Genomic DNA, 72,089 nt, shown 5'->3' with positions numbered 1-72,089 from the left:
TTGAAATTTATTCAACCCTAACATGACCCAAACTCAAATTACTCGCCACATATTAGTTCTAAATCTGACTAGATAATACAGCTTATACCAAGATTTATAACCTACTCAAATTCAATTGGACTTGGCTTAAATCAAAGCCGCCCTACATACACCAAAAGGTTAGATGACTTAACATGACACAAATTGAACTTTACCTAACCAAATTCCAAGTCCAACCTAAAGGCTAGATGTACACGACTTGATCTGAGACCTAATATGTCCTGAACCAAACCCAACCCAAATACATGCCCAAGGACTTGGGCACTGCTGGGATTTTCACTTCAAAATTACTCATGATAAACTATCATTATTATCATGTATTAGTGACTTACCGCCCAACTCAGACAAATCAATAAACTTTTCAAACATGTTGTCGATGTCAACTAGACGATATGAGAAATTATATATTAAGTTGTAATCAAATAAATAAATAGAAAAACAATTGATTCTTGACTTTGTTGCATTGCAAGCAACATAATAAAATTAAGAGATAAAACCATATCCATGTGATTGTTTATTTAGCAATTAAGTTTTTGCATGTGAGTTGGTCATCAATTGTTTCCTTTGATCTCTTTCCCTCATTTAGCGTTTTGGAAATATTTTCTTAATTAAAATAAATTGAATGATTAGATTTAAAAAGAATTTTAATATAGGGTGATGAATATATTATTATATAATAGTCACGGGAAATCTTATCCCCCAATGATTAAATAAAAATAAGAGAGGAGTAGTTGCACCAATGCCTTGTACTAATCAATTACTGGCATTAGCAAGTTATGTTCACCATTTAAGAGTGGAACTAGTTGCACCTGTTAAGTTGTTTTTTATTTTATTTTTATTTTTATTTTTTTTGTTTTTTTGGTGCACAAGTTGTTTATTACATGAAAAGCATATATGAAGTATATGGACAAATTGACTGTCAAAGGAATATGGACATATTCAACATGATGTACATTATAATATCAAAAGAATGTGAGGTTCGAATTGAAAAGGCTTACAATTTAAAATGAAAGAACGTAGAATTGTGACGACATTATAACAAATGAACATCCATTGAGGACAAAGATAAACAAATAAAAAAAAGTTAATCCAAGTGAGGGAAGCAAATTAAAATATAACATTAATTACAAATGCTATACATATCTCTTAAGTCTACATATAAAGAGCTAAAATTGAAAAAATAAATGAAAATATAACATTAATTACACTGATTTACGCATAATTTTGTCATATATTTCTACATTAATACCAAATTAGGAAAGATATTAAATGCTTATTTTTAACCCTAAAGGCTACATATAGCATTACCTACTTAAATAATATAGTATTGCTAATATTTCTTTTAAAAAAAAAATGTATTGCAATCAATTGAAATCAGATGAATAAGTCATAAAGTCAATGTTGCAATTAATTTGAAATGTCGATTCTATTGTAAGTGTTATGAAGATTTCTCATGGTAATCTCCTATTCTCCATTATAAACAAACCATATATATTTAACTTGTTTTGAATATTCAAAAGATAAATGGTAAGTACATGATTGAATATGTGATTTGATGATGCCATGATAATAAGATCCTTGAATTTATTAGAGTTGATGAGATTAAATATATTATCAAAGTTGTTGAACAAAGGTGAACAAACACAAATGATGAGTTGTTAGAGTTTATCTCGGAAATAAATTAAGTCATCATTTGATTAATTTAATCTATATAAGGAAAGATTATAACAAAGCCAACATCATTTGATAGGACATTTTATTTACATCATTATAGGCTTAATAGCTGCATTCAGGTTAATACAATAATAATAAGAAGTTATCATCTTTATGTAATTAGATCAGATCATACACTTACAACAATCAGTCTGTTAGCATGAAATTCCTGGAAAAACAATCAAATCGTAAGCCAAAATAAATAATCTTCTTTAGAAATGCACCAATCCACAGTATGAAATGGTCACAGATCACTCTTAGCCGAACTAACTCTCCTGTTTCGGTAGACTTGAAGGAGTTGATCACAGATTTGTCGCGATGTTGGTCTTTCAGCAGGGTAAGTCTTGGTGCACATGAGTGCAATTTCAAGAACCTGGAACGCTGCACATTCTTCATTAGGAGGGAGAGGCATCAGATTGGGGTCGATAAGCTTCTCTCGTTCTAATCCTTCCATTTCGATACGTGTCTCTACCCATCTCACCATGTCTATATCTGTACCAAAACTTCCATCTGTTGGCATTTTTCCACTTACAAGTTCCATTAGTACAATTCCCATGCTGTAAACATCACTCTTTTCTGTTGCCTTCAATGAGTATGCATATTCTGGCAAATTTAAGACAACAAATTTAAAAGCCAAATTTTGTGTTAGATATTGATCTAAGATATCTTTGTATAATGTTTGCTGACACATAATGATACAAAGTCAACTATGGTTTATAAATATGATACAGCAAATAAAAGGTTATAATAAAGATTAACAGATTTTGAAGTATAAGTAACAATACAACTATGAAGCAGATTAATTAATGAGAAATTGGTTTTTGAATTTACCTGGGGCAATGTATCCATAAGATCCAGCAAACCAAATACTGGATTCTGTTTCATTGATTGATTCATAATTGCAATGGATCTGCTTTGCTAGTCCGAAATCTCCCAAATGAGCCTCCATGTTAGAATCCAGCAGCACATTACTTGTTTTAATGTCTCTATGAATGATCTTTGGCACACAATCATGGTGCAAGTACTCCACCCCTTGAGCTAACCCCACAGCTATTCTTAATCTTGTTTCCCAATCGACTCCTTTCGTTCCAGCCTTCTTGTTGATACTTTCTTGTCCATGGAACCAGTCCCAGACACTTCCGTTCTCCATATAATCGTATATCAGCAGATTCGAGGCTGCTCCTTTGTTGGTGCAGTACCCAATCAGCTTCACCAGATGCCTGTGCCTTATTCTCCCAAGAGTTTTTATCTCTCTGGCAAAGCTCTTGTCCAACATTAGATCATCTTTTCGGGCTATTTTCTTCACTGCTACTGTCTCTCCAAATGCTAAGTCGGCCTTGTAGATTGTACCAGAACCACCCGAACCAATTATAAAAGCATCACTCAGATTCTTTGTTGCTTCCATAATGTCATCCCATCTGTACTCTGAATGCCTCCTGGGGGATTTTGAATTGAGTAAGCGCCGATCTGTATTGGAAGAACTGCTGTATGAACTGCTGCCTGCATCTTTGGATCTCTTGATCATATGTCTTCGCCGTCTGATGCAGATGGTCACTCCAAGTATTAAGACAATCGCAGCAACAACAGTCAGAAATAAAGAGAGTATCAATGCTAAGGTTGCATGCTTACGGCTGCCTTGATTGGCTACACTGCAGAGTTGAAGAGGCTTCCCACAGAGGAGCTTATTCCCCACGAAAACATCAGCTGGCCAACGCGAGAACTGCTTATCAAGTTTCCCTCCAAGGTGGTTGTATGAGAGGTTAAGCATGCTCAAGCTGCTCATTCCACCAATCTGAGGGGGGGCCTCACCAGTGAACTGATTGTGAGATAAGCTGAGAGCTTCGAGCTTATTAAGCGATCCAATTTGTGGTGGAATTTGTCCAGTGAGATTGTTGAAACTAAGGTCCAGCATGACTTGCAGATTCTGAAGCTGAGAAATCTCAACTGGAATCTCACCATTAAGATGGTTATTTGATAGTTGAAGCTCATAGAGTTTGCTAAGTTGGCCTATCGAGGGTGGGATCGAGCCAGAAAGTTGGTTTTTACTGACCCTAAGGACATTGAGAGAAGCAAGATTGCCAATTTCTGATGGTAGGGTACCATTCAGCTGATTGTCCTCCAGAGAAAGGACAAGGAGTTTAGAACAGTTAAATAGCTGAGGTGGTAAAGGACCAAAGAAAGAATTTGAGGACAGTTTAATTTCGCCGAGCTGTGGCAAATTCCCAAACCATGTTGGGATTCTGCCAGTAAGATGGTTTCCATTTAGGTCAATATGAGAGAGTTTCTTGCAGAAGGAAAGCTCAAAAGGTACGAAACCAGAAACCGAATTTCCTGAAAGGTCTAACAAGGATAATTCGTGTATGAGTCCGAATGTTCGAGGAATTTCCCCGGTAAAATGGTTGCTTCCTAGCCTTAGCCTTTCAAGCGAAGGCGAATTCCCCAGTTGGGGTGGAATGACATGATCAAATTCATTGTTAGTCACATCAAAAGAAAGTAACGAAGTTGAACTACACAAAGGAGCAATGCTACCATTCAGTTTGTTATTTGAAAGATTCACCCTTGTCAGATTAGACAGGCTTTTCAATTCATCAGGGAAATTACCTCCAAGGCTATTGTTGTACAGCATAAACTGCTGCAGAGACTCCAAATTCCCCAATGTTGCCGGAATTCCACCAGAAAGGCGGTTATCGGCTAAGTCAAAGATCAACAGCTGCTGACAGTTTCCCAATGTAGCAGGAATATCACCCACCAGATCATTCTGTCTAAGATGCAGAAAGTTCAGCTCTTTTAGCAGCCCCATGCTTGCAGGTATTCTCCCAGTAAACTGATTCCCATAGAAATCAATCATCTGTAAACTTGAGCAGTTGCCTATTTCTGAAGGAATTTCCCCAGAAAACTGATTGCTGTAGATGAATAACTCCTGCAGACTACCCAACATACCAATCTCTTTAGGCAAATTTCCCCCAAACTTGTTCTGATACAGTGCCAAAGTCTGCAAACTGCTGAGATTCCCAACAGCAGGAGATATTGAACCACTCAGACTGTTGTTATACAGGTACAAGTCAGTCAGCCCTACAAGTCCATACAACTCGACCGGAATCGATCCGTTGAGCGTATTGTTGGACAAATCAAGCGTTTGTAATGACTGACATTGTCCAATTTCTGGAGGGATTTCGCCGGATAGTTGAGAACTTGACAAAGATAACCCCTGAAGACTAGTTGTATTGGCACAAATACCAGATGGTATAGTACCAGAAAGACTATTGCCTGACAAAATCAAGTTTTCTAACTTGCTCATTTGCCCTAACTCTTCAGGAATTCCACCAGTTAGCCTATTCATTGAAACATCAAGATTGTAAAGCTTACCCAATTTTGCTAATGACTTTGGTGTGGGACCCACAAGCTGATTACCCATCAAATTAAGGTACTCAAGGTTACCCATTTCATCAAATTGATCAGGAATCTCCCCAGACAAGCTGTTATTAGCAAGATTAAGCGTCTCGAGTTTTCGAAGATGAAACATATGTTGTGGGATAGTGTCATTCAACATGTTTCCTGCAACAGCAAGAACAAGAAGATTTGTGCAGTTTCCAAGCTCAGCTGGTATAGGACCAACCAAGTAATTATCTTGCAAAACCAAGCTTTGAACGCTGGTTAACTTTCCTAATTGGGAAGGTATTGAACCAGAAAGACTACAAGAAGCTAAACCCAACATGACCAAGTTAGAAAGTTCACCAAATGATGAAGGTATTGAACCAGTAAGATCATTGTCACCAATTCTCATGACACGAAGATTCCTGAGTGAACTCAGTTGAGTAGGAATGGACCCACTTAGTTGGTTTGAGTGAAGAAGTAAAGATTCTAAGAAAGAAAGGTTTGAAAGAGTAGTTGGAATGGACCCACTGAGTTGGTTTATAGAAAGATCAAGGTGGATTAGGTGTTTTAAACCACTGATTGAAGGTGAGATTGACCCACTGAGTGATGCATTCGACACATTTAGACTCACTATAACTCGGGCTGAGTTACATGTGATTCCTTCCCATTTACAGAAATTTGGGTTGGTTTTAGACCAGCTTTTCAAAACCCCATTTGGGTCTTCTGTAAATGAGTTCTTCACTTCTAAGAGAGTTTCCAAAGTTGAGTTTTTTGAACATGTAATACACCCAAAATAGAAAGTTGCCAAAAACAGAGTAATATAACACAATGAAAACCTCAAAGATGCCATTTTTGATCAATTAGACAGCTACCCAGATCATTAAATTTGAATTTTATGAGGAATTTATGAAAATTGAAGTAAATTTTGCATTTTGTGGTGTAATTTCTTTACCCAAACTAGGAAGTTACTCAGAAGAAAAAAAAAACAGAGTATAAGTACTCAAAGATGCAATCTTTAATCACTTAGAGAAATACCCAGATGCTAAATTTTGCAGACAATGAAAAAAGAAGCAAATTTGAAGTGAAACTTCAGCTTTTTTGGGTGTAATTTATGAAGTGAAAAATAGAGGGGGTTTTTATGATCAATGTCTGTTCGAAAAATAAATGTGGAAAAATGGACAGATGAAAGTGAAAGTATTATGGGTATTCTGAAAATTGCATGCAAATCATAAATGAGCGCCGAACTACTGTTCCATTGAGAGGAGGAGAGAGAAAATGAAAGGAAATGAGTCAAAGTGTTATGGGAAAAGATTTAAGTTTGAAGGTTGTCGTAAATGGCATTTAAAAAAGGAGTTGACTTTTTCAATCTTCTGATAAATTTAGAAAGACAACAACTACTAAATTACTACTGACTATTGCAAATTTGTATTCAAACCCAGATAAAGAAAAGACACCTAATAAAGCAGGCAACTATGGCATCTGCAAGCAACAACTGCACCAGAAAAAAAAAATGCAAACAACTCCATTCATTTACAAGAGAAAATTCAAAGCTTTGACTTGATTATTTTGTCATATTGTTAATTAACATTATCCATATACTTCCTCTGTCTCTAATTTTTGCAGATGGTGATTGTTTCACACCAAAAAAAACAAAAATAAGATAAAATAAAATAAAAAGAAAGAGAGGCATGAATCAATAACTTAATACTAAAAGTGAATCTGATATGACTTGTCATATTTTGATTAAAAAAAATTCGCTACTTTTACTTTTTTTTTTTTAATTACAAATTTCATGAATATTAATGTATATATCCTATAATATTTAACTTTTAATTTGACAACTATATACGAAATATATTCTATATGCATTTAATGAAAATATTTTAACAAGTATTTTTCTATAATAAACAAACATATATTACGTATAAGGTAATATATTACAATAATGTACTACTCCGGTATACCAGGATTGACATTTTAGCTTTTATTATGTATTTGTTAATTTATTTAAAATAATAACACAACAATTCAATAACTATAAATATAAAATAAAAATAAAAAAACCATGATTATTAATTGTCACAAAAATAAGTCAATTAAATTAGTATAAAACATTTTGCCGGTCAAATTAAGTATGCTATAAAACATTGTGCCGGTTAAAACATGCCAACAAAATAGGAACTTATGGGGGATATAATTACATTGCATGGGTTATAATTAACCTAAAAACTCATTCTTATATAAAACCCTTTAATCATTAAATTTGCATTTTTTTTAAAGAAAAAAATGCTTAATGATCAATAACTTTTGATACCGATATAATATAAAGTTCAAGTTAATTTTTTCTGAAAAGAAATTCAAGTATTTGTTTCAATTAAAAATATTGATTTTTTAAGAAATTATTGTTAAATTGACATTGTAATTTATAATTAGGTTAAGTAAAAATCATGAAATAAATAATAAAAACTAGATTTAACAAGATTAACAATAAAACACTATCAATTAGATAAATCAATAATCAAAATATTAATAACATCAATCAAGATTCATTATATAAATATGGATTCCCAAACCCTAGAAATTAAACTACTCAAACATGAAATAAATAATAAAAACTAGATTTAAGGAATAAAACATAATTAAAATCAAGAACTAGAAATAAAATACCTCAATGAATTGAAATAATAAACCCAAGAATCATCCATGGAAGAATCCATAGAGATGTCATGAGAAACTAGCGTTCAAGAGAAAACCAACAAATGTAAAATAATAAAAGGTAAAAAACGGCATGAGGGAAAAATAATATCCCTTAAGTATTTATATTATCCTAAACCTAAATAAAATAGAAAAATAAAAATAATAAAAGGAGTTTAATGATTAGTCGAATTTAAGAGTCATAGTTGATGTAGGATTTCTCATAGTTTGTGCGCACGCCCCACCCATCGGGCGATGGGTGGTCGATGGTCAGACGAGCATTACCAGGAGTTCGACCAGCGGGCGCTGGTTTTCCATCGCCCCAACCAGCAGCTCACGCTCGAGCGTACAACACGTCCATCACCCGATGGCTGGGCAATGGGTTGGCAGCTTCGCAGGGTCAACTTTGGAGAGCCATATCTCAAAATCTACAAACTGTATAGGGACAAGTAACCTATCAATAGAAATCTCTTCAAGTCTAGTTTCCAACGCAATTTGAATCGCTTCGACCCGATTAGTAGAACTCAAGTTATGATTAAAAGAGTGACCAAAGGTCTGTTTTGACACTTCGGCATCATCGTTTAACTTCGTTAAACTCAAATTCAATCCCGAGAAGTGCATAACCATCCATGTGGATGCTATTCATTCCTCATGTACACACTAATCAAAATCGATGTCTATGAGCATGGGATCTTCGATTAATAAACTCAATTTATCGGCTTCCATCCAAATATCATCTGAATAAACTCCAAACACTTTGAAGCGCCAAATGATTATGAAATCACCTGAAACATTAAGAAAAACACAAACGGAGCGTAATAGAGTACAAAACAAATAACTTATGCATTTGCGACCTAAAAAACGACAAAAAGACCTAAAAAGCAACTATAAACTTAGCATAAACTTGCCAATAAACTCTATATAAATATGATTCATCACCAGCCCCCTATCCCGTATCACCTCCACCACCAACCACCTTTAAAAAAAAAAAAAAAAAAAAAAAAACCATTTTACTCACTACGACCCCCACCAAAACCCCTACCCAAACCAAATCCGCCTGAAACAAACCAATAGAACCACACATCACCATGAAATTTTTTATAAAAATAAAAAAAAATAAAAAAACCCTCAAAAAACAAAATAAAAGAAAGGAAAAAGGGAACATACCTTGAATTCCACCAAAACCCCGAAATTGGCTTGAAATTTGGGTTTTAAGGGTCAAATTCGACCATGAAAACTCTATCTGTAGTTTTCATGGTCGAATTTGACATAAAAACCTATAGTTTGTTTTTAAAATTAAATACCTAAAATTCCATGGTCGAATTCACAAATAATACTAAATTTCGTGAGATAGAACAAAGAGAAAGAGATAGAAGAGGGGAGAATGGAAGAGGGCGTGAGAAAGAAGACACGAGAAAGAGAAGAGGAGCAGTGGTCGGCGTTTGTGGTGGTTAGAAAGAGAAGAGAGAAAGAGATTGAAGAAGAAGAGGAGAGAGAAGGAGAACGAGAGATATGGAAGAGGAGAGAGAGCACCGAGAGAAGAGAGAGAGAACGGGAAAATGAGGGAGAGGAGAGAAATCAATCAATCAATAACTTAATACTAAAAGCGAAAGCAGTGATGACACATGTCATCCATTGGTTGAAACTTTTCCCTCCACTATATCTTTCCTTTTTTTTTTTTTTTTTTGGCTATCCTTCATGAAAAGTATTTATAGTGTATAATATCCACTTTCCACTTTGGCGTTTATATTTTTTCCATACACTCAAACGAAATATTTTTACAAGTATATATTTTACATTAAGTAATTTTGTTATAAAAATGATCGTAAGTAGTAATAAGGATACAATAATTCTTTTTTTTAATATATAATTGTTAAATTAATGTTGTACTTCACTATATAATTAGTAAAATCCGTACATTGCACAGGACTTTAACTAATAGTTCATAAGGGGGAGAAGGGGCTAAGGGGCGGCTAGCTGGTACTGTATTAGTATTCTTAGGGTTTTTTTTTCAAGAATAGGGAGCAGTTTAATGTTCAAACCACTTCCAATTACAATATTTGGAAGCGGTTCACTCATAACCGCTCCCCATTTGTATGTTTCACTTTTTTCTTTGGGTGGGTTTTTGTGGGTTTTTGGAAGCGGAATTCAATAACTGCTGCTCATTTGGGGATGCCCAATTGCTTTTTTCTACTAGTGACTTTTACTTATTTACCCTCACATTTTGAACATAATTAAAACCATATACCCTTTGTTACCATACCCCTTTTTCTCTCACCTCAATCATTCAACCCCCTTAATTCTTCATACTTCACCAGACCACCTATATCCTCCCTCCTCCCTCCAAGTTATCCATGGCAGCCACCCATCTCCACCACCCCAACAATATTTTTGAAACACCACCGCAAACACATAAATCATCACTCTTATCTACCTCTTCACCGTCGATGGTCTCCAAACTCCTCCCCTCACACCCTCTCTCGTCACTAATGAGTGGCATTTATGCCACTATTTAGCCCTTTTTATTAATGATTTTCCCCCATTTGTCACTTGTTTGCGCCTTCTCTAGCCGTTTTTACCCTTGTTTTGGTTATTTTTGTTCTTTCTCGTGATTTTCCTCTTCATTTATCTTTTCTTCTGTTTTATATCTTTTTTGTTGATTTTGAAGGTTTGTGGCACTCTTGGATGGAGTTAAAGGAGCAAATTCGGCTAAGGAAGAGGAGGAGATGCTCAAGAGAGGGAGTCGCGGGCGCGGGTGCTCAGGCCGCGGGCACGGACTGACTGATTTAGAGTTCAAACTTTGAAAATTTAGAAGGTTGGTCGTGCCCTTGGAGAGGGCTCTCTCCAGTTTAACGCGGGCACGACACTTCAGGCCGCGGGCGCGGCATCTCGAGGACCTGTTTTCCCCTGCTCCTCAGCCGCGGCCTCTGCCCAGTTGAGAGAGGCCTCTCCACTAACCACCGCGAGCGCGGCATGCTAGGCCGCGGGCACGGCTTCTTGGGTTTTGCAGTTCCGTACCCAGCTTGGAGAAGGCGCGGCCTTGCTCGAGAGGGCTCTCCTTAGTTCGTTATTTCCGGAATTTTGTTGCACTATAAATAGACTTTTTCTTGAATTTTATTACTATGATTTTTTTCCAATGATAATTAGAACTTTGTAGTGAGAGAAACTCTAGTATTTTAGAGAGAGAAATTTGCTTAGTCTTCAAGTTTTCATTATTGTAATCAAGATTTCTTCACGTTTTCTTCAGTTTAATGCAAGTATTTCATGTTTTCTTCATCAATCAAGCTTCATAGTAGTAATCTCTTTACTCTCTCCCTTTTGTTTGGTTCAATTACTTTTGATAGTGTTGATTTCCATCTATTTCCTTGATTTTATTTGATTGATTGCTTTACCTTTTGAATTTGAATCATGTTTAGCTTAGTTAAGATTGAATCCGTGCTTAGTGTAGTTGAGATGGCTATTTTCTCTTCTCTAGCTTAGTTTTCTAGCTAGGGAAGGGGATGAAGATCATGATTGATTGGGAATTTGGGATTATATTGATGATTGATTGGATTTAGCCTTGAGTTGATGATTTTGTGCTTAAATTGCTTGGAGTTATCGATGTGCACCTTTAATTCCAATATTTGAGTTCTAAATTAGATGCATGGGAATGATCTAGTATAGTTTGTATTTGTATTCCTTGATTTTCATCAATTTCATCAATTTGCTTAAGTAATGGCATGGGAATGAATTATTTGAGTAGAATTTGTATTCCTTGGCATGAATCCATGTTGATTATCATTGTTGTCTTATAGGATTGGACCCCCCTTTCCGTCCCTAGTGTTTTGATCATATTTCTCTCAAATCTAGTTTTCCATCCTTATTTTAATGTTTCCAGTTTGAACTTTATTGATTTTCTTGCTTTAATCTTTCTAGTAGTTACTTTGATCATAGAAATTCACAAAAACAATCAAAATACCCCTTGTACTTGCAATAGATTCTTAATTCCACTTTGATTGTGCAATGCCCCGTTTCCTTGTGGTTCGACCTAGTTTGACACTATCTAGTGTGAACTTGATAGAGTTAGGTTAGGAATATAAATTTTTGATTTGATTTAAGATAGTAGACACGACATATTATCCAGCGATCAAATTATTGGCGTCGTTGCCGGGGAAACGGTTAGTTTTGCACTTTTATTGTGATATTTTTGGATTTGTTGCTTTTGCTTTTGTTCATTTACTCTCTTGCTAGTCATTGCTAATTGTTTTCTTAGCTTTGGTGGATGCTAAGGAGGTCTCAAGGACCACCCACACATTACATTGACCACGAGATTGACCATACTTTGAGACAAGTCCATAGGCTTTATCAAGAAGAGGCGCGAGGTCTTGGTGTTATTGTTAAGAGTGGGAGTGATTCTTGGTCTTCAAGTTCTCAAAGTGAGGCAATGGCAGCACAAGAAGATCATGTTTTGTTTTGTGAGTTTGGAAATCTGGAGGATTATGAGCTCACGGGAGGGATTTTACTACCCGTCAGGGAAACCGATTTACCATTCATCCCTAATATACAAGGATGGTATAAGCGGAATAATTTTTAGATTCTTCAAGTGAAGATCCTATTGAGCACCTTGATAGATTCCTTGATCTTTGTGCTATGATTCAAACTAATCCAGTTTCTCAAGAGTACATTCGAATTCACTTATTTCGACAATCTCTTTCGGGTAGAGCAAAGAAGTGGCTCAAGCAAGTCAAGTCAAATTCTCTCACAACATGGAGAGATATAATCAACTTATTAAAAGATTATTAGAGCACTCAACATTAGTCAACTTATTAAAAGATTATTAGAGCACACTCACATATATTCTAGTATAAAGATAATTCTACAGGAAATATTAGTTAACATTAGACAATCCAATAAACTTGCATCTAAATACAAGACTTCAAAATATTTATGTACTCCGGACCAACGGTACTCACAGATTAACAAGTAAACATAAACGAGTAAAACCTTGAATTTTAAATTAAAAAAATTATCTCCCCGGCAACGGCGCCAAAATTTGATACGAGTCGTTTACCACACCAAATTAATTAATTAAATACCTAACTTAGACCTTCAAAAATATTACGGAAATTCTACATGGTGGCCTAATGGTGTTTTGAGTTTTCTACGTGGAAGACGAAGTTTTTTTTAGCTATCTTTAGTGGCACCAAGGTTTGGAAAAATTGACCATAGTGACCTTTTTTATGTTTATGGCTAACCTTTTTAGTTAAAATGGTTAACCTTTGATTTTTTTTATTAAAAAATTATATAAATTATATTTTAAAATAATAAAATGAAAAAAAAAACAAAAAAATTCCCAGCCACCTATCCCCACCATCAAACCCTAACCCCACCCCTAGCTTCGCCAGAAACCGACCAACCACCCCTCTTACCCATCGAAACCGAACGGCTGGATCTATACACCACCTTTAACCCATCCTAGACCTCCAAAACCACCAACCCAGCCAACCTTGACCCCAAAAACCACCCAAAGTCACCGCGCGCGCTCATCGGACTTGTTGGTGGTTTTGGGATCAGGGTGGCTGGGTAGGCGGTTACGGGGGTCGGGGCTAGGTTATTTGACCTTTTAAAAGGCCGGCCGGCGAGTTTTGGTGGTCAAGGGGTGCGGCCGGCCAGTTTTCATTGAATTTAGGGTTTCGTGGTGGGGGTGGCGGTGGTTTCGTTGGACTTCGTAGTTGTTTTGGGGATTGGGGTGACGGTTTTAGGGGTCGGGGCTAGGTCAGGTAGGGTTGTGGAAGGCCGGCCGGCCAGTTTTGGTGGTTTCGGTGGTCGAGGCTTGGGCTAGAAGGTGGTTTCGGTGGTTGGGGGTGGCCAAATTCCGGCCAGGTTAGGGTTTGCGGGGTGGCTAGGAATTATTGGGAATTTTTTTTTTTGTTTTTTTTTAAAAATTTTTATTATTTTAAAATATAATTTAAATAATTTTTTAATAAAAAAAATCAAAGGTTAACCATTTTAACTAAAAACGTTAGCCATAAACCTAAAAAAGGGCACTATGGTCAATTTTTCTAAACCATGGTGCTACTAAATAGAGTTGAAAAAAACTTCGTCTTCCACGTAGAAAACTCAAAACCATGAGGCCACCATGTAGAATTTCCCAAAATATTAACAACTAGTAAAAAGGGTAACTAAGGGTCGATCCCACGAGGAGATTAATTAACTCTATAAACTCCAAGTCAACTCGGAAAGTAAACTATATACACATAAAGAATACTATTTACACTATATACATGAGAATGGGGGGTTTAACTTGAATGAGCAACTAAACTAAACGAGAATAATAATCTACTAATCACAAGTGATGACACACTTAACCAATTCCATTCAGAACTTTACTCAGACCAAACTATAGATAATAATAATTAACCGACTTTGCAAAATTACTCAATTTAACGAATGGACTAACTGTAGAGACTTTAGTAACAAAGACTCCCTATCTCCCTTACTTCAAAATCAATTTTGAACTAAGCCGAAATTGACTCTAAACCGATCTATAACACAAATATATCGCAACTTGCATGAGTTAGATACGGACGCATTAACAACTAGGAGACCTAATTAGTCCTAATTAAACTAATCACATAAATGTTTAGATTAATTAGATTGAAATTTCCCTCTAATTTAAACCAAACCATAATCGCAGACTTGATAAAAATTAGATACTACTTTACTATACGATTTAAATTAAGCAAAACCATATAGATAGCAATAATTCAAAAACTAATAACATGAAAGATAACAATCAATGTCAAATTGAAAATTTGATAATAATAATAAAAAAAAAATTAAAAAAAAAACCAAGCGAATTACAAATACCCATTAAATTGAAAAAATAATACTATCAAGATTCAATTATAATATCAATAATCCAATAAAAGTATTTCAACAAATTGGCAAAGAACTTCAAATAGATAAGTAATATGGACCAATTAAGTTAAGAAGACTTATGAAGTATACTCCCAAGAACACCCGAATAAACCCGGCTTCAACCCCACAATTCACCTTCGTTCTTGTTCTACCTTGGTGAGACTAAGCTGCCCTCCAATGGATATCTTCTCTTCACCAATTGCCCAATTATGGACTCACTCGAGCTATTTTCCTCTTTGTATAAGTTTTGGCTAAGTTGTGTGTTTTGAGAAGAAATTGAGGATTTTTATACACCAAAAACGACCTAAATTTTCTGGTTTTGAGAAGATAAAATTGTAGAATAAGATAGAGATTTATCTTCTCTATCTCTTGCCTTGAATTTCAGATGAATTTGATGGAAGATGAATCTGACCACTTTTGTTCTTCTTAGAGTTCCTTATTCACGCCTAAATGCCTAACTTTCTTATCTTCTTTTCTTTCTTTTTTTATCACTTAATTTCCTTTCATCTTTCTTTATTTTTGATGATAGCACGTGAGTCTTTGAGTAGCAAAACAAGTGGGCCTCCTTTTGGTTATTGATAAATCCCATTCATTTTCCTCTTATTTTCCTACCAAAAAAAAAAAAAAAAAAAAAAACACAACATGATATTAAGTATCAATTATTATAAAAATAGCTATAAAAAAATACTAACATAAACTAAGAACCAAAATTATTAAAGTGAATAATTTCATAAAAAAAACTAATAAAAAGCGGTTGTAGGACTAATATTAGGGACTAAAAGTATGGTATATTATGCACTTATCATGACACATCTAAATTAAAACTTTTATAAATAAAAAGTGATAAAAGGAAAAAGCTAATGAACGCCCCATGGGCGTTGGATAAGGTAACTAAAAATAGAAATAGAGGAAGCCCTCATTTATCTCACAGATAAACAAAATTTGTTTATCGAGTGGCATGTTCGTAGATAAAAGAACATCCACATGTGAAAGCTTAATAAAAAATATTATCCTGCAAAAAGTAGAAGAATCTGTCAAATTCTCTCTGTTACTTCACCTTTCTAACGCCGTCTGTGTACTTTTAACCATGGTTAGCAACCTGTCTCCATGGTTAATATATTTTTGTAAAATTATTTTACTTCATTCTTCTTCATTATAACATATCCATTATGGCACCCCCACGAACCCTCACTAAGGACCATGCCAGAAGATGTTCAAGCTGCATTGCAAAGTTGGAAAAGCTATGAGCAACTTATGTAGGAACTCATGGAAAAATCTTGGTAAACATCAACATCAGTTAAAGAGCAGTGGGAAATCGCCTTTAGCTTTTTTAATTCAATCGAGTAGTATATCGCCCAGAAATCACCTTCTTTAATTCAATCGAGTGGGAAATCGCCTTCTTCAATTCAGCCTTCAATCGAGTGGGAAATCGTCTTCTTCAAACAATTCGGAAATCGTGTTCTTAAATTTACCATGCAATAAGTTCGGCCCAACATCAAAATCGAAATTTACATTACGTTAATTTGTTCGCCGATATCTGAACAAATACAAAGATTGGTTGCAGGTGGACTACATCAGTTCGCCATTTGCGGTATTCTGGATGATTTCGCCAGTCCCCCAAAAAGGAAAAAAATATAAGGTTTGTCCTTTAACAGATTGCTTGGTAGAGATGGGTTGGGTTGGTAGAGATGTAGGGTTTTAGGTACTATATTGCGGAATTTCACGAATCATATTCGTTCGCACCTAAATAGGATCTACAAGCATAACACATAAAGAACACATAATTGTACCTTTGAAGCGTGATTCCACGAATGATCGAGCAAGAACAATAAGGAGAACAAGAACCCTAAACGTGATTCCTCTACTTGGTCCACGGGCAAGTATTAAACCTCCACTAATGCTAGTTAGTTGTGATTGAACCCTTTAATCAACCTTCTACGGAGAGGAGAGGAGACAAGCGAGCCACGAACCACCACCACCACCGTGCATCCGCCTTGCGCCAGTGTATGGTGTCCATACCATACGGACAGAGAGGGAGGAGGAGAGAGGCGTGTGAGAGAGAAGGGGGAAGGAGTTTAGTTGCTTGCTTCACAATCTACTGCTTAGGTTAATTGTGACATTTTATCATAACCTAGGCAAGACCTCTATTTATATATCTCATATATAATTAGAGTCCATGTGAAGCCCAAAGTCATAACCTAATCCATACTACTCTAGCCTTACTACTTATGTGGCTTATCATAACCTCATGAGGCCCATTAATGGGTTTCATACTTTGTTCAATCCATAACCCTTGTGTGTAACCTTATAGGATCCATTTTATTGGGCTTTGGACTATTTGACTAGCCCAAATATCATTTAGCATATCTAGCAACAGACAATGACAACCCAAAAGAATGAACTAATTATCTCCATAATAATGATCCTTAATATATCTAGTAATTGTACTTAACGAAGACATAAATCCTTCAATCTCCCACTTGTCTTAGACAAGTGTGCAATATTCAAATTCCTTAAGTCAATGTGTATCGATTTGATAATATGATTGCATGTCATGTTATGATCATATTAATCTACAAATCTTTTCTTGAAAACTGAGTTAGAATTACAAAACAAATGATTACTATGTAATCCATTTGAGCACGGCCATGCATTTTCTGAATTCTCCCTCTTCAAGGGGCCATGACACATTCCTAATTAAATAGGTAGACTCAATCCAATCTTGGGGCAACCAAAGCTCCCACTCAACTTTTGAAGTAACCAGGAAACACCTTTTATAGTCCCCTTTTACGGAATGACTTTTGGGTGTACCATAGTTAAATCAAACATTGAATGAAATCAATGTTACACTCATGTCAAAAGAATCCACTAATATATATAAAAGTTCTATACTTGAACTTAGGTCAATAGTTCGATCATTCATCATTCATGCATATCCATGTGATTGATCGAGCATCTCTATGCCCCTATAGCCCATGAAACTGCGCTATCCAATCAATCTTACATGCTAGTCCATTTATTGAATTCATTTATGTCCAATTTAATGATTTCGAACTAGGAACTCAAATAATTTATGAATTCAGTTCACCTGTGGGGTTTCATTCACCAAATCACGTATTTGATGATCCCATCAATTCATAATTATTTTGGACATTTTATTTAATACTAAACCATGATTAAATAAGATTGAAACTTTGTTTCAATTTATAAACATAGGGAAACATGACTGATGATTTTGCAATTGCGACTCCCTAGCACACAATCAAAACCATCAACCATCATGTTATTTCAAATGAGCCTTTTGTGACTTTAAGCTATTGAAATAGTTCAGTTAGTATAATTCATGAGACATTCTCATAAACATGAATTTCACAATTTCTAAATTTTATAATAATTTTTTTCCATACACTAAGAATCTTTCTTCATCATTCCGCAAGGAATTTAGGAATTTCTAAATTATATCCAATGTTACATTGGATTTCGATTGAAATCTATCACCACATGTTCTTAAAACATGTGAATCAAATAAACGAGTATACTCCATGACATGCATGATGCATCCTTTGCAAAATGCACAAGGAGCATCACTCAAACCCTTAACTTCATCAATCTTCCTCAAAGCATTGAATCTTGCCAAGCAATGTGCCATGTTATATGGGATTGGAACTCCTTTCAATATAATGTTTAACCTCATAAGAATCTTATCTATATAAGTTTCTTAACTAATCTCAAACATCCTTCGAGACCTATATCTATAGATCTTGATTCCCAAATGTACTCATCTTCCTCTTCAAGGTTTTTCATACAAAATACATTAACCATCCATTGACCCCTCAAGCATGGAACAATCGCTCTTTATACTAGACCAAGAAGACTGTATGGCTCCCACTAAACATCTTGTATACACAAGATCTTTTCTTCATTTTATGAGAATAATACATTAAACAATTTGATTAACTCACAAAAATTAAGAACATTAACTCCATGATGCTAACTTCAATCCATTAAAGGATCTTTTATGCATCCCTAGGATTATTGGATTTTCAAAATCACTTTGATTGTATCATATACAAATCTTCTTTCATGAACAATTTCAAGAAAGCGTTTTGAAATCCATCTACCAAATCTCATAAGGTAGAAATCACTAAAATATCTTTAATAGTTCTTGGCAACATGATTAATGTAAAGGTTTTATCACAGTCATAGTCATACTATGAATTAGTTAAATCCTTTAATAACTAGTCTTTGCTTAATTAGAAAACACTTTTCTTCTTTGTCCATTTTTCTTACAATGGGTCTTACCCAATTTGGCAAATTAATCAAGTGTCATACACTTGCTTACAGACTTAGAATCTATTTCAGATTTCCATGGTTTTTAAACCACTTGAAGTTATAACTTGTCAAATCATCTTTATTACTTGCATAATCATTATGTTCCAAAATAAATATTTTAAAACTCTCATTCAATATGAAATCATATTTTTTTGGCTAAGTTTTAAATATGCTAGTCATCATTGTGGGTCTTTATGCAACAATTGAAACTTATACAACAACTTTGTTTAATTTTCAATAAGAAACGACAATAGAGGGTATGCACTTGGAATGTGCTACCTTCGACACATGGTTATTATTCTCATTACACTTAATGAGACCACGCGTTGTCATTTATAACATGAGGTAAATCATGCTCATATTGTTACTTTTATTCGAGTACTTCTCGAATTTCTTAAAGATTCTCGAACTAACTTTTCTTGAACTCTTTCAAGGCTCTTGAACTCTTTCGAGATTCATATACTCCCACTTTCCTTCTTGAAGAGGCACATTAGCATGGGGTGAACCAATCATGGTTTGAACCATGTTTGTTTGTTGCTTATCTCGAAACTCTTTCAAGATTTACACTACTCCCACTTGACCTTTTGGAAATGACATCTTTTCTAGAAGGGCATCTACTTGAGCAACAAACATTTTGTGCTAAGTACGGCTTGTGTAGTAGTACCCCGTGCTCTGTATAGGAATCAAACGTGTATTAACCGTTTTAATACAACTTTTATTCCTTGCTTTGTAGAAAGACTTTATAAGAACTTTTCTTATCCATATCACATATGAAGCCTTTGCTACATTTTGATTTGACGTATGTAGTTTTGTTTAGTATTGTAGCTCATCTTAAAAGTATATCCCTTGAATAATGGTTGGAAGATAGGGTATTTTCATCCATTATCAAAATATGTCTCATATAGATTAATAGCTCCTTTCATAGACACTTCACAAGGTTTTCTTTTGGAGTTTGTAAAACGATCTCACAACTCTTGGATATTTATCAAGGTCTTGGCTTAAATTCTCATTATTACGAACATATCGCAATACTTTGAATATCTTGCCAAGTAAATGTCTTGACTTAAACTTTCACCATTACAATCATATTGTAGTGTAATTGTTATCTTGTCAAGTTGATTCTGAACTTTATACTGGACTTTTGAACTTTTCAAAATTCTCACACTTATGCTTCAATTAAGCACAAGTGATCTTATCACAAATGAAGTTTCATTATCTGTCTCTAGCCTTTGAACTTTAATTGATATGTATTAGACCTCGAGTTCATGTTATCATTTCTCTAAATGATATCTTGTCAGTTTCAAATTAGAATGATATTTACATATATCAATAGATTCACAATCTGATGATATTGAAAGTCCATCCCTTTGGATCTTCCGTATGCAATGTTCATTTTATTTGAACCATTTGACATTTTAGAGACAATTTATATATATAGAAATATTTTATCTATATATGCCATATAGAACTTTAAACCTATTTAGCTATTCAAAACACACTTTGATACAAATAAGCATAGAATAACATTTACTCCATGTTTTGAATCTTCAATGCTTAGTCATTACTAACATTGATTGGTGTTTTGATAATGACAAGAGTAAATAACATTTATTTAATTCTAGCCAATAACTAGGTAAGGTGAAATGTAAGTTCTACTTGTAAAGTTGCAACTTTTGCTTCTAAACTTGTAGATTCTACTTGTGAAGTAGCAACATTTGCTTCTAAACTTTTAGATTTATTTCTCCCTTAGGCATACTTGTTCCTTTAGTTTAACCACATTCTCAATGAGAGAACTAAACATGACATCATATGTCCAAGAAGTAGTAATATGCTAAATCAATATAATATACTTCTTAAACTGGAACATTTTCTTTCTTTTACCTTCCAATTGTATGAGTTAGTTTCTAATCAATTGGAATGGGTCCATTTAATTTGAAATACTTGTTGTTCATAACAACTTTTAGCATATAAATAATTTTAGGTATGAGAAGTAGCAACTTGCTTGCATTTCTCAACCTATAACTTTTTAATGCAATCCTCATATATTTTTAAACATTTTCCTTCGAGTCACTTAGAACATTTCTCTTAGATTCGGAATGATATTTTGCTTCTTAACTTCTTTAAGCCCTTTTTAATTTCATAATTTTGCTTAGTCTATTCAATCATCATTTATACTAGAGTTTAATCAAATATTTAACTCCATATGAAAAGGGTGAAAAATAATGTCATTTGACCAACTTTTGATCATAGAGACTTTCAATCGCTTTCTTATATTCAATCTCATTAAAGATAACAGATTTTATTGGGTTTCTGTACTTGTCTTTTAGAGGGTTCATACCCCCCATCTCATTATATCCGTTGAAACACTTTTCAAAATGAAGATGGTGTTGGCATTTTACTTAAACGTTTTGAGTTGAAGGAAACCAACCTTAGATATGTGACATAGGTTTCTAAAACTTGTCTTTTAGAACCATCCTAGCAAAATTGGAATATATGTTTACAGATTATCTTTTAAACTTTTGAGAACGTTTCTCAACTTTATTTTCAATCGAGGAGATTATATAATCATAAAATTAGAATATATATTACTTACTTAATAAACGCAAAATTCAACTATGTTAATCTATAAAGCACCTAAATTAAAATCATAGGTAACTTTAACACTTTATTCAATATTTATTTGTCCCAATTGAATTAAGTGATTCCAAGATCCTTTATTCGTGTAATAGTTGATCGGACTGAGACCATACCATCAAGCGTTACATTTTCAAGGTAAGTAAACTCTTTACTAATTGCGACCCCTGCAACTCTTGGTTGAATAATTAACCATCTCATGTTTAATTATTACCCTTTGCTTCAAGGTTCTAAACGCTTTAGGTAACCTTGTTGAGCGCAACCAATTAAATGTGTAGAACGTGATCTACTCCAAATTACCTAAGATAACAACTGACACCCTGCGGAGGCAGACCCATCACTCACAATCGAAGGGTTGTTGGGTATCTAATTGGAAAAACAATCTCAATATTATCAGGACCTAGATTTATTATGTTGTGATAATTTAGAGAACTCTAGCGCATCATCACAAGCATCAATAAAATCTAACATGCATAATCTACTAATGCATAAATAAAACATGACATAGTATGACCCCTTAATCCTAAGAAAACTAATAAAGCAAAAAGCTCCCACTCGAATCTTCATGGATCTCATCCACCTTGCTCTTTTGGGCCTTTTACTCCATGGGCTTCTTGGATTAACTGCAACCTGTAATTCTACTCTATTCTATTTACTATGTAAATAAAATAAAATAAATTACAAAAATACTTAACGGTACGCAGACTGTATTTAGATTACAAAAATACATCATGATGCGCAGATCGTATTTAGAATCTATGGGCCATACTTGTCTATATTATATATAGCAAAAATAATATCATATATTATAAAATGTCATATAATAAATCACTCAACATGTTTTCCTAAACTACAACATCGAATGTTCATAATTAAGGAAACATAGTCCCTAATATCTCATATTTTAAAACTGTACTGAGATAATATCATACATTATTCATAACCAATTATAAAATATCATATATTTTAATTTAGGTATGAGATGGAATCAAATTTTATTTTAATCTTGGAAAGGTAAATCATATTTATTCTCCATGATTATCCTAACTAATTTAGGAAATTATATCCTAATTACTTAGCCAATCACATAATTTTAAATCAATTATATCCTAAAGTAATTATGGGATAATCTCATTATTAAATCAATTATTATCCATATAGAATCTTTTGCTCAAAATATCCTAACAAGCTTATCAAAATTAACAACTTTAATTTTGACAATTATCTTTCAAAAAAAAATCTAATTTATAAATTTTGAATTTTAACTAAAATAATTTTTTTTTAATTGAAAAACTACTCCAGCCACCATGGTGTAGCCAGCCGAAGCCAGCCAGGGTGGTCGTACATCGTCAGGTGTACGCTGCAAAGCAGCGACGCACGACAGCAGCAATAGTGCCGCGCAACTGTTGCATGGTGCTGGTGTTGCTCCCTCTGTTTCCTAGACTTGCTGCCTACCCCTACCCTCCCTCTTGGATCACCACCGGTGACAGCCACCCAAAACAGCCCCAAAAAACAATTTTTTTTTTTGAGATTTAATTTAATTAAATAACACTTGTTAAAATTAAAATAAATTGGTCCAAGTAATTTAAAATTAAATCACATTCAATCTTGAAATTAGGGTTCTTCATGAAAGTAATTCTTAATTCAATTTAACACTTAAATAAATCATTGATCATGCAAAATTCATAATTTATACATGAAATCAAATAAATTAAATTCATGAAACATAAAACAATCGAAATTATTCAAAAACCAAAACACATAATCTAAATTTAGGGTTTAGGGTTTCGAAATATTTGAACTAGGGTATGGGAGGTCAAATTTTCGAACCAAATTAAGGCAAAATCAGTCCAATATTTTAGGAAAATTGAGCAAATTAAACACCTTTAATGATTCCATATATTAAATCACCATTTAAAATAATAATTGACCCATAATTAAATTATTCTCCCTCTTAATTGAATTAAAATTTGTGGACATCAAAAAATTATGATCAATATGTGTACATGCAAAAGGCTAACTGATACCATTGTAGGGTTTTAGGTATTATATTGCGGAATTTCACGAATCATATATCGTTCGCACCAAAACAAGATCTACAAGCATAACACATAATTGTACCTTTGAAGTAAAGCTGATCAAGTATGGCCCGGCCCGACCCGATTTTGGCGGGTTTTGGGCAGATTTTTCGGCCCGAAACCGTGCCCGACCCGTTTTTTTTTATTGGGACGGGTTTGGGAATGCGATTTTATGCATTTTTAGTTAATTTTATGGCCCGAAAAGCCCGCACAGCCCAGCCATTTTGGGCGGGTTTGGGAAAAAAAATCCGGCCCGAAACTTGGCTCGGCCCGGCCCGCCCAATGATCACCTCTACTTTGAAGTGTGATTCCACGAGTGATCGAGCAAGAATAGTAAGGAGAGCAAGAACCCCAAACGTGATTCCTCTACTTGGTCCACGGGCAAGGATTGAACCTCCACTATTGATAGTTAGTTGTGATTGAACCCTTCAATCAACCTTCTACGGAGAGGAGAGGAGACAAGCGAGCCACGAACCACCACCACCACCACCGTGCGTCCACCTTGTGCCGGTGTACGGTGTCCGTACCGTACGGATAGAGAGGGAGGAGAAGAGAGGCGTGTGAGAGAGAGGGGGGGGAGTTTGGTTGCTTGCTTCACAATCTATTGCTTAGGTTAATTGTGACTTTTTATCATGACCTAGGCAAGGCTTCTATTTATATATCTCATATATAATTAGAGTCCATGTGAAGCCCAAACTCCTAACCCAATCCATACTACTCTAGCCTTACTACTTATGTGGCTTGTCATAACCTCATGAAGCCCATTAATGGGCTTCATACTTTGTTCAATCCATAACCCTTAATTGTTATACCTACACCCCCCCCTCTTCCTTTTCATGTACAGTAACTACTATCATATTGAATAAAAAAAAGACAAAAACTACTACATTTTCTCTCTCCTCAAAATTTTACCCACTTTTCTCATTTTTCACTCTACATTCTCTCTCCTAATCTACCAAAATCTCTCAATTTTCTCTTGAAAAAAAATCAAAATTAGTTTAGATCTCAATTAAAATATTAGATTTACAAGATGAAAGCACAAAATCGAAGGAAATTTCATCAAAAGAAAGGTCGAAAATCAAATTGTAAGTTATTTTTGTTTATTTTTGAAGGAAAAAATTGCAAACCTTAATTTTTTGCCTTGTTTTCAATTATTTTCTCTAGATATATTAAATTTCTTTAGTAGTTCGTGATTTCTTATAATTTTTTCGAAAAAAAAGTTAAAAACCTAACTTTTTATTTGCCTTAATCCTTAATAATATGAAATTTCAGTAGTAGTAGTTCATGATTCTTCTAAGTTTTATCATAATAATGATTTCTTATGATTATAGTAGAATGATGTTTGGTATTATCTATATTAATTGATTGAACTTGTGGTGTGTTATTAGCTTGTAAAATTACTGGACAAAAAAAAATTAAAAATATTGTTCAATTGCCCTAACATAATGGACAATTTGATCTATTTTGTACGATTATAGATATGTAAATTTAGTTCGTAGTGGAATTTTTTTGTTTTTTTTTTATGAATGTTCGTTTTCATTTTGGTAAATGTTCATTTATATATTAGTATATGTTCAGTCACATATTAATAGATTCTCATTAGAATTCTTCACAGATTTAATAAGAAATTTCAATTAGAGTTTATGATTTCTCATAGTTTTAATGGAAGTGATTATTTTAATAATTATTAAATTGTGCTATAAGAATTTTTCATAATTATAACATATTTTCATAAAAAATTGTTATTTGGTGAATTTTGGCTAGTATATTTAATCTATCGTAAATGTTCATATTAGATGGACTTATGTTCATTTGTATAAGGATTAATATTCAAATTATAATTGCCAAAAAAAAAAATATATTGAAATTATTATAACTAAAATTAAAGACAAATTATTAATTTGATTTATGAAATTGAACCATCAATTATAATTTAATATTACTTATTTTGTCACTAAAAACTTTCTATGATGAATTTTAGCTAGTAAATTTAATCTATCCTAAATGTTCATTTTAGATGGAAAAAATATCATTTTAGATGGAATTCATGTTTATTTATGATCAATTTCGTATTAATATATGTTCATTTAAATTTGATACATGTTCATTTTCTTTGCATTACATGTTCATTGTCATATTGAAAGAAGTTCATTTGCAATCTAATAAAATATTAATTTATATATCTAAGCATATTCATTTAGTTTATACTTGTTCATTATCATATGTAGAGATATATTTGTTTCAATTTTTTTATACTTGTTTGTTATTGTAATACCCCGTATTTTAATTTAAATAAGTATTTCTTAAAAGTATTTAAATAATTCAAAATGAATTATTTAAGGTTTTTCACTAATTTAAAAAGAATGATTTTAAATTAAAAGTGTATTTTTAATTATTTAATAATCTTGATAACATTTTATTTTATGATTTGGAAATATTGGGGCATATTATTTTATAAAAATATAATTTTTAAAGTCAATGGTATTTAAAGAAAGTCAAAATACTAGTTTGACTAGGAAAGGGATCATTAAGGGTAGTAAAGGAATTTTAAGTAGGAGGGATTTTGAGAGGGGGTATAAATACCCATCATATGCCTAAGGTGGAGTGCACCCAAAGGGCAATTGATTTCACAATAAAGCTAATTCTAGAAATAACACCAATTTTCAAGGCACCATATCAAATAATGGCACTTGCGGAGATGAGTGAGTTAAAGGAGCAATTGTAGGATTTATTAGAAAAGGGTTATATAAGACCAAGTGCATCACCTTGAGGAGCGCCAATGTTATTTGTGAAGAAGGATGGAAGTATGAGGTTGTGTATTGATTATAGGGAGTTAAATAAGGTCACCATAAAGAACAAGTACCCATCACCAAGGATTGATGACCTATTTGACCAGTTGAGAGGCCTAACTATGTTTTCTAAGATTGATTTAAGGTCTCGATACCATCAACTTAGGATTGCAGATGAAGACATTCCCAAGACTGCATTTAGAACAAGATATGGACATTATGAGTTCACGGTAATGCCATTTGGATTGACGAATGCTCCAGCAATCTTTATGGACTTGATGAATAGGGTGTTTCATCCATTTATGGACAAGTTTGTGGTAATGTTCATAGATGATATATTGGTGTATTGGAAGAGTAAAAAGGAACATGTAGAACATCTAAAGGTAGTTCTGCAAACACTAAAAGAAAACAAGCTTTATGCAAAGTTCTCTAAGTGTGAGTTTTGGTTGGAGAAAGTAGCATTTCTGGGCCATTTTGTGTTCAAAGATGGAGTAGAAGTAGATCCCGCAAAGATCAAGGCAGTGTAAGGTTGGCCTACGCCGAAAACAGTGTATGATGTTAGGAGTTTCTTAGGTTTAGCAGGGTATTATAGGCGTTTTGTGAAAGATTTCTCGAAGATTGCTAAACCTATGACCTCTCTAATGAAAAAGGACAAGAAGTTTGAGTGGGATGACAAATGTAAGGAGGCATTCCAACTCTTGAAACAAAAGCTAATCACAGCGCCAGTGCTTACACTGCCAGACGATAGTGGAGTTTATGATGTATATAGCGATGCATCCAAGAATGGTCTAGGATGTGTACTTATGCAAAATGGTAAGGTAGTATGCATCAAGACAGTTAAAGACTCATGAAGTAAATTACCCTACTCATGACTTAGAACTAGCTGCAATCATTTTTGCGCTAAAGATTTGGAGGCATTACTTGTATGGAGTGAGATGTAGGATTTACACAGACCATAAGAGTTTGAAATACATTTTCACTCAAAGGGATTAAACTCACGCCAAAGAAGATGGTTAGGGTATACGACGGATTATGACTTAGACATACAATATCATGAGGGGAAAGAAAATGTAGTCGCAGATGCTCTAAGTCGTAAAACTTGTCATGGACTGAATACTTTGATAGTGGCTGATGAGTTATGTAGAGAGATGAGGAAAATGAATCTAGATGTGGTAGAATAGGGAGTGCCAGCAGGCATACTTGCAAACCTAAGTATTCAACCAACAATATTTGATGAGATAAGGGAAAATCAAGTAGGAGATGTAAAGTTGGATAGGATTCGTGAGAAAATAAAGCAAGGAAAAGCTACGGATTTCAAGATTCATGAAGATGGGAGTTTAAGGTACAAAGACCGTTGGTGTGTACCACAAAAATGTGAGGAGGTAAAGAGAAAGTTTATTGAAGAGGGCCACAATACACCATACTTAGTACACCCAGGAGGGGACAAGCTATATAAATACTTTGAAAAAGGTGTATTGGTGGCCCAGAATGAAGAATGAAGTTGCGGAATTTGTGGCAAAGTGTTTAACTTGTCAAAAAGTGAATATAGAACACAAAAGACCGCAAGGAACTGTGCAATCATTGGAAATTCCTGGATGGAAATGGGATTGTATTTCAATGGACTTTGTGACTTACCTCCCAAAGTGAAGAGTGGAAACGACACCATTTGGGTAGTGGTGGATAAACTTACAAAATCTGCGGTGTTTATACCAATGAAGGAGACCTGGAAGATGGAACAACTTGCAAAAGCTTACATCAAAAATGTGGTGAAGTTACATGGAGTTCCAAAAGATATTGTGTTTGATAGAGATTCTAGGTTTCTTTCAAGGTTCTGGAAGAGCGCGCAGGAAAACTTTGGTACAACACTTAAGATGAGTACAGTTTTTCACCCTGCCACAGATGGGCAAATTGAGAGAACCATTCAAACCTTGGAAGACATGTTGAGGGCTTGTGTTATAGATTTCCAAGGGAGATGGGAATATAGCTTGGACTTAATTGAATTTTCCTATAATAATAGCTACCATGCAAGCATAGGCATGACTCCATTTGAGGCATTATATGGAAGGGAGTGTCGCAGTCCAATCTGTTGGAGACATAAGTGAAACAATGATTCTAGGGCCACAAATGATCGAGGATACAGTTAAAAAGGTAAAGGAGATTCAAGCTAAGATTCAAGCGCCGCAAGATCGCCAAAAAAGCTACGCGGATTTGAAGCGTAGAGAGGAGGAATTTGAGGTCGATAACAAAGTATTGTTAAAGGTGTCACCAATGAAAGGTGTAATGAGATTTGGAAAGAAAGGGAAGTTTAGCCCAAAGTATATTGGACCATATGAGGTATTGAAAAGAATAGGCAAAGTAACTTATAGGTTGGCCTTACCTATGGAGCTAAGTAAAGTGCATGATGTATTTCATGTATCTCAGTTAAGAAGGTATATCCCTGATAAGTCACATGTGTTACAACCTGAAACTATTGAGTTAAATCAAAGCTTAACTTATGAGGAAAGACCTGTCAAGATCCTTGACAGTAAAGTGCGTAGTACACGCAATAAGGAAGTTAAGATTGTTTAAGTGCTATGGACTAACCAAGAGTATGAAGAAGCAACTTAGGAAGCCGAGGATGAGATGAAAAAGAAGTATCCTGAGTTGATTGAGGTATGTTGAGTTACGGGGACGTAACTCGTGTTCTTTAAGGGGGGGCATAATGCGGTAGAATTTCGCGCTTTTTCCTATATTTTCAGTTATTTTTGTGCTTTGTGCACATTTTTGACGGTTATTTAGAGTAATTTTGATCTCAAAGAGTTGTTAAAGGCAAGAATATGACAAAAGAGTACATCAATATTATACAAAGTGAGGGAAAAGTTTGAATTTTGTTACCCAAGTTTCGGGACAAAACTTCTTTTAAGGGGGGTAGACTGTAATACCTCGTATTTTTATACGTATTTTAATTTAAATAAGTATTTCTTAAAAGTATTTAAATAATTCGAAATGAATTATTTAGGGTTTTTCACTAATTTAAAAAGAATGATTTTAATTAAAAGTGTATTTTTAATTATTTAATAATCTTGAAAACATTTTATTTTATGATTTGGAAATATTGGGGCATATTATTTTATAAAAAGATAATTTTTAAAGTCAATGGTATTTAAGGAAAGTCAAAATACTAGTTTGACTAGGAAAGGGATCATTAAGGGTAGTAAAGGAATTTTAAGTATGAGGGATTTTGAGAGGGGGTATAAATACCCATCATATGCCTAAGGTGGAGTGCACCCAAAGGTAAACTCTCTCTCTCCTCTTATTTTCTTTTCCCCTTAATTTTTCCCCTTCCCCTTCCCTTTTAACTTATTTTATTTTACTTTAATCACCACCCACACACACACCACACACGCCGGCCGACCACCACACGCCACCACTGGCCGGCGCCCACCACCACCAACACTCGCCGACAGCAGCGGCCACCAGGCGGCGGCAGCCAACCTTGGTGGTTGTGCGCTGGTGGTTTACAAAAAAAAAAAAAAAAACTAATCTTTTTATTTTTAATTCAATCTAGCCTAAATCTAATTATTGTTTTTGGGTTTTGTGATGATTTTATGATGTTTAATGATAAGTATTTTGTATATTAATTTTAAATTAAAAAAAGCCCCAAATTGAAAACCCTAGGTTTCTAAATTAATGTTTATTGATGGAATTTGATTGTGGTTGATTAAAACTATTGAAATTAATGTTTTTAAAAACTACAACAATTTTATAAGTTTTAATAATGCTGGAATTTTTATATATAAGCTATAATTATGTTTCTTGAAAGGATTTTTAATTACCCATTAATTGGGAATAAAAGTAAGGGTTTTAAATTAAATTTCAGATTACTTTAGAGAGTTTATGAGTGATTTAAAGAGTGTATATATTGCTGAAAGTTTGTGTGGAAGAGGTATTAACACTTCTTTATAATTTTGGTTTGTAGGAGACTTTCAAGTGAATGATTTTATTTAGTCGTGGCGATTTTGAGATCATATTCAAGGTACGTTCGCATACTTAGTATTTATTTGAATATGTATAAGCGTGCTAGACTTTGCTTAATGAATTCCAAGTAGTATCATGATAGGTGATGGTTGAAATTTGTTGATTGGATTGATGTTGGTGAATGATTTGTGATGTATGAATTATTTATGGGGAATTGGTGATTGGAATTAATTATGTTGGTATGTTGATTATGAACCACACTTTTATTATGGGCATGTTAGAGAGCATGTTTAATTAAACTAGATGTTTAATTTGGTTTGGAATATGAAAAGGAAATTTTACTATGGTTCATATAATTTTTATTGATGCTTTAAGCATGGGAATTGAGCTATCAAGTGTCTTAGTACACAGGAATGAATTATATTGCGGTGCTTATGTGCACTTAAGGTGTTTCTAACACCGAGGGATAGGATTTGCGGCGCATTATGCGTTAAAGGTGTCTTTGACATAGAGGTAGATTAAAAAGGATTCAACATCAGATTTGTGTGGTCACTAATTATTCAAGAATTAAATTGGTATGTTTGATTGTTTGAATGATTTACAATGTTTGATTGTGCTTTGGTTTGAGAGTCATCACCAAGTGTAATAATATGTAAAGAACGTAAAGTGAAAGAGATTACACACCAAAACTCTTGGAACGTATATACCTTGAGTATGAACATATGGGGGGAGTTATGCGACTTTATATTTGACCATAACTTCTACTGGGAGTACAGGACGCTGTATTTTCCTTTTTATTTATCTTATGCGTAGGACGTCCAGTCACTTCATGTGACATTTGCCTACCCAGTTAGCTCCCGGTGTAGTTTACCTCAATTTATTTGAGGCAGGGATTTGATTGGAAACCCGTTCGATGTGTAATCAAAATTAAATAAACATTGGTATTTGTCTAGTTAAGTGTTGGATGTTTTGTATGCTTGTAAACAGGTGCAACACGGTAAGTTGTGCGATGACAGGATGAAAGCATGTTAGTGTGTTTTTATTACGCTTATGTACTCAGCATTGCTGATTGTGTGTTTGTATGTTTGTTTGGCCTTGTCTTTACCTTGGCCCTACGACGACCCATTTCTAATGGCGAGTAGTGGGGACAAGTAGAGAGAAACTTTTCAGGTGATGAAGCATTTCATGAAGGGCATGAGTGAAGAGCGAATCATGCTCAGTTCTCATAGGAATATGATGTGTTTTATTTGCTTTGAATATTATTCATTTTATTCTGCTTATGAGACTAACGCAAAAGATTTTCAGTATCGTTTGGTTTAAAGGGCCTGCAATGGTTCCAAGTTGTAGGTTGACTTGGTTTGACTTTTTAAGTTGACTTGTTTTTTAAATGGTTTTTTTAGAGGTAGTCTTCCGCTGTGTGTGAGTCTTTGATATTTGCCTTAGCCGTTTTCACGGTGGTGGTAATGTCTTAGATTTTCCTATTTTGTATTTTTAAAAGGGTAAAATAGGTATATTAACGGAAAGGAATTTCTAGGGTGTTACAGTTATTATATTAAGAAAATGCTCAATTTATAATTGTGCATCATCGTATTGAAGATGTTCATTGGAATTTTGGTATATGTTCATTTTTATGTTGAAATATGATCATATAGTTGTAATACTTGTTCATTCTCGTGTTGAACAATGTTCATATTCTGGCAATATGTTCAAATTTGTTTTTGTATATGTTTATTTAATTATCCTGTTTTGTTTACAGTATATTTTGATTGTTACTAACATTGTTCTTTACAATGTTTTGATCTCTTATTACACAGGATATAATGAAATAAAAAAAAGAAGTTAAAGACGATTATGTATATATTCTGAAAAAGATTTGTATAAATTAATGGAAAATGCACAAGCATCATAAGAGTAAAAGGGGTACAACCGTATGACAAGGAGGATGATTCTATATACTTTTTATTTATACCAAATGTATATAGATTGAAAGACAATAATCATTTTGTAAGGCACATATATATGATATGTATATATTTGAAGTTTAAGATTTTCATTTTTTGTATTGTTATTAAACTTAAGCATGTGTACATTTGAAAAGTTGAAAGAGTTCCCTTTTATGCTTAAGATATAATGAGTATATATTGATTTAAAATGATATTATAATTGTAATTAATTAATTTTATTCTACATTGAAAGATATTTTTTCAAACAAAGCCTATTAATTTAACTAAATAATAAGACAAATTAATAAGAAAAACTATCTAAAAATAAAAATTATAAAAAATATACTAAAATGAATATAGCATGTCGTATTAACAAGATTAAACATTTAATGATAAAAATTGAACATTTATATATATAAAATGAACATTTTATATAACACGGAAATTATATAATGACGTCGTTATGATAGAAGGGGGGTGCGGGTAGAGCTACCTATATAGGGGTGTAGGTAAAAATTTGTACATAACCCTTGTGTGTGACCTTATAGGATCCATTCTATTGAGCTTTGGACTATTTGACTAGCCCAAAGATCATTTATCATATCTAGCAACAAACAATGATGACCCAAATGAATGAACTATTTATCTCCATAATAATGATCCTTGATATATCTAGTAATTGCACTTAACGAAGACATAAATTTTTCAAGAAATGGGTTAAACTGGGGTTAACTAGAGTTAAAGACGCCTCTCCTTGCTCATATTTCGCGGCTGTTAAACTTGAAATATTGCTTGTACAAAAAATGCCCCGCCTAGACACGTGAATTGACAGATATGCCCCTTGATAAACGCTTCAAGCTTATTGAGGAGATAAACTTGAATTTCCTCATGAAAATATTAACTTAAAATGCACATTAATTATAACGATCGACGCGTGATATTGACATGCATTCAAAAATTAATACCATTTTAAGAACTATTTGAAAGGGTTATCTAATGCCCGGGGGCGTTGGTAACCAAGATCCATAAAAAAAAACCGAAGTACTTCGTATTACGATACACTATAGTCTCAAATAAAATCACCATTTTACCCCTGATAGTGGACAGTCCGCCAAATCACGGGTATTACCCGTATAATATGTGTGTGTCAATCTTCCTCTTTCGTTTTCATTTTTTTATTTTTCGAGCCTTTTCACTTTTACGTTGTTCCCCTCTTCTCTCTCGTTGTCCTCCATTGTACCGCGTTCTCAGAATCCTCCATTGAACCGCCTTCTTAGCTTTCTCTCATCCATTGAACCGCCTTCTCTGGTATTTTTTTTTCTTTTTAAAATCTTTGTTTATCAATTTCACAATCCAGGGTTTATCGTTGATTATAATTGTCAATTGTTAGTATAGTTAATTTAGGGTTCTTTCAAGTTGGATTATTGAACTTTGGTTATAATTACTGAGGATATGAAAGATTTAATGATCGATTTTGTTGCTAGAATTTTGCTATGTGTAATTTTACATTGATTTTCTTTACGGAGTAGAATGTTTATGTGGTTCTTGGAGCCTAATTTGATAATTGAGTCAAATTTGGTAGTGAATGCGTTGTAGGCTATTGTTTGTAACCCTTTATTGTACGACGGAACTATGAAAAATTGGACATTTTCTCCGCCCCCCTCGTCACCTAACTCAGGTATGGCTTGACACTAAGAAATGTGGTATCTTTTCAGCTATTAGATTTGGGGTTGAGAATTCTGTGGTGATAAAAAGGGCATTCTTGGGCTGTTATTCTGAGTAGTTTCGTAGTTTGCGTGTGCATGCATAAATGGATTGCGAGCATATAACCTTCTGTTGTTTGGTTGCAATTTGGGTTTGCCAATTATTATTGCTAATATAAGAGTAGTTGATTGCAGTTTTCTTACAGATTACTTATTGATTGTAAATCTCTTTTAGGTAGCTAGTTTATGATTAGGTACTTTTCATTATGATCAATAATTCATAATCGTTAACCAAGTTTATTGGACTAAATTAGTTTTCGGTTTTGAAGATTGCGAATTATTTAGTATTATACAACCTTTGGATTGTAATGGACTAGATTATAATTTTTTATCAAACAAACTGTGCTTCTTTTTTATTTAGAAAGGACAGACTGACAGGCATTGATTATGTCATTATGCAGTGAGTCGGTGAAAGGTCTATGCCATTTGAGGGATTAGGTTGCATTTATTTAATTCCTTCAATCATCATGAGGCTACGGGGGTGATGCTGATGTGCTTGTTTTTGATGTATTGGTATATGGATTGCTCTTGAGTTGTGTGTAAATGCTATTGTGGCAGTTTAATGGAAGAGGTTGGGTTGAGAGTGTTGGAGCATTCTTACATGCAAGTGCCAGTCCTCTTGGCGCAGTTGAAGGATGAAGATCCTGGTGTTGCTTGTCAAGCTTTTGTTAGTGGCACAAAATTCTTTTATTCTACACTTCAGGAGTTGGCTCGGCAGGTCTGCATATTTCTTCCCATCATCTCAAATATTAAAAAAGATTTAAGTCCCAAGTTTCCGGTTTAATATGGAGTACATATTTCTCCTCTTTGCAACTCTTTCACTTCATGATTTAGCTGTAAGGTTATTTTAAAACCTTAGATTAGTGGACTTGTACTTATGATTGTTTTATCACACTTTAATTAATATTGAGAAAGTAGCAATTGCATAAGGCCGGGTCATTGTTTAAGTTCTGTCTTCCTTTTCAGACTTTTTTGTCTCCTGTAATTTCTGCTGCTTCTGCTTAAATTTTTTTCCTTAATTTGGTTCAGCATAACTGATTTTATCATTGCACTGTTGTACTTATGTATCACGTCTGGCAAAATTAGTGGGTGTTCACAATTGTTTATCATTCTTATCTTTTAGGAGTTTTCATCTCTACTACTGAGGTTTTCCTTGGGTTCTGGTGACTTTGTCAGGTAGAAATATTTGATGCTTGTATTGAATATTGCAGTTTCATCGACATGATAAAGTTGAGAGATGGGTTGAGGAGACATGGATGCAGATGATTGAGTTCAAGGATGCGGTATTTTCTCTTGTATTTGAGGTAATATCGCTGCATACAAACTATTGAGTAGATTACATAATCATTTAACTAGTGAGGTGGTGATTTCAACTAGTTAAACACTTTCTTCATATTATTACTAATTTTTGAACTTATAAATGCTTGATTATATACTATTGATTATAGAATATAGAATTCTGGAATCTGGACCTTTGTTCATTTTTGTGCTTAATTCATGCTATGTACATCAATTTTATTGTTGTACATTACCATTTATTTTCTTAGCTTATTTGGGGGAGTTGCATTTTATTTGTCTTGCACACTACTTATTCTGATGCTATAACGGCTTTTTTGCTTTATATTTTTATTTGTGCAATCACGTTTCAATCATAGAATCAGTATGTGTTATGTATGCCGTCTCAAATTTTAATGTTGTAATAGGCATATTAGTTAGTAGTGTCAATTTGATGACTTGTAGACATAATTCAATTGTTATGCCGTTTCAGAGTATTTATCCTTTTTCCACTCTTTTTTTTTTTTGGATTTGCACGTACTGTGTAGGCCGCTGCTGTGAGGACAAGGTTATTGGCGCTGAAATTTTTGGAAACTTGCATATTGCTATTTACTCCAGATGCAGTTAATACTGATAGACTGACCTCAGGAGGTATTCTATTGGTGATCATCTTTTTATTGATGTTTATAGCCAACATGTTTGACTTTCACTGAAAATGTTGGTTATTTTGGCAATTGGCTTCGTCTTGTCATTATTTTGCAAGCTATCAATTTTTATGGCTTATGCCATCAATTATTATAAAAAAATTATGTAAAATTTAACTGTTTTTACATAGGAAGTTTTTTTCAATTATCAGCATTCAAAATTTCACCATTCTTAGTTATGGTATGCAATTTTTCATTAAAATGTGATGATATTAAGAACTTTAAGAGTGTAAGTCCATTAATTATTGGCTGTCACAATCCCTTTATCGTCCAAATTGCCTTATATGCCTTTATTTATTTATTTAAGCTGTATTTTTTTGCATAATGGCTGACAGGTAAGGAGCATAGTTTCAATATCTCATGGTTGGCTAGTGACCATCCAGTTCTAGATCCAGCTAAACTTGCATCAGAAGCAAATAGGCTATTCACCAGTTTATTAGATATGTTGCAATCATCCAGTAGCATTCCTGGTCCATTGACTATCACCATTGTCAATTGGTAAGCTCCATTTGTTTTATCTTTATAATTTGTTTGCTTCGTATTATCACGTTGAACGCTAAATGTATCTGGTCACTTCGTTTTTAAGTCCCTGTATAATTAATTGATAAAATAATTTGAGGTAACTTATTGGAAAAAATCAAGATGCAAGCATGTTTTGGAATCCTTGGTATGCAGGATTTCACCTATTAAAATACGATTATCAGAGTATGTGGGTCTTTGCAAAATAAGCAGGATTGCTGATCTTGTATAGTCATTACATGACTATGGCATTAGCAGTATTGCACTGTTTCTGTTGATGGGAATTGAGAATTTAACAATATACTTCCTCCGTTCCACAAATATTGTAACATTACCATTTTAGGAAGTTTCACAAATACCGCAACATTTCCCTATCTGCTCATGTTTTCTCTCTTTATCCCTCCTCATCACATGGGCCTTATTTTTGTTCCTCTCTATCTCTCTCCTCTTCTTAAAATCCGTGTCCCCTCCCCATGTTGCTATATTAGGGGAATGGAAAAAGTTTTAGTTTTTGGGTTTTTTTATTTTTATTTTTTATTTTTATTATCACTTTTGTTATCAGCGGTAAGAGAGATTGAAGGGTCTCCCAGTGTCTGTTCCTGAATCTTGTCCAAGTAGGGAACTTGGCAAAGATACTTGGAGACTTGAAATTAAAGTTACTTTTTTTGGGACTAATGCATCCAGAAGTATGTCTGTCCTTCTAGCTGTATGGGTTTAATATCTTTTGATGACCTTGAATTGTTTCCTGGAGCACTCTAATGTGCTTGTATTGCAGTATGCTTGGTGGTGTTTTTTTTTTTTTTTTTTAATTTTTTATTTTATTTAAATTTATATTTTCTCTATCAGCTTCTAGATAACTCATTTAAACGCAATTTTCTTTCTATGAAGTGTGTGAACTGTTTCTGCTTTTGGTATGCTCACTCAATGTCTTTGACGTTAAAATATCTTGGGAAAGTGTTGTGCTTTGTTGAATGTGGTTTTGTATTAACATCTCTTGTGCCTCTCTGCAAACTCTGCTGAATTTTTTGTCAAGCTGAGTGAAATTGGTTTCATGCTCCAGATGTCAATTCTGTTTTTCTTCTGTGTTTGTTGTCAAGGCCTCTTTTGGATCTTGGATTGCCTCATAATCAATTTTTGAATACTCTTTTACATACTTGGAACAGTTTTGATTTTTTTAGTGGATGTAAATTTAGAGTGGGTAGATCTGTAGATAGTTATCTACTAGTCCATATTTTCTTTATGGCATTCAAGTTCTTTTAATAACTGTGAAACATGTAGTTTGTGTGGCAAATGGATGAAGTATCAAAATATGGTACTTTTATTTCTTATTTGTCTTCATCTGGCCTTTGTCTTCGTCGTCAATATGTTTTAAGTTACTGTGTAAGTTTGACGTCGAGTTGGTAGATTATAAAGTAAGAGTTGGACAATGCGTTAAATTTTTTAATTTTTGTTCAGGTTATTGCTGGCCACTTTGCGAGTTTACTTATCTTGTTTCATCAAGTTGATGTTACATGGTATTATGATGTCTTAAGTTCTTAACTCTTACTGATGTCAATAATTGTCTTCAGATTGATGAAGGTATTGAATATCTGTTCATGTTATGAAAACTATGTTTCTGTTTAAAATGATTGATTCAAAGCTCAGAGCAGGTGTAGTACGGCTCAACTTCTCTTTTGATGCATTAGTGCAGCATGCTGTCCAGCATCTTTGAGTGGCGTTAATTGGCATTGGGTAATTCCTTGAAGCTGCTGCTTTAATTGGTCAGAATATCAAGATGCGGGGCTAGACAATACTAGGCAGCACTTTCATTCAGTGTTTGGTCCTAGCTGATGTGAAATATGTTGACAGCAATAGAAGTTGAAATGGTGTAGGAAAGGGCAGTCCTTTTTTTGAGAGGAATTTGGTGGTCAAGCAGCAATAATGTTTTTAAATATTTGAAGGACCATTTTCCAGGCCACTGTTATAGGCTATTCTGCTGTATTTGCTTACAGCTGATAGTTTGATTTGTCTTTTTCTTTTGATGGATGTAAATATTAATTTTACTGTCCATACACATTAATAACCTATAATTAATAAATAAATATATTTTGGTTCACTTGGTATAGCACCTGTTCGCCATTGCTTTTGTATTGTGTGAATTATTGTAAATGGTGTTTGTTATAAATTGGCAGAATTGAACTATGTATGTTCTTATCTTTGTATCCAGTAATAGACAAATTAAAGGAGAGGACTTCTATTTCTTACTATCCGAGTCTCAATTTATAAATAATTCTTCGAGTCTTGGCTTGAAAATAATTTCTTGTAAAACTTCAGATGTCATCAAATCTTACTTGATAGTCTATATAAGATTCTTTTGCCAGGGAGGGGGATATAAAATATAAAAAATCACATGTAGCAAAATTTATTTAACTGTTTTCACTCAATAAATATAGAACATTTGATACTGCAAATGGTAAACATTGTTTTCTAATTGGTTACCCTATCCTGCTTTCTAAGTGCTCTTCTTGAAGGTTTGCAAATAATAATTTTGGTGTAGGGAAGTTTTGATTGTTAAGTTGATCAGTGATGAAATACAGATGCTCTGAACCAGTATTAGATTCTGTCACTGTTGTGGCCTGGGAGTTTGTCTCAGGTTTCTGTATCCTGATGTTTAAAATCCAGTTCAGATCTGTAATTACTGAAAAATGAGGATATATCTGCATGTGTTCCTTGTTTTTATTTTTTCGTCATTACTCAAGGGATACATGAATAATGTTTATATGCTATAAGTTACCATTGATTGAAGTGAACTTATTAAGGTACTGGTTCATGGTTGTATTTTTTGGTGATTTGTTTTTGGTAAGATGGTGCAGCATGTTTTATTTCCTGAAAAACTTGAGCAAAAAAATCTAGAAAGACTAGACACTTATTTTCAAGCTTAGAATTTAATCATTTTTAACATGCCATTAAGTTATCTGATAGACCAATGCTTTTTTCCTGTAGCCGAATTTGTGGAGCATACCCAGGATTTACTTTAACATATTCCAAATTCGATGGTTTCATTAAAGCCCCTAGTGGTCCGCATTTGGTGGACTATTAATGGTAGACTGGTAGTAAACCTGTGGAAAGCAGGATGTGTATGTTTGCATCTAAAATACATGGTACATACTTCATTGTTATTGATAATTTTAGTTTGAAGGGTTATGTTTGACTAATGGCCTCTTTTGACCTTAGAGAACTACTAGTTTTTGTGTGTGTGCTCAGCCTCATACGTGAAGCACCATAATTGCTCATCTGAATTAACATGTATCCCTGAGAGAATTGATCTTTGCACATAGTCTCGGGGATTGGATTTATCATTTTTATTTTTATTTGAGGGAGACCGAAAATGACTTGGTTGGAAGGAGTTAAGAAGGATATGAAGTATATGGATTTGCATGAAGATAAGGCATTGGATCGTAAGGGATGGGGGAGGAAGATTTTTGTCGATGACTACACGGAATAATCACTTTTGGTTCTTGTAGCCGACCCCACTTATGTGATTTTGGCTTTGATTGATTGAATGATTTGTTTACCTGTCTCCTGCATTGGTTGCATTTCTGATCTCTAGATTTTGTATTCCTTTTTTATAGTCTTTTGCATCAAAACAATTTTAATCTACTTGAACCTGTTAGCCGATAGGTGTATTTATATCGTTACAGCTAAAAATGATGTTAAGGCCTCTGTATCTTGTTAAGGGTGTTCATATCTGATCCTTTGTGCCTTTCTGTAAACACTGTTTTTTCCACAAAATAGGGGAAAGGCAACTTAGCTTTAGCCGAGCTCTTTGAAATATATAATCTTATTTGGGCTTAGTTTTTTGTGAAGGTACTTGCAGCAGCATTATTTAATTGTTTAAGGTGCTAGCATTGAATAAGTGTGAGTTGAAAGTAACTTAGTATTTCCGATCGTGATGCAATGATGTCCAGACCTAAGAGAATATTGGTTCATCTGTATGGGCTTAAGGTAGATAAAATGATGGCTCTGTATTATGGCTAGAATTGGTATCTCTTTTTCTTCCCCTATATTAAAGATAAACAGAAAAAGAATAAGTAATACGCACAAAAGCTCAATACAAGCCAGATGTATTTGTCTGGGGGATATGAGATGGGTTTGTAAACATTTTATTGCAGTTTGACAAAGGTGGTGTATCTGAATTAAATTGTGTGTAGTGGGGAACCTTGTGGCTTGCTGCAGCGATTTGTTTGTGAGTAGGTATTTAGGGTTATCTGCTCTTAATGCTGTGCAGGAAAGCTGGTGAATGTGTCTAGTCTATCTATGTCTAGTCTATCTATATAACGCCATTTTTTTTTGTAGCAGTTACAATTTGAGTTCCCTAATGGCTATTGTTGATTTAAGTTTGAGACATATGCAAGGAATTTAGTTAGTAATGAATACTACGATTACAAAGTTGGCAATTTGGCTTTTCTGTCTTGTAAATTTCATAGATTAATTAAGACTGAAGAGTGGGAGACAGGGTCATGGCTTATATACTGGTGTATTTATAACTGATTGTTTTTGTTGAAGTTACCTCTTTGGTAGCTTTCACCTTATTTACTATTGGATGCTTGTTCCCTGGATCAATTTTGTTGGTTTCATGTGAACTTGGAGTCCTTGCAAAGTTGTGCACTTATGCTTGTTGCTTGGATAACAAGTTTCATAATATTGGATGCTTGTTGCTGAAATCCATGATCTGGTTTCTGCTTTATATTTCTTGATTCATGTTCCATACGCCATTGATTTTCTTGCCATTTCTTTGAACCTTTGAAGAATTCCAAGCAGAATTTCCTTTGAACTTTCTCTCTTACTCATTGCATTTTATCTGGAATTTTCTGCTTCCTTGTTTTATCAAAATTTTATGGATATACACACTATTAAAAGAAATAATGGTTATACATCTGTACAATTGATTTCTCTGCTAGTCTTGATAGGTTAAGACAAGGCTGTGTTTGCTATCATGAACACTCCAAACTTCTAATTAACTGGATAAATGCTCTGTTTGGTCATCTCTGCAGAATTCCACATGTTGTATTCTATATATTATAGAGGCTGTATTGCTATTCGGTTGATGTTTCATATACATTTAATTAGCAGAAGGGACTATTTTTTCATTGTTTATAGATCTTCATTGATTTGGGTAGTTGTTTAGTTTTTTTATGTGTAAATTGTGGTTATGATTTTAAGCTGGTTAGTGCATAATCTATTTGGTATTTTTGTTGTATTGACTATTGAGCAATATTTCCTGCTTTCTTCTGCTGTTTCCTGTTATAAATCATGATTGGATCATAGTTTTTGATTGTTAGCTCTTTGATAAAGTTTTAATGGTTTTATTGTGTGTAGCGAGATCTCTTCTCTCTCTGTTTTAAATAACAAAGTATTCTTTTTTATTTTTTTTAAAAATATATGGACATCCAACAAAAGAACACACAAAAAAGAGAACAGAGTATCCTCAGAACCCCCCGAACACAGATTACAAGTTATTTCGGTTCCTTTCCCTCTTTCTTGAAACAGAGATTTTAAATCATTCCAGTTATAAAACACTGTTATTTCTTTGTTTGTTTGGTTTTGGTAGAGTTATCTTATTTTTCAGTGCTTTATCAGTATCATTTCTTGCTATCTTGTTTCAGTGGTTAAGATTCCCCATTATTATTTTGTTTGTTGCCCTCCTTTTTGGGTGAGCTATTTGCTTGTGGTCGTGATGAATTGGTTCTTAATCTGTATTCGTATGTAAGAGACTCCTCAATCATGTTCTTGTATCAGTATTTCCTGATCATCATTTGAAAGAAAAAGAATCTCCATCTAATTCCTTATATTCCTGTTCTTCTACCAGATTCTCCAACTTATTCCAGGTCAATTTGTTCCTCTCTAATCATAGATTATCTCAATTGCAGTTTGGCTTCTATTGCAAGAAAGAGAACAGAGCACTATGGTCACGTTTTATCTGCACTTCTTGACTTCCGTTCAAGATCTGAAACCAGATCAGGTCATGCTGCTAGTCTACAGTATTCTGTAAGAAGCGCCTTATTGGGCTTCCTGAGATGTACTCATCCAGTTTTCATTGAGGTAATCATTTTTTATTACTAAGTATGATTGCAGGAAATTTCTTGTTAATAGATACTCACAGCATTTTTAACTTGTTTCTTGCATCTGAGGACATCACAATTCAAAAGTCATTTTTATCATTGCTTATGAGTCAAGCTTCAGATTATTTATATTATTAATATATTTGACTGACTTATTAGCACTCTGAATGAAAAGTAATCACATCCTGTTTTAAATTTAATTGGCTCACATTCGCAAACATCTTCAGGGGCCTAAGGTTATTAGTCATGATGCACTTCACTTTGCTGTTTCTCTTCCCTTCCCAAAGTCCCAAGGCCCACTTCTCCATTTTCCTAACCCTTTTTGGGTTTTTCTGTGCCTTTTTTCTTCGGAGGAGGTCTTATGACTGGAAAAATAAATTCAGGTCACTGAGATCTTGCACAGGGTGAATATGGTAGGTATAAATGAATTTTATTTTGCCCTAAATTATAAGTGGTTAATGAAGTCTCTTGGCAAGCTGAAGCATCTAATTGCTGATAACTCTGAAGGGTATTTTTGCTTTTATATGGTTGTGAATAACATAAGCCCCCGAAGAAGATGTTTGTGGTTTCAAAATGTGTGATGAGTATCTGTAATAGAAAAGGAAGAAAGAAGTAAGTAGGTGAAAAGTAAGAATTTTGACATAAAGATATCAGGAAAGAAATGCTTTTACGAATAAATGGAATTGGAGGGTGAGGAGGCCGATGACTAGTTTGGTTTTTCAAAAATTAGATGTTGAGGGATTTTTGGTAGGATGAGCAAGGCTTAGGGTTACGTGCTGAATAAAAAAGAAATTAGGATTAACTAACAATAGCTGCTGTCTGTAATTATCAGTTTGGCTCATGTCATGGGATGTGACAAAGTTTTACACTACTGGCCTACCGAAACCCTCCTCCTTTATCTAGGCTTGGGACTGGCTTTAATTCCCACTTATGGGATTAAGGCTTTGATTGATTGATTAATTGATTGATAGCTGCTGTCTGTAATTCATTAATAGGTCGTTTGGTATGCAGAAATGGGAATTGGGGCACTGAAGGTGGAAAATGTGCTTGGAATTCATAAAAATATTGCTAGTGCTTTGTTTGGCACATTGATGGGAATATGGTGGGAATATATAACAATTTATAAAATTGTCCTTACCTACTCCTTTCCCCCTTGCTTCTCATAAATGGAAATATAGTCAATTTATACCTTTCTCAATCCCATCTCCATTTACTACCCCTCTCCCTAGACATTTCCCATTACCAAAACATCCTCATTTCCCATTCCCACTTAACAAACATTGGAAATGGAACAAGTTGGGAAATATTTTTCCATTTGCAAACTCATTTTCCATCAAACAAACACCTTGTAAGGGTAATTGGTGAAAGTTATTATACCTCAAGGGTTATTGGTGAAAGTAAATATACCTCAATGCTATATGGTGCATCTAAAAATGATTGGGGTATTCTGTTCTTAAACCTTGAAGGTATATGATGAATATGTATTGCTTGTGAATTATTATACGTGTGGGCATGTGCACATATCTGTCTCTGTGTGCATCTGTGTTTATTCTGGTGCTTGTGTGCAATATATGTAATCTGCATCTGTCCGATAAGGTGTTTAATTTTCTAGTCCAGGGACAGATTAGTTCAAGAATTGCGCTCAATGAATGCTGGTGATGCTGTTGATCAAGTTCTTCGACAAGTTGACAAACTAATGAGAAATAATGAGCGTATTGCTCGTGATGCCCGGGTTGTTAAGGTATTGATCTCTTCTCCTCTCTGAAGTATTGTGAGGGTTGATAAAGAGATTGATGGGTTTTTTTTTCTCGTATAGAGTAAAGATGATATTTTCCCTTGCTCGTTCATATGCCGCTTTATACTATAAGGGCAGGAATCTAAGGATTGCACCTAATTATATGATCTTTCCCAATTAGTGCTTAGTCAAGTCTTTTTTTGAAAGCTACTCCCTCCGTGTTTTTTATTATTAAAATGCAAACCTTCCTGAAATGGAAATATACTACACTGTTTCATTAACGCTCTCTCCTCACATGGTCCCCATTCCTACCCCACTCACACTTTTTTAATATTTCTCTACTCTCACATCCCTTACTTGGACATAAACTATTCACCCATTGTCACTTTTTTTTTGTTTTTAATCATTTTAAATTCCCCAACATACCCCACTTGCACAATATAATAAAAATTCTAACTCAAACGCATAAAACTTCACGCAGGTCAAAGTGTTGGCATTTTTAAATAAAAAACTGAGGGAGTATGAAGCTCTTATTTGCTGCTTAGCCCTTTCCTACCGAATGTACAGTATATATTATCCAGCATGAAATGTTTTTGTAGGTAGTATTGTGGGACTAATCAGGGCGTTGAATTTGGCTTGCATCACTGCATTGTAACAATTTGGAGTTTTCTGTGACTGACTTTAGGCTACAACAGCCACAAACTATTTGCATTGCTCACAAAATTACTTATGCGATCATATCCAACTTTCAAACCTTGAATGTGACTTGCTCTCTCTGTCTCTCTCTCTCTCTCTCACACACACACACACACACACACACACTTGGACAGTATATGTTTAAGTCATGTGCTTGTTCCTTTTTACGAGAGCAACAAGTCTTACAGGTTCAGCAAGTGTTTAAAGCTTTGGTCAAATGTTAACCAACTGTAATTATAATTACCAAACATAAAAAAGAGGAGCAAATGTATGTGTGGTATAGAATCTGTTGGACTAATTAACAAGATATGTATTAAAATATGCATGGAGTTTATAACTTTATTTTTTTGGCCTTGATTGTTCTCTGTATTAGAATTTTGATAGCGATGCTGCACAATTTTCAGTACTTCAAAAAACTATTTTCGACCTCTTTTTATCTTAAAGCTTAGTATATTATTAGTATAATTGTTTTTAACTGCATGTAGCTTTTTCAATATCAGGAAGCCAGAATGGTGGCATTTTTGTCAGAGGGATCTGTTCTATTAATATGTTATCAATGTGGGACATTTCAAATTGTAGTTTGTTGGTTGCTATTTGTTTTTTTTTTTTTTTTTTTTTTTTTTTTTTTTTTTTTTTGTGTGCAGAAATTGACTCTGTAGAAATCAATTTTCTGACTCTGATTCATGTTTAATAATCAACCCATGATATCTGATGTTTAGGAAGAACAGTCATCAGCCCAGCTTCCGCTTTCAGGGGATCCAATAAAGAGGAAGCTTTTGCCCGTGGACAATGAGGAGCTTGATAATGATCTTGAGATGCCTTCAAAACGTTTGCGTTACACTTCTAATGGAAGATCTCCTGATCTTGTTCAGATTCATGGGTCTGCCGATGACAATCCTGTTATTAATGGAATTCCTTCTGAAGCTCCCCTGGTAGATAATGATGTGAACCCTGTTGAACAGATGATTACTGTCATTGCTGCATTGTTGGCAGAAGGCGAAAGGGCTGCCGAGTCTCTTGAACTTTTAATATCTCAAATTCATCCTGATCTGTTAGCTGATATTGTCATAACCAATATGAAGCATTTGCCGAAGACTGCACCTTTAGCAAAGCAGGGGACCGTTCCCTCCAATGCACAAAGTATTTCTGCTGTGAGTGCTGCACAAAGTACTGAGAGTACATTGCCTGTCCTTCCATCTCTCTCTGCACAACAAGGCTCCATTCCTGCAGCAGTTACATTTAGCACACCACCTCCTGATTACTCTGGCTCTGCCACTCTCCAAGTGGATTCTAGACGTGATCCAAGAAGGGTAGGATTTGTTCCCTCCCTCCATTTTCAAATAATTGACTCTTTAAGGTTTTGCACACAAATTAAGAAGTTGGCACTAATTGCATAGGTATCTTGATTTGAAAATTTTGCATGGTACTTAACTTGACAAATAAGAGTGAATGGTTATTTTAAATGAATGATAATGTGGTATTGAAGTGGTTTAAGTGGTCAGATAATGTGGAATTGAGAGATTAGCTACTACCTTGCCTGTTGCTGGTCATGTTTCAATCATATATGTATATGATAGTTATTGTGGAACCGTATTTGATGGCTAATTTTAACCCAATATTTATTGATATAATGATATCTGGGAGCCTTTATGTTACTTTCTGTAAGCTTAGTGGGCTGTGCTGATTTCAGGATCCCAGACGCTTGGATCCCAGGCGAGTTGCAGTGCCTTCTGAAGCTCCATTGCTTCCTCTTGCAGAGGAAGCTACACATGTCTCATCTATATCGGAAGGTCCTGCTTTTGTTAATCGAACCACTTTACTAACTTCGGCACCAATCACCGAACACATCTCTTCGCAATTTGTGCCTGATGCTGAAGTTGATGTGAAAAGTTTAACCCTTCTGGTTCCTGAGAACGAAGTAATGCCAAAAGAGGAGGAAGCAGATGAATCCAGGGAGATATTACCGAGTTCAGATGTTAATGTGCTTGTTAATCATGTACTCTCTCCTGATCATGCAGTCAATGAGAGCCCCATCACTCTGACATCCTTGAAAATAGAACCAACAGATGCTGCATGTACTTCATATGTTCAAGAATCTGATGAAGATTCTCCTCCTGTTTCAAACACATCTGCATGTGAAGAAACTTGCGAAGACTTGCCTGAAGTTCCATCTTATGTTTATTTAACAGAAAAGCAGAGACAAACAATTAAGAAACTGGCCGTGGAACGGATTGTCAAATCATACAAACAAATAAAAGACCAAGAATATTGCAGGACTAGGATTTCACTTATTGCTCGATTGGTCTCTTGGGTATGGAGACTTCCCATTTAGTTTTTTTGGCCGCTGTTTATGGAATGGTTTCTATGTATGTTTAATGCTTTGATGTGTTTTAAGCTGATGCATTTGCTTTGCTGGGCTTCGGGATTAAATGTGCTGTTGAGCTTGACTACCTCTGAGCTTATTTTGAGCTCACTTAAAGACATCTCTGAGTTTAATTTTAAATTCTTGAAAGTGAACTTGATTAGTCAGTATCAACTTGACTCTCCTGCTTGATCATTTTTAATTATTCTAGGAAGAACTTAGTATCTGAGATGGAGAGATTCGAACTTGATTAGTCAGTATCAGAGTGACTCTTCTGCTTGATCATTTTTCATTTTCGTGGAAAAACTTAATATTTGAGATGGAGAGCTAAACAATGCTTTTGTGAAGTATATAATATGTGTGATATGCTTAAATCTTCACGCAGAAATATATTATGTTGTATATTTTAACTGCAGATCTAGTGCTTTTCAGGACAAAATGACCTGCATTATATTACGAGTTGACAGAAATAATCCAGAATTAAACAATTCACCTAATCTGTAACTAACATTTCCCTTCAAGTTCACTCCTATAACTAAAGAGTTGAAATATATCCAATAGAAAAATATTACATAGGTTCTTTATTACTGTTGGGAGTTAACCCCTGCAATCATATGACTGATTGGGATGCTTCCTTATCCCTAGGAAGGTACTTGAGCCTTGTTAACATTACACCTTATATGTAATACATTTGGTTTGATACATTGTATGATTTGGAATAAATATCTCGTGATGCATTTGGTTGGGAAATTGTTTACTAACTTGCTTTCTTGAGCCTATTAATTCATTGAATTACATGGTAAAAACAGATTTACTCTACTATGGCAGGGAAAATTAGTAAAGTTTATTTGGTTGTTGATAAACGATTCAAGGGGGTGTGTGGATAAAGCTTTAGGTTTTTTACCCTATTTTTCAAAGAGCTACATTAAGGATATTGAAATAAAGATTCCATGATCATTAGAGAGCTAGGGGTTAGTGCAATATGGAGTGGAAAGATGATTATCTTGTACAAATTTAGTGCTCGGGTTAAAAGCTTCCTAGGAATAGTCTACATTACTGTATATTTTAGAACATGTGTAGAATACTTCCATCTTGTATTGGATATTCATTTGAGGTTAGGAATTAGGTTTTGCTTTCTTCACTTGAAAGTTGAATTAAGGTATTCTTGTATGAATTTATCAAGGTTAATTCTGGTCTGATTGAACTTTAACTGTACTTTGACGCTGATTTTTAAGGGAAAGCATTATCATGTATGGTCTTGCTCTATTCGTTTCTATAATAAGAAGATAGTGTGGTCTAGTATGTTTCTAGTCTGATTCAACAAGAATATGTAATTTGTTTCTGAAATAAGGTAGGTTCTAGTCTGATTTAACAAGAATATATAATTTGTTTTCTGAAATAAGGTTAGGAGATTAAAGCCCTATTTACTGGTGTTAGGGTTGTGATTTAGAAATATAATTCTCACTTGGGATTAATATTATGGATAGGAGGCTAATCTTAGATGCTACCCTACTGGCAGGTAAGGTCTCTAAGTTTGTCTGATGTCATTTTGGGTAGGATGTGTAGATTTATGAAAGAGTGGACTGGAATCTTTATGATTAGCTGTAGTGGAACTGTGGAAGGGCTTTGGTCCTAGGAGAAGGAGATGGGACGCCTTGGTCACCCTAAGAGGTGGTTTAGTCCCTCAAGATGTTGATAAAAGAATAGTGATTAACTCGCTTTCCTCTTGTTTGGTCAGGTATTAGGTAGAGAATTTATTCTTGGAAATTTTTTGGGTCTCCATGTCTTTAATCATCATCCCCTGGCTCATATTTCTTAATCCTCCATCAATATTTGACACCTATTTGCCTTTTCTTGGTTAATCATGCTTCTATATCGATCTGAATGTTAAATGCTGGTATTCCTTCTAATGTACCTCTATTTTGGGAAGTATCCTCGATGTTTGGAGTTGGGAAATCTTTCAAATCTGTTGAGTGTTTGGAATCTGTTTCCTTACAGAAATCTCTGACTCCAGATTGTAGGATCATGATGGTAAATTCTTCTGGTATCTCCCTCATGTAAGACTTTGGGCCTTTTTATTGCAATACTATTTTTTCTTCCTGGAAGGATAATGCTCCACATAGAGTCAGACTGACTCCACAATGAAGTGCTGTAGCCTAATTTTTATACTTAATGTCTTTCAAGTGGTGAGATGGAGAACTCATTTGTTTATTTATTTTGTTTTAAATGGAGATGACAATTACTACTTGCAGTGCAAGTTTGCTTCTACATATGGTAGCAGCTCTTGGAAACTTGGTGTTGAAATGGTTTATTCAGTAACCATGTGCAGGTTTCCTGTGTAAACTTGCTGGCTATTTTATGGGTATTATGATTGGAAAAGATAGATAGGATTTTTTTGGAATTATGTGTAAAGTGTCTAGCCAATTTACCTAGCGAGAGATTCAGGTATTCTTTTCAGGCTTTCCATAGAATGTCCCTATAAGATGTACAATGTATCTAAAGCCTCTTTTTTTGTAATTTTCTTAAATTTAAGTATTCAGTGTCTTCTCGCAATGACTAAAAATTATGTACATCAATATTTGCGTATGGTTTATAAAAAGAAAATAAACTATGTAGGTCATCAAAGGTCACTGACCTCTCTAGATTTCTTCAGCTATTATTCAAGATTGACCTATGCAGTTCTCAAGCCGAGTTAAGACTGAGTTGACTTAGAATAACAGCAAGTTGTCTTAGCTTGTTTACATCCCTAAGTAGCCTAATTAAATATACTGTTGGGACTTGATATATGTATCTACTGCTTTATTGATTTATTGGTAGGCTTGAAAAAGTTGAGTGATGAAGATGCTTTGAAAGGAAAGCTGTATGCTCTAAAAGTTAGTGAGTTCTATGGATGTTTGTATAATTGACATAGAAGAATCCTTTATTGCATCAATTATTGGAGGATAGATAGCTCTCCTCATATGTACCGTGCAATTCTATTTGAGGATGTTTTAAGGATATTTTCGTCAAATATGAGTATGGTCAGGATGATAGACTGCAATGATGGAAAAGTTTGTGGTTTTGGTGTTTCTTTTAGGTACTTGGGATTCGTTTTGACCAGCTCCACTTGCTGAAGGCATTAGGATGCTATTTTTCTGCCGAATCTTCTCTGGCTCCTAGATTGTTGTGCCTTTATGAAGTCTTGACGCTGATATTTAGTACATCTAATTTGTCTTTTAGTCTTGTCGAAAACTATATGATAAAACCCTAGGAAATCATGGGTCATGGACCTGATGCTTATGGACGTTATAGTGTGGCCTATATCAAGCTCATACTGTAGAAATCTTATCAAAGTTAGTTCAAAGAAATTTTATCTAATTTACTGATACCTTTTCACATAAATATTGTTAGTTGGAATTGCTATGCATAACCCATTTAAGCTTGTATACTTTGATTCAACTTCTGATAAGAGAAAGTAGGCGGAAGGTGGGGGTCTGGGGTTAGCACATTCTGTTGCCTGACTCGAAAGTTATCACTCTGTCAAAAATATTCTGTTATCATACTTTTTATTTTTTAAATTTCAAGGGGTGATGTTTATAAATTAAACTTTTTCAAATACTACTAAATATAAAACTTAAGTTCATTCTGAGAATGTAGAGATGAGCACTATAATCACATTTCATGTTTTTGACAGATGGAAGCTGATGACCTTGTGATAGTGATGGTGCAACAAGACGTTGTGTTGGATTACAAAGATCAGCAGGTATGAGGCTCTTGGATTAAAATCCCTTCTTTTTTGGGTCCTTTTTTGCATTTATTTTTATGTCTGCTGCCCTCTTCTTGTGTTAATTTTAGTATTTTTATTATTTATTCAACTCTTGTTTTGCAAACTCTACCTATGTCTGTAGCTAAAATTTTCTCATACCTTTATGTATTTTACTCGCATGTTTTTCCTCTCTTTTTTGTCCCCTTTACTACTCTTTTAAACTCTTGAATTTTATTAGTATACTCTTTGTTTCTCACTTTACACACTTATTCTTTTTTTTTTTCCCCTCAACTTTTATTCAATCTATTATCTTGCTATGCTCCTTCTCCTTTATAGACGGTTCCTTATGACGATTCATGTTAGCCGAATAGCCGACCCCAAATCATTTTGGGACTAACGCTTTGTTGTTGTTGTTGCCCTCTTCTTCTTGTGGCCCAGAATCAGGAATAGGCTAAAGGGGGTGGGGTTGGTGGCTTGAAATACTATTTAGACTCAAGACATTCTGTATCAGTACTAGTTGCAGCCATTTAGAATTGAGGCTGTTTACGTTAGGACCTGGCCCGTTGAAACCATTATGGGTTGTAGTTATTTGGAGTGGGGATTTTATTTGAGATTTTGTTCAGGGGTTAATTCGAATGAATTGCTGTAATTCTGTCAATGAACAATGCCAGTATCACTGGTTGTCTTATTTGGCAATGATAGAGAAGGATATATAAAGATAGGAGAGCGCAAGTTGAATTTATGTGTTTCATTTGCAACTTATATTTTATAGAAAATTGGGGTTAGGAAGGATATGGGGTTGAAGCTGAAATCTATGTTTTCAAGGGAATCAAAATGACATAATTTTATCGTGAAGTCTGAGATGACATAGGTTATATAGGAGTTGAAGCAGGAGTCATAGGAATGTGTTGACGCCCGTTATGAATTTATGTCAACCACTGCTAATTAAGCGATGGTTAACACTAATAAATATGAAGGACCTTGTTATTAGCGTGATCTACCTCTTAGAAAGTGGATGGGGATGCCCAGGAGGATGATGTAGGCTGACTCATCATTGCCCTGAAAATTTATTCCGCAGGTTTAAGGTAGGGCATGGTAAGCAAATACGTGTTTTAGAAGATGTTATGATAGTGGAGAATTTTATGTGGCCATTATCCATGTCTGTTTTTGCTTCTCTACTGGACATAATACTCCTGCCCTCCTCCCCTCCAACCCCCCCCCCCCCCCCCCCCCCCCCCCCCCCCGCGGTCAAATAAATAGCTGGAATATATTTCAATCCGTGACCTCTTGGATATTTAACTAAAGGATGGGAAATATTTTAGATTGTGGAAGGGAGATTTTTGGGGAATTTTCTTATATATCCTTTATTGGTTGAATCACGCCTCTAAATATCCTTCTTTCCTGTAGCAAACTTCATTTTGTGTGTATGTTAGCGGTATGTTAGCTTTGGGGTGGATGGATGCAAATGGTGTGCTCCAGATATAGAGCAGGATGGCTATCTCACTTGACATTTGCTTGCTTTGTTTACCTAATAATGAGTCTTGCTCACATATTTCCCTTCATTGTGATTTGTGCTTCTTTGTCTCAAAGGTTTATTGATCAACACTTTTCTGCCAGGGACATGACCTTGTGATGCATATCTTATACCATCTCCATGGTCTGATAACTACAGAAGGTGAACAATCTCCTGGTGCTGCTGACTTGTATGAGAAATTCCTTCTTGGAGTCGTAAGAATTCATACATGATAATATGGTATATTTTATCTAATCTGTTTCTTTCTTCAAGATTAACATGTAATTATTCTGTGTTTCTGTAGGCAAAATCTTTGCTGGATACTCTGCCTGCTTCAGACAAGTCTTTTAGCAGACTGCTTGGTGAAGCTCCAATGTTGACAGATTCTATAATGAGACTGCTGGAGAGTCTCTGCTATCCTGATGGGTCAGACATGCGAGGAAAAGATGTTCGAGATGATCGTGTCACTCAAGGTCTTGGAGCTGTCTGGAGCCTGATTTTGGGACGTCCACTAAATCGATTGGCCTGTTTGAGTATTGCTCTCAAGGTAATATGACTGTAGACTTTTGCAGCTTGCATCATTTGATTATGTTCAGTCATATCTCTATTATATGAGCCAACTTTTGATTTATTCCGGTGTCCCCTAAATTATCCTAATTTTTATTCTCTCTTATATTATACTGTTTCAAATCTAATGTGATATGAGTTTTTTTATAGCTTTTAATATTTTATGCACGCATAGCATGCATATAAATTTAGTGAACCTGTAACAAAGATAAGCTCTTCTATTAGCCAGTGGTTTTATAAGTCAAGTGACTACTGAACTGCTTTCTTTCATTAAGAAGACAATTAACAGTCATTTGATTTTTATCTGACACATGAAACAAAATAAACACAGTATCCTTATACTAAGAGTGGCATGGATGCTTTTGGAACTTTATTTTTCTGTACTAATCCATTATGATTTTTTTAGTAGTCTTGCTTCCTTCCTCGTTCATGATCTTTATGATGCTGGTAATGGAATTGTCATATGGTTTGCAAACTCTTGTTTAAGAAAGGAACCTATCTCTGTCAGTGTCCCTTTTGCCTATCTTCTTTGCATAATATCCCCTTTTCTGATCTTAGGACTGAAACCTTAGGTTTTTGGTGGACTTTCCACATTGAAGAACATCCTCTTCACAGGGGGATAAGTGCTCAATAATTTGTTGCTTAGGGTCTTTTAATCAGATCAGCACATAAATAACTTGTATCTATTTCCTATCTTCTGGATTTTTTTGAAATTGAAGTTTCTGCAGTAATGTTCTCTGAATTGCAGAGGGTAGAATTGATATTGTCTGCGGTTCAGGTTCGTAAATTGAGTGAAGTTATATTGTCACCAAATCGCATGCGCGTGCTTGTGCGTGTGTGTTAGTTTGATTTTGAGGGGAGGTCTTGGCTGGCTACTTAAATGGAGAAGTCCAATTGGTTTAAGGGATACATGATTATGAGTTCTCTGATACATTACTTGTTAACCCTAGTGGTTTCTTTGCTTGTGAAGAAATGACCCTATATTATTACTTTTTGAGCCTCGGTGATGCCTTGGGTTATAATATGGATAACTATAATTATACCCTAAATTAATTATAATATGGGTTATCATGAAATTAGTTTTTTTCTTGTGCAATCTACTTAATTTTTAATGTTTTGCATATTGTTGATACAGTGTGCGGTACATTCAGAAGATGATACTCGCGCTAAGGCCATCCGTCTGGTATGTCTTCTATTATTGGGCTCTTGCTAATATGACTTGTGCGTGATATTGCTTATTTTCATTAATAATGTAATTAGTTAGCTAGCAAGGTTGTCACATATTCAGATCTTATTGTAGATCAGTGGATAAGCTCTTCTCACCTTCCTATATAAAGTTCCAATTTAACAAGTTCAGATGCTAATGAGTTGTGGATTTATTTCTCTTGCTTGACTGTCTTGCTCAAAATCTTCTGATTAAGTTTTTGCAATGGATCTCACGGTACTCAATTGAATTCCCTCAATAGGGCTCTGGCCTACTTTAATAAGAATCTAACCTGATGAAGAGATGTTATAGGGAACTCTTCTTCTAATATGGTTATCTGTACTTCTCAAGAATCCTTTAGATAAGTACTTTGCGTTGCTGATCAATCTCTAGCAATGGCTTAGAGAGTTAGAGCAAAGATAAGGTCTACTTAGTTAAATTTTAACTATAAATTTGTATGCAGGATAATTTTTGATGAGGGTTAATAAGTTTAGTTTAGATAAGCTCGTATCAGCTTTTTGATTTCAGATAAGCTTTGTACAGGCAGAGGTTTAAAGATTGAAAAACTAATCTCAGCCTAAGTGGACTGCTAACTAGTGCTTTGTTTGATGTCAATTTCCATTGCTACCCTGGCCACTTTCCCGCTATCATAATTGGAAATCCACATCTGCAATGCCTGTTTCCTGGGAAATCCTAGTCATAGGCTATCCTTTTCTGTCTGTGCACTTGTCCTTGGCTGACTCTTTCTTCATCAAACGAAGTCATCTTTTCCAGGATCAAAACCTTTTTTATTTAATTTCTTTCTGAATATGATTCCTTGGTTTCTTGTCACTGTCTCACTGTCACTCAGTTTCGGATTTTCCTTATTTTCCGAACTTCTTCGCTGGTGTTGGTGTCTTGCACTGCTGACATTTGGCTTTACTGGTGTTCTGCCCCCTTCAATTTCCACTCCTTTAGAAGGAGAATTTTGCTCTTTTCTGGCAGTTTCTTCTGTAGTTCCTTTTCCTCTTTGTCGGTGTTAGCTCTCAACTGCAATAAAGTTTCAAGATTTGCTTTTTGTAATGAACTGATTTTCTGGCTTAATATTTCTGATTTAATACAATAATAAAGGTGAAAGCTTTATACTTTGATTGATAATGGAAAAAGGATTACAAAAGATAGGTTTAATAGCTTAAGGCTATTAATCTTCAATAGTGAGTTTAGCTCACAACTCTCCAACAATGGCTTTAGGCCATAACTCTCTAAAAGGTTCACACCAAATTTCTGCCTATCCTTCTACCACTCTCTATCTATTTATACAACTTAGCTAAATAGTACAGCTTTAATTACTAACTTAATTACGCCTTTGTAATTATCCTAATATGCCAACTAGTTGCTGCAGCCTTAAGTTACTGTTGCTAGGTGTGGTGGTGCCTCACCACCTTGCTTGAGATAGTGGTCAGAGGTCTCAGACCCTGTCCTTTTCTCTGCTGGCTGTTGTTTGTATAAGACACAGGTGCTTGCTCTGGTTCGTTACACTTTTAGTGTCTTTTGCTGATTTGTTTTTCTTTTATTAGTATTATAGTGTTGAGGTAATTGTTTTTATTTTTTTTACTTTATTTTTTTAAATGGTGTTTGGGAAAATAGATAGAATTTTTTTTTTTTTCTTGTTTTACGAACTTTTCTTTGCTGGGAATGCAGTCAGGCCCTGGCTATAGTTAGGTTTCTATGTGCTCTTTTGTTGTAAAATTTGTTGTCTTGAACTCCTGAAGCTGTTTCTTCCAAAAGGATGGCTCAAGTTGTTTCTTGAATGAGCTCCACATGGTTTTCTCTCCTAGTAAATATTAAAGGAAAAAGTATATTATTTGCTACTGATACTTCACGAACAAATGGATAACAGCTTAAGGTAGAAGAAACTTAAAAAAATTAAAAAATAAAATAAATAAAAAAATAACAAAGTACGACCATGTCATCTTACTTTGACATCAATGGTCCTAAATTTCTATTGTTATCTTACCTAGAAAACTACCATGAATAAAAATTTTAACTGGAATGTAGGATCATGTGGTATATGATCTGGATTTTGATTCTGATAACTGCTATGTAGAGGGTGCCATATAGTGGATGCGTTTTGCATATGGGAGAAATTTCTTCTGTGAACCTCACTAAATATTATAAATAATTTTATGATTTATCCATATTTATCTTGATAAAACTTGGTGATGATTAAAGCCTCTCTATTTTTTGATTTGGTAGGTTTCGAACAAACTGTATCAACTCAATTATGTATCTGAAACAATTGAGCAATATGCTAAGAACATGTTGCTTTCAGCTGTGGACTGTACAACAGATGCTGATGCATCCGAATCTATTTGTCTGAGAAGAGAAGTAAGTAGATTTTTGCGATATTGTTTTATTTTAAATTCGTTAATTATCATAGTTTATAGAATTTTATAATAGTTAAATTTGTTAATTATCGTAGTTAAATTTGTTAATTATAATATTTAAATAGAATTTTGCTATAGAATTTTGTCAATTTTGCTATATTCTTTATATCATACGATTTCTTATGACAATTTATGTTAGCCGACCCCAAATCATATTGGGACTAAGGCCTTGTTGTTGTTGTTGTTAATTATCATAGTTAAGATGCAAAATTGACCCCTTTCTTGTTCTTTCATCTTATCTATCTACACACCCCCACATCTGAAAAATAAACTTGATGAGGTATATGCAGGAGCAGGATGCCAAGAACATTCACTTCTAGTTTATGATATATGCATGTCATTCATGCTAAAGCATGTGTAAACATTCCTGTAGGATGCAATGTGAAGGAATTTCTTGGAAATTGTCTTGATTCTATGATCTAGATCTCTGTTAAGGATTTCCATCATCAGTATACAATTAATTTAATGTCAAAACACTGAAGGAAAGAGTGGAGACACTGGGATGGAAACATACAGATAATCTTAGAAGTCCTTTTTTCAAGGGTAACTTGCCAAACTGAAAAATCGTTTGTAATAAGATATATATGTTGATAAAAGAACTACGTACTGGTCTTAGGACCATATACTTCTGGGAAAGCATATTGTTGAAAGAATTTCTTTCTAAGATGGAGATTGAGTACCTCAAAGAAGATCGTAATATCATATAAGACATATTTCAAATTGCTTTTACTGGAAGTCCTCTCTCTTAGCAAAGGACATCTATGATAAAGGCTTTAGAGCTGTCTTTGTGAGTTTACTTTTGTTCTCTCAGGCCCACTAACCTTTTTCTTTCTTTTGCGAGAGAAATAATGTGTGTTATATTAAATGTAGTGTTTGAAACTAAGAATCTTTATTTATTTATTTATTTTTTTTTTTTTTTTTTTGTTATTAAGTAAGAATAGATTGAAGCTCAAAAAACTTGGAATTTACAACCTAAAGCCTCATTAATAAGGCTGAGACAAAACTTCTATATAACCAGAAATAAAGAAACAGAAGCAACTCAAATATGAGCTCTTAAAATAGCAATCCAATCATAGTCATATTGCTTCCATTTTCGGTTAAAAGGTCCATATCCCTGCTGCTCACCTCCTGCTTCACTATCTTATAGACAACTTTCCTTAGCCAAACAACATCCTTCCACTTTGCATTATTTCTAGCTTTCTACAAATGATAGACTTGAGCTGCTAAGGCACACAAAGCCACCATCTGCTGCACTTGTCTTCTGAAATTCTTCTTCCATTTCCTGCAGCAAGTAAAAATGACTTCAGAATCAGCAGCCCTGATTCTATAAATGCCATTTAGTTTTATCACCAACAACATTGTTGTCACTTTTGAAAGTACTCATGAAGCATGCCATGGATCATTGCTACTATACACTCCGTATCTTTTAGTTGAATTTCCTCCTACTATGTCTAATTATTATTTTAAGCTCTGGTAAACTTGTCATATCTTCTTACAGGCAGGAGTTGGTGAAGAAACTTCTATCAGTGGTCCCCAACTAATAGATTCTGGCATATCCCATGCTGTTTCTCAGGCTGGTGCTAGCATGTCATTTCCTGAAGCCCAACGTTTAATATCTTTGTATTTTTCCCTTTGTACAAAGGTTAGTTTATGTTCTTACACCTAAGAGCTCTAAAACTCCGCCTTCATTATAATGATCTTGGTTTGCAATTCACAGAAACCTGGTCTCCTTCAGCTTGTGTTTGATGTCTATGCACGAGCTGGTAAAATTGTGAAGCAGGTATCACTCTTAAATGTTTCTTTGATCACTTTCTGCTATGTATGCATAGTATGCTTATGTCAGTTTTTTTAATGATTCATTTGCTTTCATTACAATGATTCAGGCTATTCATCGCCACATTCCTATTTTATTGAGGGCTCTAGGGTCATCGTATTCTCAACTGCTCCGCATTATATCTGACCCACCAATGGGAAGTGAGAACTTGTTAATGCTGGTTGGTTCTATCCCATATCCTTCCTTTCTTGCCTTCTACTGCCATTTCCTGGATGAGACCTGTAGTCGTTTAATTTTCCCCTGCCCTCCAATACGCAGTAATTTTTTTTTGTAATAAATGTGTTTTTATCTTGCTCCATTGGTGTAAACAGGTGCTCCAAATACTAGCTGAACAAACCACTCCTCCACCTGATCTTATTTCTACTGTCAAACATCTATATGAAACTAAACTGAAGGTTCCTTTTTCGCGTAACATTTCTTATTGATTTTCTAACAAGCTATTCGGGTCTGTACTTATTTTTCATCAATAAACCTTCTGCAGGATGCTACTATCCTGATTCCGATGCTTTCTTCTCTTTCCAAAAATGAGGTGCTTTTACTATTGCTTCCCTTAGGTCAATTATCAAATCTACTGTGAATGGTTTGTTTACTATTAATGAATGTTATGGTCTTTATTATATGTTGAGTTATGCCTTGGCTATGTATATATCTGGATCACAATTGTTTTTGTTTTTGGCTCAGGTTTTGCCTATATTCCCTCGGCTTGTTGACCTTCCTCTAGACAAATTTCAGCAGGCACTGGCTCACATATTACAGGTGTGCGATCTTTATATCACATATGGTCTATCATCTATATGGGTTCAATCCAGCTCAAAGAATTGTGGGATAGAATTACCTTGAAAGATAGTGGCCCTTTACTTGCCTTTTATCTCATACACCACTGGAATTTTTCTGCAAGCATACATATTCTAAAACTCTTCAGTTATAAAATTCTTGGCAATAAGGCTGCTGTTGTTTGGGAATAGCTTTTTATTTTTAATTATATTTTTAATATTAAGTAATAGATGTTAAAAATTAATTATTGCCTTCTATCAGGGGTTCTTGTATCTTACATCCCTCTCCAGCCCATCTGCTAATATTAAATTGGCCGCATGTCGCAGGGTTCAGCTCATACTGGTCCAGCATTAACACCTGCTGAGGTTTTGGTTGCTATCCATGACATTGTGCCAGAGAAGGAAAAAATTGCACTTAAAAAGGTCTGTTTTTGCGTTGTGATAAATATAGTTTGTGTGTGTTGAAGTCATTTTATGGACTACTTTTCCAATTTTACTGTATTTGTCTTAAGTTTTAATAAATTTGCTGGCCTAAAACTGTTATTCAGTGCATTCTTTTGTATTGAGTATTTGAGTGTTTACCTTTTTTTCTTCTTCTTTATGATTTAAATAGTTTGACGCTAATGTGTGGTGCCTTTGTTTGAGGGTGAACAAGACAATTGATGTTCTTGATAAAGCTACTTACGATCCTAAATGAATCCAGTATTATACCTTTATAATTTGGTGTGTCAAACTGCTAATCAAATTCTGTTAACATAACATCCAATAATGTTTGGAGTCTTGGTTGTATGCTAGATGCTTCTGCTGCCTGGTATTTAAATTCTTTCTTTAACATGCCTAAGTTTTCTAATGGTAAACATTGTGCACTTTGTACTGCTAGTGAAAGACATTGCTTTCGATAATCTCCTCTTTTTTCTGTATAGTCATACCTTTTGGTATTAAATAGATTCTTGCAACTTTGCTTAAATTCTATTTTTCATTTTCAGGTAACAGATGCTTGCACGGCTTGTTTTGAGCAACGTACTGTGTTCACTCAACATGTATTGGCAAAGGCTTTAAACCAGATGGTTTGTATTATTACTTTTAGTAGTATTATATCTGGCTCTTCATCTCATGCAAAAAGATATTAATTTGTCTACTTTTCCAGGTTGATCGAACTCCACTTCCTCTGCTTTTTATGAGAACTGTAATCCAAGCAATTGATGCTTTCCCTACTTTGGTAAGGTCCTCCTACTTAGCAATGGTGCAATATTGAATTTGTTGACTCTAGGAAATGGGATACTTTTGGTACCTTTCAATAGTGGATCTTATCTGTTTTTGCTATAACTTATAAGAATTCAAAATTTTTGTAGTTGAAGTGGACAAATGAGAGAGCTATTTGGATTTTTGTTGTCTGTATCTGAGTTATCTCCTGACACCTATATTCTTTAGCTGTTTTTATTTATTTTTACCATCATCTGAATAATATCAGAAATATTTTATCTCAATATCCTTGTTTCATATTGGTCCTGTAAAAGAAATATTTTAATGATGATCTGTGTATACTAGAAGGCTGAAGTACATTTACTAATCACCTTGTGTGTGGTCAAGAGAAGAGAATAGGGGCAAATAAAAATTAAGAAATAACAAATAAAGGAAAAATAAAATGGGATAAAGATGAGTAAAAGCATGCTTAAGTTAAAAACATGGGCATGGAGTTGGGAAAATACTTTTTTTTTTTTTTTATTTTAGGAGCCAAAAAAAAAAAAAAAAACACATAGCATAATTATTTTTCTCATATACAAAGTATAATTATATATCCTGATTTTGTTTCCAATATGAAAAATTTGGAACAATACCCAAATGTTTGCGTAAACCAGTTTTAGACTACTAATTTAAATATGCATGAAGATGACCAATATTTAATAATATTTGGTCAATTTAGGAGAGTGTGATCTATGTTACTCAGTCCCTTCATTTTACCTCAAGTTCACATGTCGGACCCTTGACACTCAGACACTTCTTTTAGTTTAGAATTATGTAAATTTTTCATAGAATAGCAAAGTTGGACACTTGAGCCGTGTCGGACATGGGAGTATGATAAACAATATTTCTTGGCAATGCACTGCTCATGTACCTTAAGATAAGTTACAATATATCTTGAACAAATCCATGACCATACATTTTTTTGGTGACTAATAATCATACTCTTACGGCTCGTTTGGTAGCCGGTAATAAATTGTGGTAATGGAAATGGATTTGAAGTGTAGTTTAGTATGGAAACAACTTATCATTCATGGGAACCCATTCTCATCCCCAAAGCATGTATTTTCTTCATATTTCCATTACCACTCGAGAGGTGGTATTAGGTAGGAATGAAATTTAGTAGGAAAATACTACAAAATTTAGGGGTCATCTTGAGTGATCATGGGAATGAACATGGATTTCTTTCCAAATTTATATATAAATTCATTCCCATTACCATTGTTTATAATCGGTTACCAAACGGGGCGTTAAGGTTCTTGGATCTAATTGATGCATCCTTGCAGCCCAAGTTAAATAAACTCTGGCAAGTCGCATTATTAGTATACAAGAGTTTGACCACATTTCTCATGCATACCTTTGGACCTTGGTCCATACGTTAAAGTAGTTATTGTCCTTTGTCAAACAGCAAAAATAAAAAAAAAAATAAAAAAAAATTAAAAAGAAAAAGAAAGGATATCTTAATTAACTTCTATGCTGTGATGTAGTATGCTGTCTTGGTATGAAGTACAGACAAGTTTGAAGGAAATTACTGTTTGTAAGCTATGACTAGTAGACTAGTAGTCTAGTACCACTGAATCTGAACTCTTATGTGCAGAGGACTTTGATGACGTAGGCTAGATTGCCAGTCTGATGACTCCTCAGTTGAGGCTTAAGTGGTTCCAAGTCAAAATTGGAATGTACACGGCTATTACTTAATGAAAATAAGCTACTGAAAACATGTAGTTTTTGCATGGCTGCCATGCTGTGTTTGTTAATAATCTACTGAAAATGTATATATACATACCTTTGCAACCTCATTGGCAAAGTATAGAAGGGCATAAGTGAGTGCTAGAGCAGATTATACTTGGCATGATTATCATCTCTAATTCCATTTTACAAATTCTATAATACATTAATGTTATGTCTACAATTGTTATGCGTAGTGATATATATTGTATAGATGGATCCAATAAATTAATCAAATTACACTTCTGTATTCAGGTTGAATTTGTCATGGAGGTTCTCTCCAAACTCGTCAATAGACAGGTGATCTTACGTTCAAATATTTTGCGTTTCTTGTCTAGTATCTTCTGTAGGACTAATTTATGATGCCACCCTTGTAGATCTGGAGAATGCCAAAGCTCTGGGTAGGTTTTTTAAAATGTGTGTCTCAGACGCAGCCACATTCATTCCAAGTATTATTAAAGGTAAAACCAGAGAATCTGCCTGTATAAGCAATATTGTTTTCAAGTATTATGGTGCTATCTTAAGTTACTTTTTGCAATGTTATACTCCCTATATTTTTTCCGGTTGTACCATTTTGACTTGCACATTTGTCACCTCACAACTTTGACCATAACTATTTTAATTAATCTTTGAGTATAGATAGTAAAAAAGTTAATATTTGGAAAATTTACATTGAAACAAATCCAATTAATATTTTACAAGATAATATGATTCTGTATGTTCGCTAAAAAAAGTGCAAAATTAAAATTGTGAATAGTGACAAATGTCAAAGTGGAACAACTAATATAATGTATAGAATTATTTTTAATACCTTTTTGTACCTTGCAGTTACCTGCACCCCAGCTTGAAAACGCACTCAACAAATACAGTAACCTCAGAGGTCCCCTTACTGCTTATTCCAGCCAGCCAAGCATCAAATCTTCTCTACCAAGGTAGTTAATTCTTGATGTGATTGTGGTCTCATCTTAATATTTAACGAGCAAGCATGTAGCAATGTATGTTGTCCCATGACTATCGGTGGTGTGAACTTATGTGATAATGGATATTCAATGCATGTGAAGCTTAATTTGAGAATTTTTTTTTTATGAAGGATTTCGGAAAATGTAAGGTCTATATAGTATGATAGGCTGCAGTGCTTATTTTTGTTTTTGCTCTCATAATGTCAAATTTGCTGTAATATGTAAATATACTTCTTTGGCAGTTCAACCCTTGCGGTTCTTGGTCTTGCAAGTGAAACACATCTGACTCAGCCACATCTTTCAACTCCCTTGCATACCTCTGATACAAGCTCTGTTCGTGGGGCAACATCAACATGATAACCTGAATGACATCGGTTTCAAAACATATACAACCGCGTTATAAAATTTTTCTCTAAGGATAGTCCCAACTTCCCAGATTCACTAGGAAGTCACCAGGAATGGAAACACATAACTGTGTTCCACTTGAATGCTCCCACTTCATAAATATGTCTTTGGCGGGAGCTAAGGAGGCATCTGCACTTAGTTAATGCCAAAAATCCAGTGATATCCGAGAAGATTCCAGGCAGAGCAATGAAGAGATAAATGATCAGTTTTGCTTTGAGTTAACAACCTGCTATAACTGCAGGTTATGTATAATATCTGTATATTTGTATTTTAATTAGTCTTGCTCCCTCCAATTAGAAATAGAATTATCATTCCATGTCAATTTTGGTATTGGTTTTTGCCTCAATTGGGCATTCTTAATAAGAATCCTCCCTGTTACTGCAAATATTCTCCCTATTGGGTGAGGTCAATGATCGCCTGTCGATTGCTGTACCCTCTGGGGGGTGAGGACTGAAGAGGGGTTCTCCAGTCTCCACTGTGAAATTACTGTGTCGAATTTTAATGTAAAACTAACAAAATTAGTCAACTGTTGTCGTGTTTACATAGTTTAGTTCAAAGTAGTTTTTGGAAGATAGTCCAGTAAAAAACCAAGCTTCTCAGTATGACACATGAGATACGAGTAGTCCAGTAAAAAAACCATCAAATACACATGAGATAATCCAGTAAAAATACCATCAAATTCACATGAGACATGTATTGTGCTGATTTGTCATGAGTGGGTGAGTAGCACGTAACCTTAATTGATTTCAAGCAAAGGGAAAACCAATTTGTCTCTGGAATTTCTTTGAAATACCCGCACATTGGTTAATACATAATATTAATATATTCAGTCTGGATAAGATTTCCTGAATTGCCAGTCGAATATTATGATAAGAACGCCTTGTTCGAATTTGCAAGGGTGGTTGCAAAGCCTATTCGTGTGGATTACGCAATAGATAAACTGACCAGAGGCCGCTATGCGGACGATTCTCCAAACTAAGCTTTATTACGAAACTAATTACGAAAGTAGATGAGTGGCAAAACTATTTACCAAACTAAGGTTCTTATCTCTGATTTTTTTTTAAAAAAATCAATATGTAAAACGCTGCCTCTGTCAGCGTTTTACTTGTTGACTTTTTTTTTAAAATTTCGTAATTTTTTTATTTTAAAATTAAAAAAAAAAAATTACACTAAAAACGCTGACTCGGGCAGCGTTTTTAGTTTAATTCTTTTCCTCTCTTAACTCTCAATTACCCCAAAGATTTGCTCAAATATTATTCTTTGAAATCACGACTTCACAGTATGGCAAGTTTGACAATTGATTGCTGTATAATTTTCAACCAATTTTGGGAATTATTTATCTTCTTTCCCACGATTATGGCTGTCAATTGTGTATAAATTGGGAGGTCTTCTACCGAATGAAGCATGCAAGCTTAGTCAGAAAATACGGAGTGAATTACAAGGGTGATTGAGTGGTAGTAGCGGCAATTCGGAGGAGTGATTGCAGCGAGAAGTTCACCGGTTTTGGATCGACGTCGACGAGATTCATAAGTGATACTCTCCTAGTATTATTCTTCTTAATTTCGTACTATCATTTTCAATTCGAGGAACTTGTAGTTTTGATTGATTTGAGTACTTTGTCGTATGATTTTTGATTGATTATATAAATTCAACTTTGGTTCAATTCGAGGAGATTTTTTTTTTTTAAATCAGAAATTAAGAATTTAAAAAAAAAAAGTTTTCACTAAAAACATTGCCCGAGTCAGTGTTTTTAGTGTAATTTTTTTTTATTTTAAAATAAAAAATTACGAATTTTTTTTAAAAAAAATAGTCAACAAGTAAAACCCTGATTGAGGCAGCGTTTTACACATTATAAAAAAAATCAGGGGCAAAACGTTGTCCGAGACAGCGTTTTACCGCAGAAGCTTAGTTTGGTAAATAGTTTTGCTACGCGTCTACTTTTGTAATTAGTTTCGTAATAAAGCTTAGTTTGGAGAATCTGATAACTTGCTATTTTATGCGGTTTTAGGGCGTATTTGAACCTAGTTTACCTGAACAAATTTGTGTTTTGGTTCACTTTTACCCTATTATTATGCAATTTTTGTGTATCCTATGCTTCACGGGTTGTTAGTGTTTTTGTTGAGATTTTAGGTCCAAAGACGACCAAATGAAGCCCATGGTTACCAAACCGAGGTTAGAAGCAAGGAAATGATGGAAAGAATCCAAGTACAAGAGCATCGTAGAAGAAAACACGAAGAAAAGGGCTCAGACGACCCTGCACGGCCGTGCAAGATGTTGCACGTCCGTGCAGGAGTGCAGACTTGAAGCCATCTTTCTGCCAAGGCCTGCACGGACGTGCCAAATATTGCACGTCCGTGCAGATGATGCAGCACGAACGTGCTTCCGTGATTATGAGGCAGCACGGCCGTGCAAGATGTTGCACGTCCGTGCAGGAGTGCAGACCTGAAGCCATCTTTCTGCCAAGGCCTGCACGGACGTGCCAAATATTGCACGTCCGTGCAGATGATGCAGCACGGACGTGCCAAAGGTGCACGCCCGTGCTGCAGCAGGTCGTCTTAAACTGAGTTTCTGCCTTGGTCTGCACGGACGTGCCAACTTCAGCACGTCCGTGCAGACCTACAGTTTACCCGTTTCTTGTTTTCACCGTCCTCTTATTTTAGGGGGTAATATAAATAGCCCCTTTGGACCATTTTAGAGGGGTTCCCAATTTTTCCAGATTTTCATACTCCTCTTAGTTTGAAACACAAAAATCCTCAAATTAGCATAGATTTTAGTTCTTGTTTTGAAGGTTTTTCAATCCAATCATTGTAGAAGACAAGTTCCACCATTGTTAGTCAATTATTGAAGCTTCTAGTAATTCTTTCTTACTCTTTCTTTCTCTCTTCTATCTTTAATTCCTGCTTTTTATTAATTGCTTGGTTGTTCTTTGCATGTTTAATTGTTAGATTCTACTTAATCCTTAGTTTTAATTTGTTCATGAATTCCTTGAAATCTTTAATTGCTTTAACCTCCATGGATTGTGAGTAGTCTAATTTCTAGGGTTTGGGTGAACCCTCAATGTAATCACCAACACTTGTTGCATGAACTAATTTGTTAATTGTGGGGTGTTAATTAGTTGAGTTTAAGAGGTTTCATTGTTAATTCTTGTAATTGGCCATTGCTTGAATTATTTATCTAGCTTCCTCAACGAAGGATCGAGAGATGAACTTGAGGAAGCTCCCTTATGCTTGATTGACTTGATTTGCCATGAGAATAGGAATTTCTAGTCAAGGGAATTTGCATGTTATCGTGAGGATGTTTTAACACTTGTTTCTTGCCCATAATCACGAGAGTAGGTTATGGTTTTGATGTCAAGTAATCCCTCTAGCTTGAGAGAGTAGTTGGGTGCATTTGATAACTTCCCCTAATTTATCCCCTAAATCACCATTTCTATGCATGCTACTTGTGGTCCGTGATGAAGTTAAGTGGTGTAACCCATGCCCTAGGCCTTCTTAATATTGTTAATCACCTCTTAGAATTAGTTGATTTGAATTAGAATAGTGTGACGTAATACCAACTTAAAACCCCCGACTTAATCTAGCTTGTTTAAACAATAACATTTGGTGGTTGATTCAACGCCTCTCATGGGTTCGACCCTTTCTTGCCCTTGCTACTAGTTGAGTAGGATCGAGTTAGGTCTTATTTCTTGATAGGTTGACGACGTCCTATCAAGTTTTGGCGCCGTTGCCGGGGAGGCAAAGTCACATTGAATAAGTTATTGTTGAATGAGTCTAGATTTGTGTATATGTATATAATCTTCTTATTTTGTTTTTGTTTAAGCGTGTTTACTTTGTGATAGTCATTGCTAACGTTTTCCTTAGCTTTGTTTGACTGTGCATGACACGGAGGAGTAAGCAATCACCGCTTATCCCCGTAGATCCGGAGTTAAATAGAACTTTGAGGAACGTAAGAAGGCTCCTACAAGGCACGCCGGAATTTTCTCTAGCTTATACGAATTCCGAGTCGGAGGATAATCTTGACAACGAGCAAGAGATGGCCAACCCACCGCCTCCTCCACTTCTACAAGACTATGACCACCCCGATGCATTCCAACTTCGGAGTGGCATACTTCTTCCCACCACCAATGCAAACAACTATGAGTTCTCTCCTCAATTCATAAGGATGATCCAAAGTGAACAGTTCGGGGGGAGTGCAAATGAGTGCCCTCTAGCTCATTTAGACAACTTCCTTGAGTTGTGCACTACCATCAAGCAAAACAACCTCACGGAGGAATTCATTTGGATGCATATGTTTCGGTTCTCTCTTAGGGACAAGGCTAAGTGTTGGTTGAGGTCCGTGAAAGAAGGATCCTTAACAACATGGGAAGAGGTTACCAAAGCATTTCTTGGGAAGTTTTGTCCGCCCGAAAAGACCGCGGAATTGAGAAGGAAGATTACAAGCTTCACTCAAGAGGATGATGAAACCTTAGGTGAAGCATGGGAAAGATTCAAGGATCTAAAGAGGAAGTGTCCACACCATGGGTTGCCTTTATGGATGATTATTCAAAGCTTCTACGACGGTCTCACTCCTACCTCAAGGGCCAATCTTGACAACGGAGCCGGTGGTAGTCTTAAAAAGCTACCGGTGCAAGAAGCCGAGAATATGATTGAAGAAGTTGCAAGGCATTACGCCTATAGATATGATAGAAGAGAAAGTCAACCGAAGAAGAAAGGTATGCATGAGTTGAGTGCAATAGATCTCATTGCCTCAAAGTTTGATATGCTAGTTCACAAGCTAGACCAAGCAACCTCCTCAAGCGGTACCTCCTCTTCACAACCACAACCACAAGTCATGTCTTGTGAGACTTGTGGGGGTAATGATCACATGGCTTCATATTGCAATGCTACTAATGAGCAAGTTGCGGCCATGAACCAAAGAAATGAGCAACCTTTCAATCAAGGTTGGAGGCAACAAAACCAAGGGTGGAGACAACCCAATCAAAACCAACAATCCAACTACAACAACCCTCCTCAAAACATCTACAACCAAAATCAACAAAATCACCAAGCCCCATACCGCCATCCAAACCAACAAAGACAGCAATTCAACCAACAACCTCCTCCACCCCAAAAGACTTCCCTTGAGGCCGCTCTTGAGTCTTTCATAAATCAACAAGGGAAGAGCAATGCAGAAATGAGCTCCAACATCCAACAACTTCAAGCGCACAACAAAATAATTGAGAATCAACTAGCTCAAATTGCACAACAAGTTGGGAGTTCTACCTCCAATGCTAGTGGTCAATTTCCAAGCTCAACGGTTGTGAACCCAAAGGAGCATGTCAAGGCTATCACATTGAGGTCCGGGAGAGGGTATGAAGGTCCGGTAATGAGTGAAGATGTGCCACAAAAGAGAGATGAGGGTGTGGAGGTGAGAAGTGAGAATGATGTTGAAAATGAGGTGGTAGAAGTTGAGAGAAAAGAAAAAGAAAAGAGTGTTGAGGGAGACACAAAGAAAGGAGAGGGAGTTGAAGTTGAAGTGGAGAAACCCCCAATGAGAGTCTACAAGCCACCTATTCCTTTCCCTCATAGGTTGGTAGAGAAAAAATTGAATGAGAAGTTTTCAAAGTTCCTTGAGGTCATGAGAGGGCTCCAAGTGAACATTCCCTTTCTTCATGCTATGTCACAATTGCCTACATATGCGAAATTTTTAAAAGATCTCTTGTCCAACAAAAGTAGGCTTGAAGAGAGTGCAACCATCTCCCTTCCAATGGAGGTGAGCGCAATCATTCAAAACAAGCTTCCCCGAAAGCTTGGTGACCCGGGTAGCTATGCAATTCCGGTGAAGATTGGAGATATGGAAGCCATGGATGCTCTTTGTGATCTTGGGGCAAGTGTAAGCTTGATGCCCTTCTCAATTGCGAAAAATTTAAAAGTTGGTGAGATGAAGCCAACAAGAATCTCAATACAATTAGCCGATCGTTCGGTTAGGTTACCAATGGGAATACTTGAAGATGTACCGGTACAAGTGGGAAGAGTTTTTGTACCTTGTGACTTTGTGGTGATGGAAATGGAGGAGGACAACAAGGTTCCTCTCATTTTGGGAAGGCCGTTCTTGAACACGGCGGGAGTGGTAATTGATATGAAACAAGGCAAGCTAACATTGAATGTGGGAGATGAGAAAATTTCTTTCTCATTCTCGCAAGCCATGAGGAAGCCTATGTATGAGGATATCAATAGAATCGATACTCTTGACCGAGAAGTGGAGGAATTGAAGATGATGAACAATAGCAAAGATACTCTACAAGCGATCCTCACGGAAAGTTTGTACAATGATGATGATGAAGCTAAGGGGTACAAGTTGTTGCTAGACCAACCCCTACATGGCAAGGCAAGGGAGTTTGAAGCACTTAAGGTGGAGGTAAAAGAGGAGAGGTCTACGCCTCCTCCTAAGGTTGAACTTAAACCCCTTCCCCCTTCACTTAAATACGTTTTTCTTGATGATAATGAGACTTATCCCGTTATTGTCAATACCAACCTTGATGACACTTCCCTTGCGAAACTCCTAGTTGTGTTGAGGGAGTATAGGAGTGTCATTAGGTATGCCATTGATGACATTAAGGGGATAAGTCCCACGATATGCATGCACAAGATTTTGCTTGATAATGATCATGACTCCTCAATTGAGCACCAAAGAAGGCTCAACCCCAACATGAAAGAAGTTGTTAAAAAAGAGGTTTTGAAACTTCTTGAAGCGGGCATAATCTACCCTATCTCCGATAGCAAGTGGGTTAGCCCGGTTCAAGTTGTTCCAAAAAAAGGGGGCATGACCATTATCAAGAACGATAAGGGTGAGACCATTTCTACAAGGTCGGTCACCGGGTGGAGAATGTGCATAGACTATCGAAAATTGAACAAATCCACTCGGAAGGACCACTTCCCTCTCCCCTTTATCGATCAAATCTTGGAAAGGTTGGCATCACATAGTCACTATTGCTTCTTGGATGGGTATTCGGGATTCCTCCAAATCCCTATCCTACCCGAGGATCAAGAGAAGACTACATTCACATGCCCTTTTGGCACCTTTGCTTATCGAAGGATGCCATTTGGATTATGTAATGCACCTTCTACATTTCAAAGGTGTATGATGTCTATCTTTTCCGACATGCTTGAATCATCAATCGAGGTATTTATGGATGACTTTTCTGTTTGCGGTTCATCTTTTGACACTTGCCTAAGTAATTTGATTAAAGTGTTAAAAAGATGTCAAGAAGTGAACCTTGTGCTTAATTGGGAAAAATGTCATTTCATGGTTGAAGAGGGTATTGTGTTGGGACATGTTGTTTCTAGTAGGGGAATTGAGGTTGATCGTGCCAAAATTGAGGTTATTGAGCGCCTCCCTCCCCCCACTAATGTGAAGGGTATAAGGAGTTTTCTTGGACACGCGGGTTTTTACCGCCGGTTCATTAAAGATTTTTCCAAAATCGCTAAGCCGCTCACTCAATTGTTGGTAAAGGATGCCCCTTTTGTGTTTTCTAATGATTGTTTGCTAGCCTTTGATAGGTTGAAGGAAGCTTTGATCACGGCTCCCATTATTCAACCACCGAATTGGGAGCTCCCTTTTGAACTCATGTGTGATGCTTCGGACTATGCCGTTGGATCTGTGCTTGGGCAAAGGAAGGATAAAAAGCTCCATGCCATCTATTACACTAGCAAAACTCTTGATGAAGCACAAAGAAACTACACAACGACTGAAAAAGAGCTCCTAGCCATCGTCCATGCTATCGAAAAGTTTAGGTCTTACTTGGTGGGCTCCAAAGTTATAGTCTTCACCGACCATGCGGCTTTGAAGTACTTGCTGTCCAAGAAGGACGCTAAACCAAGGTTGATTAGGTGGGTCTTGCTCTTACAAGACTACGATATAGAAATTCGGGACAAGAAGGGTGCCGAGAATGTAGTAGCCGATCATCTCTCACGGCTACCGATCGTAGAAGGTGAAATTGAAGCTTTGCCAATTGATGATTCATTCCCGGATGATCAATTATTCGCAATCATTCAAGCCCCGGCCCCATGGTTTGCGGATATTGTAAATTACTTGGCTTGCTCCAT

At 35.1% G+C, this 72,089-nt stretch overlaps 2 protein-coding genes across 2 annotated transcripts; one reads left to right on the top strand and one right to left on the bottom strand.

The window, feature by feature from the left end:
* Positions 1 to 1,777: 1,777 nt before the first annotated feature.
* LOC110689996 (LRR receptor-like serine/threonine-protein kinase GSO1) lies at positions 1,778 to 6,758 on the bottom strand. The gene is made up of 2 exons (XM_021866817.1): positions 2,584 to 6,758; positions 1,778 to 2,355 (listed from the first exon to the last, which is right to left on the bottom strand). The coding sequence occupies exons 1-2, from the start codon at positions 5,975 to 5,977 to the stop codon at positions 1,997 to 1,999; spliced, it is 3,753 nt and encodes a 1,250-aa protein (XP_021722509.1). The 5' UTR covers positions 5,978 to 6,758; the 3' UTR covers positions 1,778 to 1,996.
* A 26,779-nt stretch (positions 6,759 to 33,537) lies between these two features.
* On the top strand, positions 33,538 to 64,390 carry LOC110689995. Its single transcript, XM_021866816.1, has 27 exons — positions 33,538 to 33,762; positions 34,776 to 34,935; positions 35,429 to 35,521; positions 36,041 to 36,143; positions 36,532 to 36,694; positions 42,625 to 42,796; positions 44,429 to 44,557; positions 45,967 to 46,557; positions 46,938 to 47,558; positions 51,283 to 51,351; positions 52,972 to 53,082; positions 53,172 to 53,414; positions 54,570 to 54,617; positions 56,874 to 57,005; positions 58,563 to 58,706; positions 58,782 to 58,844; positions 58,948 to 59,058; positions 59,210 to 59,293; positions 59,380 to 59,427; positions 59,580 to 59,654; positions 59,999 to 60,094; positions 60,658 to 60,738; positions 60,819 to 60,890; positions 62,897 to 62,941; positions 63,019 to 63,102; positions 63,470 to 63,573; positions 63,843 to 64,390. Exons 2-27 carry the CDS (start codon positions 34,780 to 34,782, stop codon positions 63,955 to 63,957), a joined length of 3,753 nt encoding a protein of 1,250 aa, XP_021722508.1. The 5' UTR covers positions 33,538 to 33,762; positions 34,776 to 34,779; the 3' UTR covers positions 63,958 to 64,390.
* Positions 64,391 to 72,089: the final 7,699 nt, after the last annotated feature.

This window comes from Chenopodium quinoa, unplaced genomic scaffold (assembly GCF_001683475.1).
Source record: "Chenopodium quinoa cultivar QQ74 unplaced genomic scaffold, ASM168347v1, whole genome shotgun sequence".
In the NCBI taxonomy this organism is placed as follows: Eukaryota; Viridiplantae; Streptophyta; class Magnoliopsida; order Caryophyllales; family Amaranthaceae; genus Chenopodium; species Chenopodium quinoa.
The sequence above is the reverse complement of the archived record's forward strand: the minus strand, read 5'-3'. Positions and strand labels throughout refer to the sequence as shown.

Bases quoted from the DNA above. Each gene is read 5' to 3' on its own strand.
- LOC110689995 (XM_021866816.1), top strand. From the start codon at position 34,780: ATGGAAGAGGTTGGGTTGAGAGTGTTGGAGCATTCTTACATGCAAGTG. The intron at 60,739-60,818 runs GTTTGTATTATT...CTACTTTTCCAG, and splicing joins CAAAGGCTTTAAACCAGATG to GTTGATCGAACTCCACTTCC. The intron at 63,103-63,469 runs GTAAAACCAGAG...TGTACCTTGCAG, and splicing joins CATTCCAAGTATTATTAAAG to TTACCTGCACCCCAGCTTGA.
- LOC110689996 (XM_021866817.1), bottom strand. From the start codon at position 5,977: ATGGCATCTTTGAGGTTTTCATTGTGTTATATTACTCTGTTTTTGGCA. The intron at 2,356-2,583 runs GTAAATTCAAAA...TAAATTTGCCAG, and splicing joins TTATGGATACATTGCCCCAG to AATATGCATACTCATTGAAG.